The sequence below is a fragment of the Pholis gunnellus genome (assembly GCF_910591455.1).
Source record: "Pholis gunnellus genome assembly, chromosome: 23".
NCBI classification, from domain to species: domain Eukaryota; kingdom Metazoa; phylum Chordata; class Actinopteri; order Perciformes; family Pholidae; genus Pholis; species Pholis gunnellus.
The window spans coordinates 13914985-13986823 of record NC_136550.1 but is presented as its reverse complement, the minus strand read 5'-3'; the positions used below and the strand labels follow the sequence as shown (position 1 = coordinate 13986823).

Sequence of the window (71839 nt, the reverse complement as noted above, 5' to 3'; positions counted from 1 at the left end):
CTACAAGGACGCTATAGAAGTTGTTGTATTCATGTCCAGAACCCTACCTAACATAGAGATTCATCGCTGTATAACAAATGGTTTAACTTTGTAAAGAATGTGGACACAGTTGTATAAAACAACCTATAAGACATCATTCTGTGTTCTTACTTTGTTATCGTGACTGTACAGTACTTGGTTATTAAAGGCCCTTTTTCATAACCTGTTAGCTTGTATTGTGCGTATTTAATTCCATTAAGAGAGGGGATTGGAGTCTGTGCCTGAGGGGAGTTGTTGGTTTGTAGAGGCTAAAACAGAAATGCTAGACATGTTCCAATAATCTATCAATGGGCCATGTGAGCTGTAAGGGCATTTGTAGTGAAAACACTGTCTGGTCACAGCAGACACACACGTACACACTGTGGGCACTGGTATTTTTCCATCATGCTTTGATGCTTTGAGATGAGGTGTCAGGCCTGGCTGGATAGTCTGGTCCTGCCAATGAGAGCGATGCTCTTTTGTTTTTGTGTTTCCCTCTCCCGCTCTCCCTCACACACTCATCGATTCATTCTTCTCGTATTCACTCTCTCATGCTCTTGCTTCCTCCCCCTCTTCGGCTGGCAGTGTACTCCAAACAAAATGGAATTTGGCACATTTGCAAAAAAGAACTGCCATCAAATACGCCACTGCGAGCGATCGCCAGTATGCTCGCCGCAGATTGGGGTCCAGTCATTTGGTGATGCCCGTGCCAGATAGAGGAGCTTTGGAATTTTGGTGTGAAAAGACACAATGAGTTGGACAGATCTGCTATCCAAAGGATGCACACAAATAAGCAAATTCTTTCCGGTGACTTTGTTAGTGAATCGACCAACATGCCTGAATACTTGGCACACAGTGATATCAGCATCTCAGGATCTACCAATTGTTATCTTCAATCTACGATTGATGATTGAGTTTCAGCAATGCCTGAAAAACTCCAATCCCAAGAGTTAGCATTATAAGAATTATATGATGTAACTCAAAAGAGATTACTCATCTGATGGTTTACCGTTATGAGCACGCTAAGCCAGTACGCACTGGTGATCAAACGTTCCTCATGAAAATTCTATTTTGTCTTTTTTTAAACAAACCAAAGTTGATGTATTTGGAGTATGCTGCCAGCTATCCTCTACGTCTTCCCACACAGAATAGAAACATTCCAATGGAACAGAACAAGTATCTTGAGCACCTGAATAATACAAAACTCAAAGGAACACACCATGTCTTCTGTAGATTATCCTGCTGGTGTGATGAGAACATGGACATCAAAATCATTCATGTCTTCTCGGCAGATCCTTGGCTCCAGTGCTTCATGCCAGTAGGCTCCATGCTGACGCAAACACATAAGCAAACCGCTCTGTTGCGCGATAGCAGGCTCCATGTCATTTTTCCCACGCAGCCCCGCCTATACATGAAACAAACCATTGACACACAGGCACCAGAAAATGATTAGTTTGGGAAATCTGTCAATCATCACTCTGTACTTGTTGCCATGAAAATGAGACGGCTGTGGGATATACTTCCACATTGTCACCTACACTGGTTGGGTCTGTGTAGGATAAGTCATGCTTTCAGAAAATGCTAAGCAAATCTACCTGTTACTACACATCATGTATGTGTGTATTTTAGTTAATTACATAAAATCACAACCACTACTGTAGTGTCTTGACTTTTGATCTTCTGTAATGTATTCTGCTTTGGTTATAAACAGAGGTAATAGCATGGTGCCAGAAGATGGCACAGTTTACCCGCGGCTAATGATTATTGTATCAAACCCAATAAGTATTGCTGTAGCAAAGACACAAGGAAGACAAAAAATGTCCTATGTCCCTCAACAGACAACTTAAATGGTTTATCTGCATATTATTATCTGCACGACTCTTATTAGTTATTCTTTTTTTAAACAAGACGATTAACGCTTTAAAAAGATTGACACAGTGACTATCACAAGAGACCGATGACTTCTAACATCTGTGCCCAGTAATGTCTAGTTCACACTATACAGCCTCATTTTCCAATCGCCGACAGTTTTTAGAGCTCCCCGACAAAAGCCCCAGATCCAAGCCGAATCGGCGTTGGCCTCTGTGCTCGCAAATCGGCGCTTGAGCGCCATGAGAGCCGAGAGGTCCGCTGATGCATCGCAGACAGATACCAGATATCTAGCGAGATAAATATCTGGACCTGTGAGGCATTACAGCCAATGAGAGCGCAAGACACAGGTAACAATAGCAACTGTACTGTATGTGTTGCGTTTGCATGGACCAAAGTTGTTGTTGCACCTAGAGGAAAGGGGGATAGAAAAGATGTACGGAAACAAGCTAGTTTGTGCCAAAGACAACATCAACAAGAATGACTACAAAGAATTCCGCATTGTATTACGTGTTTTTCTTGTCACTTTTTCCGTGTGTTTTCGTGATAAACGGGCTTTCGGAGAGCAGACATACTCATCTGGGATTCTTCTTGGTGAAAGATCTGTCGCCAGTCCGTCATGTAGTGTAAAAAACACAACGACTTCAAGACTCCCGATTACAAGAGATAAAGTTGCGTCATGTTAAGTTGTAAGATGTGATGGACTTACCATCCCAACGCTTGCATGTAATACATATCATTTTACAACATCAAACTTCCAAAAATGGCCTGAGACTAAATGCTAAGTGTGTGTAGCTTACTGACTTGCAGGGCCACACATACTGTTATGTTAGCATGTGACTATATATTTAAAAAAATTATTTAAAAACATGTTATCCAGGATCTTCTAAAATGACCTTGTGGAATGATGAACAGAGAAATCTTAATCTTGACGGCTATCCATTATGGCGGAACGAATGACTCCATAGTGGGACATTATGAAGACAGAGGTCACGGTTAATGGTAACCTTTAGATTTATTGCTATTGAAAGAGTCCCACCCTCTCCTAGAGGTGACCCCTATTGCAAATAGATTTCGACAAAAGGAAAGCTTATTGAATTTAATAAAATAGCATGAAACTAATTACTTAATTAGATGTTAGTCGTTCATTATTTATCTATTCACTACCCATGCATGCACATACTCAGCATTATTTGTGAATCCCTAAACAAGGGGTCATAAATGGCCAGCGGCCCTCCACCAAACAGATTTTTACTTATTTTTCCCTCATGGGGTTTACATCCAAACGTTCAAGCATTGGTAAGAAACCCAGTGTAGATGCAACAAAATGTAGATAATATAAATCCCAATTAAGATGACCTTAATGTGCCATCTAGAAATCAATACCTTCCATTTTGAGAGAGGCACGCCAACCAATACTGGGTCTCATTCTGCAGCAGGCTGTTTAATAGGTCACAGTGCTGAGATGAAGTCTATAATAACTTACACTGCTCTCATCAGTAACTTTGTTTACTTGTGCAGGAAAACTGAGATTGTATTTATTTAAAAAAAATTCTGAGAGCTTTATTTAAACATAAAATGAATAATCTTTCACCTTTCTTTATTAAAGTTCTTATTACATATTTCTGTTGACTTAGACGTATGCTTGAAGTAAGTCCGATTTTTTTTTTGTAACTTTAGCGCAATGTGGTAGAAGGCTTTTCTCAAGCAGTGTTGTAGTACTAGAGATCGGACTTGGTCTCAAGATCACTTTTTGAAAGTCTCGTCGTAATCGAACACATTTTTTCTCGTTCCCCCACCCCCCATCACGTGCACTCTAGGAAAACGAGGGATACAGGAGAAGAAGCCCTGGCTGTTTGGGAGGAGACGTCAAGCAAATCTTCGGTAATTTGGCTTCCTAAACCACAAAGAGTTTTTCTGCAAAACAGGGTCCAAGAGAACACACACAGCATTACCAGGACTCACACTGGTCTGGTCTTGGTCTTGACTTGGTCTCAACCCCTCAAAGTCTTGGCCTTGCCTTAGTCCTGATACGCTCTGGTCTTGGTCATGACTTGGTCTAGGTTAAGGTGGTCTTGACTACAACACTGCTCTCTGTTAGCCACTACCCCTTCATCAACCCCGCCAACCCCCACCACCTCCCTCAAACACACACAAATATAAAAAACCGAATCAAATGAGTCAGTTAGTAGTCGTCCATTTGGATCAAACTACTAAACCAAACTATTTGACATTTGGGTCATAGTGGAAGACAATTAATTCCGCATTTAGGACGCCATGTCCAAATATTTCATCTTCTCTAGATTGACAATGTATACGATGAGTTCCATGTCGCCATGGTAGTTGACATTCCAGCTCCTGCAAGTCGGTCTGTGGTACATCTGTGAAAGACGGCAAGGGCCTTTCTCGGCAGGCCCATGGTCCTGGACCGTAGGGAAAGGCGTTGCATGGTCTGGTGCCAGCTTTAGATGGCTGCAGCAAGGGGGCAGAAGTGAGCGTGCTCAACGTATTGTAGTCAACTGTAGGTTCGTAGAATTTAAAACTGGCTCTGAGCCATTGGGGAAGAAAAGCCGAAATTTTCCAACATGCTTCCCTTTGATGCCAAACGTGCATATCACCACTTCAAGCGACAACGAAAAAGCTTCGGTGAACCTCAAAAGATATCACAGCGGCAACACACAAGCAGAGTTTGATGCAGAGCGCCAAATGTGGTGGAAGCTGGATGGTCAGAATCCAACCACAACTCTCAGATCCTCAGCGAAAGCTGCATGAGTCACAACATTTTCTCTGCACAGTTTGCTGTTTACTCTCGTAAAGTTATTGGGTATTGCTTGCTGTTGGTCAATGGTGCAATTACGCAGGTCATAATTCACCAAAATTCAAATTAAGATTTGCACATTCTATGCCCACGATTGAATCCACTGATTGTGGCTTTTCCATTGGAAGGAACTTGACAACAGAATTTTGTAGTTTTAAAAGCTAGTGTGACCAGGCCTCAATGCAGTTGTGTAAGAGGAACCCTAAGGTGCCATCTCCTCGGTAACAGTGGATATACCCAATTGCAAAGGCCTCTTCCAGCATTCCCAGGACCACGGCTGAATTTATAGTGAGCAAATTACAACGTAGCGGGTGGCATTTTGTAGCCTAGCATACTTTTACATAGCGCTGTGGAGAGGGGCACATGTTCTATGTTCTCCATGAAGAAATGCGACAAGATAATTACTGTATACTGTGATTAATACATGCACATCCCCCAGACAATGATACCGACATTAATGAAAAGAGAACTGAGAGAACTCCAAGAGAAGTGGTTGAACCAAATAGCAAATAAAACAGTCAAAAACCATTTGGTGTTTACAGTTTTTTAATTTCTAGAGCATAGTATTGCTCTTTAATGTACAAAGTGTTAATGCTCATTCACAGTTCATCCATGTCCCCCCCGGGTCTATTCTTCTGTGCCTTTGGCTGGTACCGGACCTGCCAGGAGCCCAGGAGATGGTGAAGGGGTGTTTTTCCTAGAAATAAAGATAGGGAAGATATGAATTTTATCATTAGTATGTAATTAACTACCAAATTAAAAAAAGGTTAAGAAAAACCCACAATTTATTCATGTTGCCCTTACCTTGGCAAGAACTCTTAGAGTCCGTCAACCAGCACCAGAGGAAGCATTACCCCACTACTTGAAGCATTGCTTTCTCCAAGCATTCACTGAACCGCTTCAACAAATGGTTAAGCTTAATGGTTTAAGACCTCCACCTGTTAAACGTAGCATCGGTCATGAATAATGCGTTATCTGAGGCATTATGCATAATTCAGAATGGGGCAGGATAGGCTTACCAGTGGCTGGGCTGTTGATTGGGCCAAAGCTGACCCGTGGCAGATCCCTGTTGGCAGTGCTCGACAGTAAGGGTTGCCAGGTTGCCATTGGCAACCATTTTGAGAAACTTGCAACCAATTCTTAGCTTTTGGTTACCATCAGTGGTATCCACTTTAAAACATATAAAAAATAGTGTGAGCAAACAGTAATTTGTCCGCCCCGGTCTCTTCAGCTGAATGTGAGAGGGGATTCAGCTGAAGTCTGTGGTGAGAATCAGTGACTAAAAATGGCAACCAAAAGCTGAAGCTTAAACCAGTTAGTTGGAGTCCTGGCTGGGTTCCTGCTGTCCACTTGGTTGGTTTGTGATCCCATCCCTTGAAGGCGCAGTGAACGTGCTGCCACCTCGTATCGCCCCTAAGCACCATGTGTGGAAACCCGCTGCAATGAGCGCAGAAATAATAAGATAATGAGATGATAAATAATCTATTCTTAGTATTGATGTGATGAGCATATTTCTAATGAAGCCCTATATATTATGCTGCACATTTGGTCGAGTGAATTACAAATAAATGCCAAAAACGCTGTGTTAGTGCAGGACGTCCCGTGTCGGGACCACACCAATCAGTGGCTTGCAGTGTTTCAACTCTTCTAGTATCAGCTCAGCTCACTTGGAACCTCGACTGAGAAAAAAAGTATCAGGTAACAAGCACTGTCCATAACTTTTGGAGTTGAGTAGAGCTGTGCCATTCAGCTGCCTTAAAGGCCGGTGTGTAGGATTTGGCGGCATCTAGCGCCGAGGTTGCAGATTGTAACCAACTGAAACTTCTCCCTGTGCCAAGAGTGTTGGAGAACTTTGGTGGCTGACACAAAAAAAAAGGAGCCAGTGTTTGGTTTGTCCATTCTGGGCTACTGTAGAATCATGGTGGTGCAGCATAGATATCAGATCACTGAGGGAAATCAGGCTTGGGCAGATCTTTTACACATGATAAGGTGGTCTGATTTCTATTAAGTTTCTCTGAGCTCCTACCAAATTTTTTGAATCGTTAAAGAGTTGAATTTACATTATGACATGGTTAAAGAAATACTTTTTGCCATACACATCTAATTCAGAGAAGCTAAAACATTATATTATGTATGAAGATATTATTTTTGACCCATTCATGTGGGTGGGTAGTTGGCCCAGCTCAGCAAGAAAAGAGATGTCATGGGCCAAGAAACAGAGAGTAGAGAGTAGAAACACATCACCATATTCACATATTTTTGGCAAATGCACTGTGTGAGCAGCCTTTGATGCATGTTGGGGCCATTATAATTTGCATCCAGTGTTTAATACATTTACAGTGGAAACAGTGTCTGAGGCACTCCCCAAGCCCATTTGTTGTTTCCGAACATGTACATTTTCACAAACAGTAAATCAATCAATCATAAATTGTCATAAATGATCCACAGATGAAACAAATCTGTGTATCAGCAATGGTTAAGTTCACTTATTAACACATTTGAACTTGTTTGTTCACAGAAGGTTTATGTGTCAGACTGCTTCTCGGCGGGGAGCTGTGACCTCCTGTCTTCCTTTCTGTTTAAGCTAAGCTAAGCTAAGCTAAGCTAAGCTAACCATCTCCTGGCTCCAGTTTCTAATTTAACAAACCAATATAAGAGTGGTATCCATCTTCTTTTCTAACTCTAAGCAAGAAACAGAATAACAGTATGTTCCATGTCAATGTACTGTAAAACAAAAAGAAATGACCCAATCTTAACTATTGAAATCGGTATTGGACAGTTAATAACCGGTAGGCTATGGTCACAAATGTTTTGTTTCTTTTTTCTTTTTTAAAGGCTCCACAATTTTTCAAACCAGGCCTCTCAAGTTTTTAACTAACATCATTTTAAAAAGAGGAAATAGGACACTTATTGGGGACTATTTTCAGCTGCGGATTAATACAAAGTTGGCGCTGTGGTGACTATTATAAGCAGCTGGACGGCAATAATGTGGCTCAAACCCTGTCTTCTACAAATTCTCATACAACTAAACCACATCTTGAGGAAAACATATTTTCCCCTGGATTGCGGCCGCAGTTTAAGCACGCGGCTAATGTTGTAAATTGCAAAAAGAACAAAACAAATACCTCTTTTCTTTGGTGACAGTCCAGTGTTTGTTTCACCTCACCTCGGCGGACTAGGATTAGAAAGGTATATGTGAAACAACCGTGAAACCTGAGAAAATATGTTTCCCCTCGAAAGATGTTGACAATGCAGTTTAGTTGTATGGCAATGTAATATGTTTTGGAACCAGGCTGCTCATTTTAGCGTTTTAATAGCTCGGAGCTCCGTGGCACACTGTTGGTTTGGCACTGCACATGGGATCTGTTGACAATATAAAATATCACCATCCTTGCATTTTAATTTAGCTAGTTTCAGATTCAGTGTCAGACTGTGGACTGAATTATTTTTGGGTACGACAACACACTGCTGCGAGCATTGATTGATCCTTTTTCATCCTGCTGTTGTCCCGGGTCGTCATCGTGCACAAGCACTCAGTAAAAGATACCGTCTAAAAATAACTTGAGCGCATTAATGGCCACGTAAATGTGGCCGTCAGAACCATGGTTTTGCTCAAACCGGGGCTCTTGTCTGCGTGACATTTCGGGAAATCTGGATTCTGACGTGGGACACAAATGCATGTGAATGAATGGCGGTTAGGCCCAGTAAAATAAGGGTCACGGGGAGGAGGGGGGGGGGGGGGAGATGGGCGGGGATTACGTGTGTGTCATTACACCCACGGACAGCTCGGACAGCTGTGGGTGTAATAAATATGATGAAACAGTGGAGGGGGAATAGAAATGAGGGCTTTGTGAGGTTTTTTCTCGTGTCTGTCCAATTTCAGGGAGGGAGAGTGAATGCATCTCAAACACTCGGCAAGCCCGCTTTGACTTTGCAGCAGTTCATCACAAGTCAGGCCTATCTGCAAACAATAAAGCTGCAACATTCTTCTCCACCTCCTCCTGGTCTCCTTCTGGACTCCTTCACTTCCTCCTAGCCTCCTCTTGGCCTCACACCTCTCCTTTGCCTCCTTCTATTTTAGTCCCAACCCTCCTCATCTCCTCACTTCCTACTGGCCCTATTCACACTTCATTCAGCCTGCTCTCCAGCTTCTCCTAACCACCCCCCACCCTCCTTCTTTCCCCATCCTCCCTACCATCCCCCCCCTCCTCCTGCTCCCCCACGCCCCTCCTAAATCTATCCCTCCCTCCTCTTGTCCTCTTCCCCTGGCCTCCCCTCTGCACTGCAGCACCTATACAGTCATTAATCTCCAAGGTCCCCGTAGTGCGACACACAATGTGTGTGTGTGTGTGTGTGTGTGTGTGTGTGTGTGTGTGTGTGTGTGTGTGTGTGCATGTAAGGGTGTATATGTGTAGCACAGTTAACACTCCCTGTAAGGTCACATGTGCTATTAGAGGCAGATTTATAGGTTTGTCCCTGCAACGGTGAGTGTGACGTCAATTTTTTTAATCTGCTGGAAAAAAAAGAAAAAGTGTATTATTTCCCAAGTTGCTCACAGGGGGCTCGTTTCGCCAAATATGGTTTCTCTGATTAAAAGCCGTGCTTTAATGGCGACCCACAAATTAACATGCGAACCCTCGGAGGACTCGCAAACGCATCCGCAAATTTGACCAAAATTTGACCGTCATATTTTCCAGACATGACGCCACCGTGAGTCATGGAGAGTCCTCGTCCTCGGAGCCTCTTCTCTTCCTTTTTCCAACAAATCCATAATTTGTGTCACCTGTCTTGTAACACAGTCATATGGATTGTCTCTGGCTGTCAGCCTTTTTCTGATCAGAAACCTGTACATTAAACTGGGCTAAGTAAGAATGTTTAGGGCTGACAAACAGATTTGAAGAAACTCACGAGGTTAATTTTTCCCCAAAATATTGTTGTGATAATGTTAATTTATAGCTGCATATTTATACTGCAAATTGTGTAAATGTTTTTTTTTAGTTCTGATGCCGATACCAATCACCTGGAATACACCCGAAAATGCAGGAAGGTATTGGCGAGTGTGTGGGTCTATGCACTGGACCGCTATCACGTTATCGTTTCATTTATCAGCTCATATATGGCACACGGGTACAACAACAGATGTCACTCGCTACCAGATGCGTACATCATGCCTGATCGCTACTGAGTACGTGCAACTCCCGACAGAGATGAGAAAGACGCGAGTGGGCTCACTCGTTAGCTACTTCCATCATTGGCTCTAGAAAAACAAAACTTTGTGCAGCGATTTAGGCGTCGCCATCTTGGATTACGGCCGTCGCCATGTTGTTTTTTTAGCAACCAATGAACAGAAGTGACCATATTTGGAATGCGCAGGAGTGATGTAGTGACGCCGTATACGGCTCTGGTAGTGGCAGCGACCTGTCAATCACAGTAATCGCCGCCCTAAAGCATCCCCTGCTTTATGTTCATTTGACTCTAAATGGACCATCATTTACTAAATGAACATCATGCTGTATTGAAGAAGACTTGAAACTAGAGATTGAGACCATAAACTCATGTTTACAATGTTTACTGAGGTAATAAATCAAGAGAGAAGTAGAGTCATTTTCTCATAGACTTCTATACAACCAGAGGAGTCGCCCCCTGATGGACATTAGAGAGAATGCAAGTTTAAGACACTTTTGCATCGGCTTCACTTGGCAGAACCGGCGTTGCAGGCAGTTGCCGCCTGGTCCAAACTCGGTGATAGAAGTAGCCATCAAGTGAGCCAGCTCGCTTCTATCTCGTCTCTGTCGAGAGCTGCACATGCTCAGTACTGAAGTTCTAGTGATTAACGAGGCAGAACGCATTGGCAGCATGTAAGCTTGGAACCCATCGGCTATCGTCTGACGATGATTTTTATTTTTATCGTTTTGAAATTAGCTTGTAAACTGGCTACCAGTGCACGGAAGAGGAGGTCTTATACCTGATATTCGCTAGCTACACCAGAACCCCAGAAAAATGGTCAGACCGATAGCCAGAGCTAGAAAAATGTGGTATTTTACAATGGAAAATCTGTCAAACTAGACAATAAAAGAAAGTTCTATAGCATTCATTCTCTGTGATTCATGTTTTAGAAAAGCTTTAACCTGAGCAAGGCCATACAACAGGGATATAAGACATAAGAAATGATTAGTCCACTATCACTCAAAAGTTGTAGTCGACTAATTTATTAGTCGATTGATCTGAATTCAGTTGCTATAAAACAATCAGGCAAAAGCACCACTTTGTTTAACAGAGTTGTGCTCATAATTTTCTTAGAAACAAGTTATTCAGCATGAAAAAAGCATTAAAAAATGACTATTTGACTCAAAAAATGTTAGTCGACAAAGACCAAAACAATGATGAGTCAACTAATCGACTAAGAAGCGGCAGCCCTTAACATATCACACCCATACAGGGTTAGTAGTATACAGCTAGAAATAACAATTATAATGTATAGGGTTTTGTTTTTAACCTCCAAAAAAGGACATTATGTGATTTCAAGCTACGTCTTGGTTTTGCATCAGGAAAATGGGGGAATACGCTAAAATCTTGTCTTTGCCGTGGACGGAATCTTTTTCTCCTTGATCGTTAGAAGAGGTTTTTCATGAGCCTCGTGACTTCATGGTAACGCATGAGAGGCACAACGTCTATCAATTCATTTTTGTGTGTTATCACTTAAAAATTGTTTTCGCAAACCAGGTGATTGTGTTTTTAACAAGTTCAAATCTGCCACTTAAGACATCAAAAGTGTGTTTTCAACATCTCCATGCGTTCAAAACTGTGACCTTTAAGAGGAGAGCATTGTTGTATTCGTATCACCCTGTTTTGCAGCCCTCTACTTCCTGTAATGCTTCTTCAGTTATTTATTTCTACTTTATAAACTTTTTTCATCACAGGATAACAGGTACATTCATCAGACATTAGTGGACAGCAGAAGAATAAATATAAATAACAATATAATAATAATTAAGTGAAAATCTAAAACTATTTCTTAAATCAAACTAATACTTGAAGTACTCCTCTAACTAATACATTTAAAAATAGATAAAGGTAGGTAATGCTCAGTAGATCTATAGGGATTTATTATATATATATATATATATATATATATATATATATATATATATATATATATACATAAATACATTGTATATCCTACGTTTATAAGCACAGCATTTGCAGCAAGACATCCCAGCTCAGCATTAGTCATGTGACACACACCAAGGTAGGTAGCTGCAACGTGAGCACAAACAAGAGCCATGTTAGAGGCCACAGGACAGGAACATGGAAGCAGCGGTCAGATTGTCATGATAACGCGGCAAATATTCCCAGAGCTTAAAGCACCAGACTTTAGATCTTGCGTGACAACACACATAACAAACGAAAGCCCGCGTGGAATGTGGAGAACCACTGCTGGTTATCCCGGCCCTGTTTGCATGGGGAGAGACAGAGACAGAGAGACCGGACTGTGTGAGTAAATGTGTTGACAAAAGTGGAAAGAAAAGGATGTCCATGTTGTGCTTTCCTATTTTTTCTCTCCCTTCCATGATTAATACAATAATGCCTCCACGCTTTCAATTCCAAATACCAAACTGTCAAAAGACATCAGATCACATCCTCTCTCTCTCTGTCTCTCTCTCTCTGTCTCTGTCTCTCTCTGTCTCTCTCTCTCTGTCTCTCTCTCTCTCTGTCTCTGTCTCTCTCTGTCTCTCTCTCTCTGTCTCTCTCTCTCTCTGTCTCTGTCTCTCTCTGTCTCTCTCTCTCTCTGTCTCTGTCTCTCTCTGTCTCTCTCTCTCTGTCTCTGTCTCTCTCTGTCTCTCTCTCTGTCTCTGTCTCTCTCTGTCTCTCTCTCTGTCTCTCTCTGTCTCTCTCTCTGTCTCTGTCTCTCTCCCTCCAGCTGCTGTGTGAGCTTGCATGACAACAGCAAGTATTTCGATTGTGAGTCACTGTACAAAAGAGAGGATAAAAGTGAGTATGATGATGATGATGATGATGAGGATAGAGGAGGATGGCCAATTTGAAAAACAACACACTTGTCCCATCACTATTTGAAGCTGCACAAATCAATAGTTTTTTTTATTAACAATTAGAGCTGCAAGGATAAGACGATTAGCTGACAACTATTAACTTAACGGAAAACTGTTTTGTTGTTCGTTACTCCTCTGTGACAGTAAACTGAATATCTTTGACAAAACAGGACATGTGAGGACCTCATCTTAGGCTTTGGGAAACATTGATCGACATGTTTCACCATTTTCTGACATTTTATAGCCCAAACGACTACTACAACAATCAATTACTCGAGTACATAATCGGCAGATTAATCGACAACAAAAAACAATTGTTAGTTTCAGCCCTGATAACAAGTGTGTGTGATGTAAAAGGAGTCACTCAAAGTGACAAACCCACAAAGAAGTATCAATCCGCTCTGCAGGTCCTGTCCGCCCTGAAGAGCTTTGTAGCCTCTTGTTTTGGTGAACCAGCGTGCACAGATGAAGAGGCAGCTAGTTTGGTTAGCGGGCAAGTTTCCGCTGAAGCAAAACCCCATGTGCAGAATCAACCATAGCTAACTCAGAGGGCTAATTTAGCTTTAAAATACATTTTAGAAGTTAGCTTAAAATTCCTCATGACAAATGACTAATGTTGCTCTGTGTCTGCCAAATGTGTTAATAGTAGGGCTGTACCAAATAATGAAAATCCTCGTTCATAACGTTGACATTCAAATTTTAAATCAACATTTGAATGTTGGGCAACGTTGTTTTTTTTGTTTCGCACGTCTATTTATTGTGTTTAAACCCGGCATTAGTGCAAAGTTGAGGCTACACTAGTATTATACTATTGGTAGAATTAGATTCCAGTTGCGGCTGCATTGGATTGTTTCTGACTCCAAACATTTCCAATAAGTCCACATGTCAACATTTATTGAAAAAACTTTAAAAATGTACATGTTTTTATCTAATGAAATATTCTACTTCAGTCCATATTTGTTGCCGTCGAGCCTTTCAAAAACTAGCTACATTTTCACTGCTGTCAAAAAACAGTTTGCACTGACTTGATTTTGATCAATGTTATAATGCCATCACGTGTCAGATGCTGTTTGAGCTTGTTTGCTGCCCCCTACTGGCCAAATCATCAATGAATGCAGCTTCATGAATCTCTAGAATTTGTGTGTCACCCTGCCTCCCAACATAGTGCCAACGCCTATAAGTCAAACTAAAAACCAAACATTCATGCAACGAAAGGCTTCTAATACTACCTGTGCATAAATGTCACATCACGTCATAGCCATGTCTCATTTACTGTGAGCACTAAGCATTATCTACATGCAGTCTTGGTCCTATCCCTCCATTTTGTGCACTCTCGTGTAGTGTGTCCCATTTCTGTTCGGGATGAAGGGGTAGTGGATGTCTAGAGTCCAGATGGTCCACCAAATGGAGCATTTCCACATGCATAGTCAAATCGTGTGAGGGAAGAATATTTCCCAGAAAGCATTGCAACAGTGGTTGAAGAATGTGTACAAATGTAGCCTAAATGTTTTTATATAATGTCAGAAAAGTCAAATCAGATGGGCTATTTTAAGCACATGCAGTGGATTTCTGTTTGTTACTAATTCTTCATGATGAGTAGCTGACAATTGTTATCGTGTGTCACTAGAAGACATCATGGAGGAGCTGGACTACGGCCTCTTCATGACTCTGATACCTACAGTAGTTTCTGTTGTCCATTACTGTAACTGGCATCAGGCTCCCGGCCCTCGCAGCTCCATTCCAAAGGGCCATTACCCAATCAAGAGCACTTTGAGACGAGTGATAGTGTTACAGGAGGAGTAATGGAAGAGGTGTTACTTTCACATGACTCTATACCTACGTACATTCTTAGTATAATTGGTAAAGCTGCACAAGCGTCTAGATTCTCCTTTTGCAGAAACATTTGTGAGTCTTATCACTTTGAATGGATACAAGTTAGCAAGTTTGCATGCTAACTTTAGCATGTGACCAAGTCTTGTGATTGCATGTTAGTAAACTGCACACGTTAACACTATTGTGCTAAATTGTAAAGCAAATGTTCAAATGAATTTATTGAGGTCATCAACTGGCAACTAATCAATTAATATAAAAGACATTACATTGTACAAGCATTTGCATGTCGATGTGTTAAATGCTAATTTTAGCATGCTAACAGAGTAACTGTTGCATGACAAACACAATCATAATCACCTATAACAAGCTAATGCTAGCATAGCATGCTAATGTCAGCACTGAGTGCAAAGCCCAGCTGAGCCTGTTGATACATTCAAATGCAGAGCAGACAATACAGAAAAACATTAAGCCTAAATACGTATTCTTTCTTGCATACTGACATTGTTCCTAATTGTTTGTTGATTACTTTAAGCAGATACTAAAAAGCTTTTAGCTGCTTTAGGTTCTAGCAGCAGATTGGAATGTGTCTGTGTGTGTGTGTGTGTTAATATTGGATTTTAGCCCTAATGGTCTGCAGACAATGGTGGCTTTGCAGCCATTTTAGTACCGGCTTGCTGACACTTTTGCAGTCCTTTCCACATAATAGCCGTCAAAAATCCCCGAAATCTCATACTCATGATGACAGCTAGAGGCTGAATGAACCGAATGTGGCTTCATATGCTGTTAATGTCATGTGGGATAAGATGGATTGATGGGAAAGATGGTTCTGGTCCCAACGCCATCAGACAACTGATTAAGTCGTTGCCAGTGATGTGTGCAATTAAAAGCAAATAAACATATTTGTTTCTGAACAAAATGTGAGGTTAAAGTGATTTCAGTATGTTTTAGTACCATTTTGAGAGTTTTGAACATATTTTGATGATCAGTGGGAGAATCGCAATTATTTTGGCAAGAACAACCACTACATTTTCATATTGAAATGAAGACTATTCACAAGATGGAAACAGCTCAGGTTCAGAATCAGGTTTTGGTATCTAGTAGATATTGAGCCCTGATGATCCATTCTTTGCATCTAGGTTTCTTAAACACTATAATACAAATGTATCATTTTCTAAAAAGGTAACCAATTCATTGTTTTCTTATTTCTCTTTTGTATATTTAAGGCTAAGTATTTTTTTTTGTCCAATCACTCGATTAATCAATGGAACTTGGTCCCAATGTGTCTGACTAGTTTGTAAATGAGAACCATGAAATCATCCCTCATAGCTGCAGACGGCATTCTCATCATCCATCTTCTCCAACACATAACAGCCTAAACAGAGAGCTCTATAACAACAAATCATGATTTAAAAATCTCATCATAACCTCTGAGACCATGTTGAATGGTTATAGCATTGTATTATATGTTATATGCTGCCAAGAGCTGTCATGATTAATCAATCAGTTGATTATTCAACAGAAAATGATTTGACAACATTCAAGTCACATATCAAGTCAGATGCTAAACATTCCTCAGTTTCAGCGTCTCTGTTTGACATCTTTGTAAGAGGAATATCTTTCAATTTTAGTGTTTTAGGGAGATTGTGATCGGCTTTTCTCAATATAACATCGTTTTTCATGCTCTGGGCATTTTTCTAGATTTTGGGCTGTTTTACTTCCATAACAGGTCTTCTTTCAGACTAGTGGAAAGAAAACATCCAAAACACACATTTAGGTTTTTATTTTACTACTTTGTTTGCGTCAATTTCTCCTACATTCACAAAAAATGAGCATTAGATAATGCCTCAATTGCATATCTAAAGATAGCATGTCAGAAAACTTGTAATACAAAAAACAATTGTCTTAATGTAAGCGATCAACTAAGGAAGTTTCATGGTGAATATATTAGTTCACTTTTTCCCTAATTACCTGTAATAGAATTTTACAATTCATGAGTTTTCCCTCAGACTCTGAGACAGAAATCTCCACCTCAGTAGTTCTTACATGTTTGCACTATTACCACCTTCTGCACTAATATGCCGAATCCATTGTCATTGTTGTTGTTCTTTATGCTCATATATATTCTTCGATACATATTTATATTGTACATAGTACTTAAATGTTAATGTTTATGCTTAGTTTCTCTGTTCTACTTGTCTTTAATGTCCTTGTCTTTATTGTATATTCTATGTATGTACGATGAGAGCAATGTGTAACCGAAGTCAAATTCCATGTATGCGCACGCATACATGGCCAATAAAGCTGATTCTGATACACCAAACTTTACAGTTTCTTTCTTATTCTAAAGGTTTTTACAGAGGGGTTTTCATACATTATTCATAGCCTGATTTATAAAACATTTCATTCCTAAAAATATGGCTGTTAACAGTATTTTCTAATTTATGCAGTGATTTAAAGAGATATCAAAAAATCCCTCTGTAAAAACATTTTACATATTTGTTTTAACCTGGCTTTATCCAATGTTCAGATATTTGTTCTGTATGTGTATTAAAAAATGTGAAGGTATTTAATAAGATAGCAAGTTTTCTGAAATGTATTATATCTCCACAAATGATTGTCAGAATGTAAGAAATCAACTGGGAAGGTTTCATGGTGGTGTTTATTATTAAACCCTATTCACCTGGGATGTCTCCTCGTAACCAGAAAAATGATCATCAGATTAATCTAAAACTGCATCTACACATTAAACTGACTCAGGCATCAGTTAATCTGTCTTATTTTGTCCATACAATGTCAGAGAAATGAGGAAAAAAGGCCCATCACAGTGTCCAAGGTCCAAAGATATTTAGTTTGCAATGCTATTAAAAGGAGAAAATCTACCTCCTGTTTGACATTTCTGCTTGAGAAGTGACTTAAACAGACGAAGCCAATTATTAACATTGCTAAAATGTGAATTGACGAATTGATCGATCGACCAATCGGTTTTCCGATCCCACTCTGACATGTTCCCTGATCACAAATAGCTGCACACGCATCCTCACCACCACCGTGCCGCTGCTGGTGTTTCTGTTATTCTGTCCTTACAGAACACGTTGTCCAATACAACACTACATCCACAACAGCCATCCTCTGACACAGCCACAACAAAAAATACACATCAAATATGAATTGAAAAAAACAACAACATTAGAAGTAGAAGTTTGAATTACAAGCGTTCCATTGTTTGTTTATGCATTCCAAGTTGTCATGCATGTTCCCATCTGTCATCATGTGCGCGTGACGGGAGCAGCGGAGAGGATGGATGAATGGGACTAAACGTGACCAGAACGACCTGAATGGCACCGAGCATCGTATTATGTCCAGCAGTGTGTGCATGAGGCAGAAATAAAGAAGACACAAGGGCACATAATGATGCTGGAGGAACTGTTGAGGGCTTCTGCTCCAACATATTCAGCAGCGGTGTGTGTGTGTGTGTGTCGTCATTAGTGATGCCCGCCGCGATAACCGAAGCACGGCAATATCTGCCCAAATAATCCCACAAGGTCACCACGCTGTCATCACCGAGAAGCCCGCAGCACACATTTTGGGGGAGATTATATAACACAATCAAACAATACCATCAAATCCGAAACGTCACAATGTACCCCGCGGGCCTACATCGCGGAGCACCGCACGCGCTCCATAGCCCCCGCATAGGGATGCTGTAGATCTGGTAATTTTCCTTCGCGCAGACCTATAGGACGGTACCGGGCCGCGCGTTATCTAACCGGCAGCCGCTCTCTCCCATCAGCCGTCCGCTCTTGCGGGTCTTACCGCGGATGTTGGCCGGCGGCGGTGTCCTTGGTGTCGGCGGTCGGAGGAGACAGGATGGCAGGCAGTACCGCGGGGCTGGATGCACGAGCTGCACAGTTCCGGTGATGAATGAAAGACGGGGCAGACCGGCTCAGTAGGGGCCAAAAACCACAAGCCCCGCCTCTCCCAGTTCCCTACGTCAAGCCCCTCCGTACTGGACTCACTGAAGCGGCTCATCACCGCAGCCCTCCCCCTCCACTATCTCAGTGTGCGTGTGTGTGCGTGTGCGTGTGAGTGTGCGTGTGTGTGTGTGTGTGTGCGTTTGCGTGTGTGTGTGTGTGTGTGTGTGTGTGTGTGTGTGTGTGTGTGTGCGTGTGTGTGTGTCAGTATCAAAGGGACGTGCGGAGACTTCCAAGGAGCACTAGCGGTTGCATCTCATTTCTGGCTTTTTTTTTAAGTAGATAAAAATGCCATCAGACCTACTAAAATAAACTAAGGCATAATACACACTATAAATAGCATACACGCACACAAGAATGGAGCTTTTTCGGATCTGAATTACACATTAAATGTTCACTTGGTGTATTTTTAGGCCCTCAAAAAGCAGCTGGTGCTGATGCTGTTATCTCAAAAAGGCATCTAAGCTTCAAAGATATGGAACTCAGGATGTCATTCTCAATTTATATGTTGAGGGAAAGCAATTTGTCCTAGTTTGTTCATGAGGTGCCACAGGGATCTATTCCTGGCCCACTGCTTTTTGATTTAAAATTGATGGCGACTATAGTGCCGTGCCCGTTCCTGGTGTGCAGCCGTTCGGAAGGCGTACCGGTTCGTACACAGCCGATTGCTCAGCCCTCCCCCAAGAAGAGCTGCCTGAGCGTTGTCGAGAACTGCTCATCGCTCGTCGACTCCAGCGGAAGCGAAGAAGAGTTTGGTTGTAACGTTAGCAATATCCGGCATTCAGCAGCAAAAGTAAACTGCAGTCAATGTTCACTGTAAAGTTACGTTGCGGATCACATTTTTTTCCAATGTGCTTCAATTTTCTACCTTCACGAGAAAAATGTTCCACGCAAATCTTGAAACGGTTTAAGTCCAACCAACCTTTTTAAAATTCATTAACACATTTATAACAAGAAAATACCACAAATAGCCCTGGTATTTATAAATCTCTTTTACAAAATGCACCTGTTAGCAACAGTGGCGTCTCGGCTCCAGGAATCTGCTTGTGCTGCACTGCACAGGGGGAGGAGTTCAAATTCTGGAGGCCATGCGGCAGAAAACAAGAGTTTCAGGGGGTGTTGTTACCAGTTTAAGGTGACCTACAAAGTGCCTTCTGGCAAAAAAAAAGGGAAAATGGTCTTGAGCGATAGAGGAGGTGTGCCCTGGTGAGTAGTGGGGGGGCCTTTATGTGTCAGTACCCAGGGGCCCATTGTTTTATAATCTGCCGTGCACAACGGAGTTCCTCTTCTCTCAGTAGGACTTCCACGGATGAAGAGCTGCTCAGAACACATTTTAGAACGCAGCGGAAACACAGATATGTTTTCAATATTGCATTTATTTGAGTTATAACAATCGTTTAAAGATTTACGTGTGAGTATAGGTTCCGTGTTGCATTACACGACCGGAGATGTAATCGTCCACACATGATGTACCGTGTATGAGGGTCTTTTTTAGCAAGTGAACTTATGAAATCATTGAGAAGAACAAGACTTCCCCATAAGATCCCTCAGTCCCTCAAACAGCTGATCTCAGAGCGTCCACCAGGGGAACCTTGTGGGAGGTAGTGTATTGGCATCGACAGGGAGATATGTCCCCGTCGGTGGAATCGATGTCTCGGCACAGGTCCACACTGCTGATGGGACCACAGTCACATTGATTAAAAAAATAAATAAAAGTAATTTGTACTGGGGTCAAAAACAGAACATGTGCCTCATACTGTTCCCAAGTACACTGACATCAGCTACAGGACACCCCATTTTCAAACTTCTTACAGTGCAATATTTGACTTTAGACATTGTTGTATATAGAGAAGAATAATTTTAAAAAAATGAGATATAAACAGCAGCTTTAATAACTCCAAAGAGAAGAAAGTGCTGCCTATCTATCTTTTCTATTACAAAACTGTGAGTGTGCCTCTACTGACACAACTTTGCCCCAACATCTGAAGCTGCTATTGTGTATGAAAACTCATAACACAATGATACGACAATGCAGCTATAAGGACACCATAGATTCACGCAGATTGCGTATTCTATGGAAGCCCATAGAGGACTTTATTAAAAGGATAATGCAAATTTGAAAACATAATTCTACAATAGCATTATATGTTTCCTTACATGGAAATGTCATTTGAGTAAAAAAAATAATTAAAATGCAATAATGCTCGTATGATGGCTGTTGTGTGACCATATTAAAATAAAAAAATGTAAAAGCTGTTTGAAATTAAATTTTCAAAGTCATACCCGTGCATATACCATTGCAGACTTGCAGTGGACAATATTCAATGCAATTTGTGTTTGATGTTTGAAAATGAAACAGCTTTTCCACTTTTATCTTAATATGGTCATAGATGACCAATGGACATATGTGAAAATGAAAATTGGATTCTTTTATTTCCATTTTTATGTCTACAATAGTAACACACATATGTGGAAAATCAAAACGCTTGGAGAAATTAAATTTACATTTTCAAGTTTACATTATCCTTTTAATGGAGTCTCTTATGGGCTTCCATAGCCGGCTTTCAAACAATCCACCACAAAACAACTTTGTCTGCATTGGCTGCAACAAAAGTTCACAAATTGACTTTATAATACTCAATAAATCAGGGTTTCCAGGCTTTTGATGCATAGTTAATTTAAACGGGTCAAAATCTCATCTGCCCGCTAACCAGTGGCGGACCGTGTTTTTTTTACCTGGGCCTTCAGTGCTGTCCTGCAGCTGAAACACCTCCTAATAACCTCAATCCTGACGCCACAGCTACGGTTATTATTTGTTTCTAGGGGTGTAACTATACACGTATTCATATTAAACCGAACAATCTGTTTTAATGATACTAGTGCTTTTGGAAAATGCAGACGCTTAAATTGTGGGAAATATAATGTTTTCGGTGGGCTGCGCTCACGTAGGAGACAATGGGCTCTGAACCTGGAACAAAAGAAACAGCTGAGGCACCGCACGTGTGTTCTGGGAGGTTACGCTAAACTACTTTAGCAGGAAAACAGCAGCAAAAAAAGCTACAAACTCTCCCCGCAGCGTTTAGCTGTTCCTACTGATTCAAACAGGGCTAAAGCAATTGCCACATAATCCCCATTTCTCCAGACCATCATTCTTGCTTTGTAAAAGAAAACAGCCCAAATAGTTGACATACCAAATGCTGATCACTTAAAGACAAACGCCATCCTCCTTTCTTTGTTGACAAAGAGTTTAATCCAACGGTTAAATCCCAACTCACAAATCCGTTTCTCCTCCTCCTTCAGCCATTGAGTGTTAAAAAAACAAAGCTAGGTAAAAAAATGTATAATCTACACCAAGCAAAATGCTAAAAATGTCATACTTTCTTCCATATCTTTCAATTTGAACTCTTACTTCTCCGACTAAGCTACACCTTACACGCTGCACCTTACTGCAGTGCTGCACCTTACAACTGAGCTGCACGTAATGCTGACATAATAGTAGGCCAGCTGGCAGGCTCTGGCACGTCAAAGAATACGCCCAAAATGTCAAACTAAAGATCTGATTGGTTGAACAATATGACAATCAACAATATCGTCCCCATTCACTTAGACTGCAAAACTGCCTTGGGCCTCTCCTCTTACCTAGAGACACAGAGGTGAAATCTGATTGGATAAAAGCTCTACTTAAAACAAGCTGCACTGGAGGCAGAGCAACTGAGGAACACAGTAGCTGTGAAATGAGAAAATAAGATAATGGGAAAAATATTTTTATAAATGATAATACATGTAGTGTATTTAAGAAAAAATATTAAATTATAAAATAGTTATAACTTTGTGATTCTGTTTAGGCCAGCAGAGAAGGCCTTGCTGGCCCTGACGGCCCGCCACCACCGCTAACAGCCTGGACTGTGGTGTAAACCCCTGTGTGCGTTATAAAGACTGCACCATTCATGCTCCATCTGTGCTCTGTTGTCCTCTGATGCCACGTGTGAGAACTGCAGGAGGTCGTTTCAGGGCATCGCGGCTCTGCTCCTGCTTAGAATTAAGGCACAGTGTCTGAATATCGTCGCCAAAAGAATTCACGACAACAGCATTATCACCATACATTTGAAGAAAAAAATAATAATAATGCTATCAGTGAAATTCATCTTTAAGTAATATAAATCTGCAAACATCATAATAGTAAAACACTGACAGGGAACATTTACCGACAATTACTTAGTTTAACTACATATAGCTGAACATTCTTTTACACAAGTAAGATTTTGAATGAAGGACTTTTACTTGTAGTGGAGTATTTCCACAGTGTGGTATTACTGCAGTAGAGGATCTGAATATTATTATTTATAATAATTTTTCCTCCACTGCTGAAATTCCATCAAACACTGTCAGGTTGAGTTGGACAGCATCTGTTTGGACTATATCATTTTAAGATGTATCAGTATTGAGATTGTTTGAAAAAAGATTTTAGATGGCTGTTTAATCATTAGTGTTATCACTCCAAAAGATCCATTTCTCCACTTCCTGTCACCGTGACCACAGTCCTGACGTCTCAGCAATCCACTCTTTCGTTCTTGTCCAGCGATGACACAATAACAGTCGGAGCTGAGGAGAGCCAGGGCTGCTGCTCGGTTCTAGCTCTGATTTATCTTTATTGGTGGGTCTTAACTGTTTTATATCGGCCCATCCAGGTCAGGGTGAAAGTCCGGCATGTGATCTCTGTGCTGTTCTCCAAGGCTGCAATGACACAACTCACCTGTAAGAGACAGGGCCATGAAATCATAACAGGCTCCAATGCAAACTCTGAGATAAGAGCAGAGGGAAATACAACCATGTTCATGTCGATTTATATTTTTAATATGGTTTAAAATCATCTTGAAGCCAAATATATATATACACTTTAAACTTTTCAAATGAAAATGATGACATTGCACAAATAGACGGTGAATAGAGGAAAGATGATGCTGACTGCATTAGTGGAATTAAATTAAAGTGTAACAGACAAAAACTAAGGAGGTTGAAATACATTCAAATTATTTCTGTCAATAATCTTGAAGTTGAAAAAATATTTGATGATTGCTTTTTTATTTTGCAATTCACTTATAATGAAACAATACCTATTATTATTTTTGTCATTATTAATATATCATTATTATTATCTTTATACATCATTTATATATGAGGTCTACCTTTTATTTTGCAATTACATTTGTATACAGTAGATACAGTGAAAATATGATGATTTTGTGATAAATATGATTTACTTTCTTTAGACACTAGAAACTACAGGGACAATTCATATTATTTTTAATTTAAGCTTCACAGTATATTCCTTAAAAATCCAAACAAGACCTCTTCCACCTTATCATTCATATTTTGTTACCTTCTCCTGCCTTTTTCCATTTTAAGTCTACAGTAATATTGATGACTAGGAAATCCTCATTGGGGGATTTTTGTTCCCAACAACAATCATTTGCAGCTTTTATAAAAGTAATCTAAATAAACAGATGTTGCCGCTCCAGTCTGTTCATTGTGGTCAATCAACATTTTTTTTCAAAACCTGTTCAACAACTCTTGAAATAGCGTCAAACACCATTAACTGTTTTTTTCCAACTTTTTCATAAATGTTACATAATATAGTTAATGTGCCTCTTTATAGACAACATCTATGCAGCACACATCAACATATTGTTGATGTCCAAGTTGCATTGACTGATTTATTTTCTGCCATAAAAATGCAATTCTCCATGCCACGTTTGTTTCATTTTGTTTATTACTGCAGATCATACATGCAACAGACATAATTGTCACTTCAAACTGAAAAAAAAGAAATAGGCCAACCCGCTTTGAAAACTACCTTTCCCTGCATTCCCTGGGAGCTCCAATTTGACAACCAGCCAATCCGCGCCATGACAGTTCGGCACGTGACGTAGGGCAAGTTCCTGCTGTGGCTTGAGGGAAACAGATCCGACATTCAGCCACGGGAGAATCGCACTTTGCGGGTAAGTTAAGACATTTGGCCACAACGAGGCCACCTCAGTCCCTAATGAGTGTCCTTCGGAGGGGTTTGCCGTTGGTTCCTGCGCACTGTGGGTCAGAAACAGTCTGAATTTCGGACTGAACAAGCTGTCTTAGCGTCTAGGCCTCCGCTATTTCCTGGTGCAACTCCACAGCTGTGTCTATTGGAATGGCTAAGTTGGAAAAGTTCAGTTTATGGTTTTTTAGTGGAGCTTTGTTCTTCTCCACTCCGCTTTTTAACTGTTCAGTGTTTTCGAATTTAGCCACGAGCGCTTCCCGGTTCTGACGCCAACTGCGTTAGATAGTGAAACACACAGAAAAGCCAACCTTCGGCTGTGTGTTCCTACCTAGAGCTGGGGGTCCACACCGCAAACTGCTCCGCTGCTGTCAGGTTAGTTAGCCTGTGCACAATGCTAGCTAGCCGCACAACCCTGAATTACACTGTACCGCGCGCCTTTTAACGAAAACAAGCGTATCGAACTTCAACTCCTCGCTCTTTATATCGTGATATTATCATTGTACTGCTATGCGCTCACGGAGAAAATCAAGTATTTTGTAGATATAATCTGTGTTGTAGAAGTGAACGTGTGTGTGCTTCGTTGCAATGGGATCTGTATCTTCGTTAGTCGCCCAGCTACTGAAGCACAGGTCACCAGGTCAGGAGCTGCTCCAGTGCTGAAGTGGATTAAACAAATCCAGTATGGGGGCTCGTGTCAGTTTAATGGGCGACTGTGAATACATATTAAGAGTCCTAGCTAGGCTTGGAAGGTGTTTGTGTTAGTGTGAGCATGCGCAGACTCAGCTGCTGGCTTGGCTTTTGTATAGGGGAGCCAGATCAATACATCAGCAGCACGGCCAATGGTTTTGAGTTCAGTATGGATCTACTGTATATGTGTCAATGTTGACGCTTGATTCAGTTTTAATCTTTTGACAAAAATATGTACTTGTTTAGTAATCTGTTTAAAGTTTAGTCATCTACAACTAAACCCATTTTAGTGTCCTTTATTATTTGATGTGTAGTTACCATGGTTACAGATGTTGATCTTGCCCTCTGTGTCGTCAGTAAATAAGGCGCTGTTTACTTTAGTGGTATTAATCATCACTTGTTTGCAGAGTGGTTGATACATTATATTCCATTTATGTAGCTGATGCTTTTATCCAAAGCGACTTACACTAAGCTGTGGATTCTGAAATCTAGCCACTCTAAAGCATTGTTTGCCAGGTGAGTGAAGCAAATCTAGCAGCTACCTTCATATTTATCAGCTGGTGGCTGGTGCTTCTAAACCCTGCACCCAGTGCAGGCTGCAGAGGAGCGCTGTAGTGTGGGAGAACTCGGGTAGGTTGAAGGCCGGCCGCCGGCCTGCTGCATTCTGGAGGAGCTGCAGAGGTCGGATTGGCACATGTAGGCACATCGTGTAGGCACGTGATCACAAGAGCCTAGACCAGGACCTGCCTTCTAGGTGAGGAATAGACCTATTTGTCGGTTTGTCGCAGCAAAGGACAGCTGGTCTTCCAGGGTCACAACCGGGTTCCTTGCAGTCTAGATCAGGGAGACCACAGGGTTCTTAACGGTGATGGAGAGGTTGTGGACCGGAGGGAGGAAGAACAGCTCATTCTCGTCTTGGGTTGCAAAGGTTCTGGAAATTCTCCGAGGGAAGTCAAGCTCATTTATTTTGGATATTTTGCTAAATTTCCAAATATAACAATCACACCTTTTTTAGTTGTGAACTTATCTGGGGTGGCGATACATAAAACAATGCAATACTAGGTCTCATAGCATGTTTTGGTTAAAAGTGTGGCCATTTAACCCCAGTATTTCCTTTTTATTCGTGTTATTTCCTGTTAATTCCCATGGGAAGTTTCCTCCTTGGATACCCTCAGAATTTTGCAACCCTAGTCTCGTCGAGGTTGAGCTTCAGGTGCTTCAGGCCTCCGCTGAGAGACCGGGGGGAAAACAGAATTCGTTGAGCGGTGGCTCAGAGCGCCTCACTTTCTTGGTTATTACAACAGCTCAAAGATGGGACAGCAAACTGCTCAACTCAGTGTCTGTGTGGAGCGCTATGAGTTTTGGTGCCAAAGTCTTTGGTACCTCACTTTAAGGAACATTAAAAATGTTTTTCTACAAAATCCCTTTAAGAGTCTCTTCATCAAAACGTGTGACTTGTTCTCCTTTTTAAAAACAAAAGGAAAATAAAATTATAATTCATGGTTTCATGAAGCCCTCTAGTTTTGAAGTAATACTACGGAATACCAGAGTAATGTTTTTAACAGTACTCGGTGCTACAGACAGGACCAGTGTTGATGTTCGATACCCAGACCAGACCTAAGACACAGGAAGCTGTGCATACGGTCATTCTTGTTTTCCACCAAACCTCAGTTTAACCAGACGTATCATTAGTTCACTCTTCAAGCTGCACCCTGCTGCCCTACAGGCTTTCACAGAATGAGGAAGCATTCGTTGCTTGTAGTTTCACACACTTAATGTGAGCTTTGATGCATCAGTACAGCACAGACCAAATCATATAACCTGTGAGAATGATGTTTATTCTGTTCACAACCACAAACCTTTGTGAGGGTGGTTCTCCATTGTGAGCCACAAAACCAAAAGCATCCCCTCGTCTAATTATCTGAATCAATCACACCCGATTACTTCGTCTGGTTTTCTCTCTTTTATACTAGTCTTTGGTGGCAATGGCAGAATTAACATCTCTTAATCACATGCCATGATTTCAAAATAGTTTCAGTTTCACTTCTCTCCCACTTTCTCTCTGGTAGAACTCACGCCCTCTGACTCACCAGCGTTGCATATACTCAGTTTCTCTCCCAAAGTTTACACAAGTTCATTGTGTAGCACTTTCTCTGAGAAGATAAGCTCATTTATGCTTTTGATGTTTTTAACCTATATTTTTTAAAATCTTATAACTGTATTTTGAACACATTTGTCGAACCTTATGAAAATGGGATTTAACCTTTTCGAAATAAAACATTCTGTCAATATTCTGCTGACTGAAATATTTGACGTATTCTAAATTCTGATAGTGTTTCTGATTTGTGTTTATCCAGTAAGAGTGACTCCTCAGCCTATTCAAACCGCTGTGCTGTGGATGTTAAAATAAGCTGTGGATTTAATATGTCAGCATTCGCCAAGCAGGGAAGGTCTAAAGAAAATATGCTGTCGAGTTGCGTTATGGGAAATGTAGGATCCTATGTGTTTTGGAACTTGAGCCGTAGGGACAACTAGGGTGTTTTCCACAGTAGGGAGGTAGACGTGCTGAGGCATGCCGTGTACAGTGGAGCGTGTTTTTCCACTGCAGTAAAGTAGTGCACCTTGATGACGTACTGGAGGTGTGCTAGTCTAAAACCACAATCGGAGCCTGTGGCCTGCAGGACTGCTCGCATCACTGTGGCTATCACAGGTTGTACAACTCCTCCCTGCAATTTGTTAAAAAAAACAATCCACCAACCAAATAAGTCCATATGTGGTTGGTCGGACCTGTTTTCATTGAAGAATAGCAACGCTTATTTGGGGGAGATGCATCAAGGGTTTGCCGAGGTCGGCCCAAGCAGGAACACAGCAGCACTGTGAGACAGTAGTGGAAACGCATGTTATCACAGCTCGGCATGGACTCACCCTGGAAAAAACAATAAAAGCCTGAATAAATGGCATCTGCTGCTTCAGCCTTTCTTTTTAACTTCCGACTCTTGTGAGACCCCAAACTTAATGAGAGAGGAGCTGCGTTGCTGGAGTTCATCTTTAACGAGATAGTTTCCACTAGGGCTGCAACTAACGATTATTTTAATAATCGATTAATCTGTCGATTATTTGTTCGATTAATCGATGAATCGGATAAAAAAGCATTAATTTCCAACCCTTTATTCAAAAACAGAACTGACGGTGCAAATTCACAGTGCAAAACATCTTCAGAAAGTGCACAACCAGGTTGCTCGAACATCCCTGAGCTGTTAAAGTAATAATTAAAAAAAAAAAAAAATGGACTAATATCATGAGTGGGGTTCAGCGGGTTACCCACGCCTCTCGGTGAAGGGTAGACACACGCTGAACCACTCAGTGTGGCGCGCGTGCAGCCCCGGACATCTAAGGGCATCACAGACCTGTTGTTGCTCAATCTCGTGCGGCTGAACGCCACTTGTCCCTCTGAGAAGCTGGACGCCGACCGCACGGGGCCGCGTAACTAGTTAGCATGCCGGAGTCTCGTTCGTTATCGGAATTAACCAGACAAATCTCCCCACCAACTAAGAACGGCCATGCACCACCACCCACAGCATGGAGAAAGAGCATCAATCTGTCAATCCTTTCCGTGTCCGGGCCGGGTGAGGTTTCCCCCGGCCGTCCCTCTTAATCACGGCCCCAGTTCAGAGAAAAACCCACAAAATAGAACCGGAGTCCTATTCCATTATTCCTAGCTGCGGTATTCAGGCGACCGGGCTGCTGTGAACACTCAAACATCTCCGCGACTTATTGAGTGACGTAATAATCGCGCGACACAAAGAATCGATAATGAAATTCGTTGCCAACTCTTTTAATAATCGATTTGTATCGATTTTATTGATTCGTTGTTGCAGCCCTAGTTTCCACTATATAAGCAATATGGCAAACTCTCTGATGGCTGGCAAAGTCATATTGACCTGTCAATCACATTAGCCCCGCCCTAAAGCATACCCTGCTTTATGGTCTGTTTGACTCTAAATGGACCATCATTTACTAAATGAACATCATGCTGACCATAAACCATAAACCATAAACTCATGTTTACAATGTTTACTGAGGGAATAAATCAAGAGAGTCAGAATCAAGTCATTTTTTCATAGACTTCTATGCCCCCTGATGGACATTGAATGCAGCTTTATGTCACCTCTGCATTGGCTTAAATGTACAGAACCAGAGTTTGACTTGTGGAAGTAGCTCACCATATCTCCTGGTTGGATGTGAGCCAGCTTCATTGAACAATAAATCTTGAGTTAAGTCTAAAGTTCGCCCGCTAACTCTTGCTGCTCTCACTTAATGACGCAGGCCTCTGGTCCTTTTTAAGAGTTTTTCTCTTTGGACTTCTGGTCTGGAGGCGTTACCATGACTACAGCTGAGTGACAGCTGGGATCCAGTGCCCCCCCCCCCCCCCCCCCCCCCCCCCCAGTACACTGAACACCTGTTACTCACCTTACCTTTACACAAGTGTTGTGTGCGCTGAGACGTGGTAACTCAATATAAGGAGAGGGCTCGTTCGTTCATTATTGATGATGCATGCGGTAGTAATGGCATTAGTGGGTTTTCAACCCGAGTCATCGTGGTGATATTGATCACTCTTGTGAAAATATCTACTTCATCTTAAGTGATATGAATCATTTCTGTCACAGGCATGTAATGTGTTGTATCTCTGTTATGTTGTTCATTCTGTACACATGACATCTGTCACACTTCTGTCCATCCTGATAGAGGATCCTCCTCTGGTGCTCTCCCTCAGCTCTCTCCCTCTTTTCTCCCTGTTAAAGGGTTTTTGGGGGGAGTTGTTCCTGTTCTGATGTGAGGGTTCCGGGACAGAGGATGTCACATGTGTACAGATTGTAAAGCCCTCTGAGGCCGAATTGTGATTTTTGGCTATACAAAATAAATTGAATTGAATTAAATGTGATGTTGCAATTATTAGTATTTTGAGAACTCCTATTTTAGTGCGTGTTGGCGAATGTGAGTCTCTGTTGTGTGGAGGAAATCCATGTGATCTGAACTCTGTCTGTGAGATTAGCAGCATTTGGATTGCTTCTCAGCAGCTAACGGTGTTTAAGGAAAGGGGAAGTGGAGGGTGGGCGCTACGCTTCCGCAACGATGCCGTCTGTCAGCATTATCAGACAACCTACCAACCTCCTCCTCTTTTCGAGGGTCAGTCGTCTCTCACACTTGACTCTGTCACTCAGCCAGTGAGAGAAACGGGTCTCAGATATACCGCTGCTAGGAGTAAAGGTAGCTGCTCTCGTTGGGTCTCATCGCACAGAGCATCCCGTTCCAGCCATCGGGCTTGAGCCCCCAGGAAACCTGTGCATGAAAACGGAAAAACAAGCTGTCAAATTCCAAACAAGCAAACAACATTCACTTTTATTGTCCGTTACCCTGTTAATATTGTCTATTGAGAGACTCCAAGGATTTTTCTTTTTTATGGAAACGGCTATAAAATGTGCAATAATCCCAGCGGTAGCCCATAAAATACTAATGTGCTCATATGTGGGCTTATCAGATGAACACAGACTGTAGCCTATGCCAACATCTAAAATAATATTACCTGGCTTATAGCTCATCATGTTTAATGTTGATGCATGAGGAATAATGTGCCATTACTATTCCTTATTCCATGGCGATCTTGGGGTTATACATTTATTAAAGAAACAACAGCAAATCATTTGAACATTGATAACCATGTGCAAGCCTCAGGGTCAGCCTTAGTAACGTGTAATAGCATGAATTATTCATTCTTGAGTGCCCCGTTAATTAACTCACCAGAAATGCATCATCCTATGTATTATTCATACAGTGTAAAAACAAACACTGCTGTCTTGGACTAAGTTAACACTGGATGTGCTTCTTGTGGGTGCCCTGGTGTCAGCGCTATTACTGACAAGTTCTGTCTTATCTGACATAATGTATTCTGTTCTGGTGTGTCTCATATATTCTGTGGATAGATCTTTACTTACAGTCTGGTGGTAACGTGACAGAATAACAGTCTGTGTGTGTCTGTCTTTGTCAGCCTGTGGAAGCCCCCTCCCTCAGCGATGGCCTCACCAGTCTCCTCCGTCTACAACTCCAACCCCTTGGACACACACATCTCCAGTGTAAGTGGGTTCATGTGTGTGATGTGTACTTCTTACATGCTGAGAAGCCAGTGAGGGATCGGGTCCTGGTCTCTGCACTAGTACCGCTACTGGATGGTTGATTATTGTCATTTACTGCAAACATGTCCATGTAGCATTTGCTACCTAGCCATGAGGAAACGGTCACGCCCACCTCACACGCATGTGACGCAGTGAATACGTTGACATGCACACTCGTATTCTACTTTGATACCGAATATGACGATATTCAGAGTTTGATATGGTTCATGTAAACATCATGTTCCATTTGGATATTCTGAATGGAGCTTTAAACACTGAAACGTTTCAACTAGAAGCACTCGGAACGTCCAACGCTCCAAGCACTCAGCCTAGTTATTAATATTAAAATGTATGATAATCAATATTATGAAGGAAGTTTTGAACTATTCGGTACAGCCCTATGAGCCACACCACACTACACCAGCAAGAATTTAAATAGGTATTCCTAACACACAATACCAACTGTCAGTGTTAACAACACAGTACAGCTTAACACCTTTGTGCTTGTTATTAAAAATCTAATTTAAAAAGCCCAGTGCTCTCTGGATGGAACCGAACAGACGAAGAATGAACTCACCCAAATACCAATAGAATGGAAAATAATTAAATTAATAAACTCAAATTCCAAATAAGGATGAAGAGCAGCAGTGTGAATTTAGTTGCTACGCTCCTTAATTCCTCCGTGTGACAGCTCGTCAGTTCAACATCTTAAAAAGGAGAAGTGCTGTGTTCACGGTGTCTCGTCTCACTGAATCTGACACTTCAACTGCTGACGCAAACTACTTCCACTGAAAGTAAAGAGCCTGAGATAATGTGCTATTTTATACCGGTCCTTTCAAATTCACGTGTTCCTGCCTTTTCCTCTGTTGTTTAGTGTCTCTGCCTTGTTCTGTGTTTGTTTCAGACGTCCAGAGAGTCTCTGAAGATGGAGTTGTTAGCCGATGTGTCTCTGCTGCCAGGGGAGGAGAGAATCATAGGTGAGTTCACCTCTCTGTCGGCTGAGCTGCTTCCAGAGGACGGGTCAGAGAGATGGGTAGTGCGTTTCCTGTATTACACAGGTTTCTGTGTTCTGTGTTCACCTGAATGTTAGTGAAGGTGCTGGTACTGTGATACTCCATCTTTGTTCACATATTGCCCGATTTACTTTTATTTTGTGTTAGTTCTTAACTTTTTTTAGTTGTTTTACCTCCAGGCACAGTTCTTGTATGACTGTTAATGTTAAAGGGACCGAACTATACATACAGTATTTCCTCTCACCAGCGTATGTAATGGGACGAGGTGGTGCTCGGCCGGTGTAGACACCTTCCAGAGTCTATGCTCCCAGCAGATGTAAGTCCGCAAATAATTCCAGCACGTAACACCACAAAGGTGAAGATGTGGGCTCAACAGTTCCCGCTGCTGTCATCCATCTTATTTTCCTGTGACCGGGCATCAGATAGCCAGGAGCATGCTGGGTAGTGGAGTAGCCTCAGGTCCTAGCTGACCCAGGACAGCCAATAGTTCCATGTACAGCATGTCAGTCAGGCTAGCTGTTTCCCCACTGCTCCCAGTCTTTATGCTAAGCTAACCACATCCTGTCTCCAGCTCTCTACTCTTCATCGATCTGCAAAAAAGTAAATGACTTCATTTGCATTTGTTGTAGTGATTGTCACCATGTGCCAAGATCTGACTAATTACTGAAGTGAGTACAGAAGAATGGCCCAAACTACTGTAAGACATCATTAAACACTGATGCATTTCAGACATTTCTTCTACAATGTGTTTTTTTTCTTTATGGTAAAATGTGTTTCCACTTCCACGCAGTCGTCTCTTGATAATCTTTCTCTGGACATTGCGTTCCAAGAGATCAGTTTAACCCGGCGCTGTTAGAAAGTCAGATCGGTTATTTATGATTCGGGACTCTGACAGATTCAACCCAACAGTGATTCCACCTGTAATCAGTTGTCGTGTGATTTAGATGTCAGATGCTGAGTCTTCTTAGTCTCTTATTGAACACTCATAAGTAGACGGTATCTATAGCCTACCTGCTGCACGTCTCTATTCTCTTTTTCTGCTTCCTCTTCTGTGTGCGTGATGTCGTCCCTTGCACTCCTCACTGCTCGGCAACAACATAAAGTGAAGCTGTCCTGAGCCAGTGAGGCCTGTGTGAGGTCCGACACAAGAGAAGGTGGGGCAGCAAAAACCACAAACGACGTCTGTGTTCATCTGTTTTCAGATAAAGACATCATCTACATCTGTCCATTCAACGGAGCTGTGAAAGGCAAAGTGTTGATCACCAACTACAGACTCCACTTCAAGAGCTCGGATCCTGTAAGTCCTGTTAAACCCAGTCAGAGCGAGTGTGTGAGTGTGTGTGAGTGATACAAAATAACCACAACCGTTCTCTCCTCATAACACACCGATACGGAACACATTCTGACATCAGTCTGTGTGAGGATTTCATTATCTCAGATAATAAACTCAGAAACCAAAGCACAAGGACTTCACAACCTGCCTAAGAATCATTACACTGAGATTCTTCTTGAGTATGAAATGAAATCCAGTGATGGCAGTCTGTACACTCATGGGTACATTGCAAACAGGAACTGCTAATAGCTGATTCAGCATACTTTTTAACTGTCAATTTGCCAAAAGCTAAACGATTCCAAGAAAAAACACCCAGGGCACAAAAGAGAACGTGTAGCTGACATTACTCTACATGTTGGCGTTTTCATTATCGGTCAGATTTCCTGCGGGAGAAACTCGGATCCATTCAAATCACCCACCTCTCCCAGAGATGTTATAGTGAACTTGTTAGCATCCAGCAGACAGAGAGCAACATTAGCATTCTGTTTGTGTCACTTGATGATTGATCCACCATCTACTGAGACAAATGTCTCTTTAGCTTCTAGATGCTCCGCTGTGTCCACCAGCTGCTCTCTATCTGTGTCTGTGTGCTGTTCAGGTAGTGAGGTAGTGAATAGTGTGATTCTCACAGCTTTGTCACTGAAAACAGAGGAAATCAGAGCAGTGAGACCAAACCAAAACAGTAACGCTGTGGGCTGAAGGAGACGGCCCCCCCCCCCTCCATCTCAGTCTCTCTCGCTCTAGTTACAATCACAAAAACAGAGTTTTGCTGTTTACGTGTGAAGACAAAGTCAGTATATATGAAATGCTTTATTAAGAACAACTTTCAGGTCGCTTTACATTAAGAAGCAAAGTAACTTGTGTGGATTAACATTGATTGACCACACGCAGACATGCCCCCGCACCGGAAACGTCTTGTGTAAATGCTGTAGGGGGCATTTTTTATAACATTTAACTTCCTTATTTTCTGCAGGGGAAAGCAAAACTATCATTGAAATGCATAGAAATAACATCCTTGTGTCACCCCAGCTTAATTGTTCACGATATGAAAAGTTTAATTTCAACTGTTGAAATGATAAAGCATGAGTTAGATTGGCTCAGTGTGTTTAAGGTGTCGGTTACCATAACTACTTTAGTTTATCATCCCATAAATAAATAAATGTTATTGTCGTTTCAAGACCATTTTGTGCCACTCTGGTGTAACGATAATGTTATAGAATAATGAACCAAGTACACCCTGTCGAGCAATGAACCTTTAATCAGATGGATATCAGAATATATTGAAATTGGAATGTGAAAACAAATATTAAAATATCCAAATAAATTAAACTTAAATGAAATAAATCGCACAAGAAAAACAATAAATCATATTGACTTTCAGCTCTGTTAACAAAATGTCTTGTAATGGTATAAATCCTGCTATTGAAATGTTGATGACATTGTTATGTAACAACATGCTAACTCTGTCTTAGGATGTGGTGGTGACGCTGGACGTTCCCTTGGGTGCCATCAGTCGGGTGGAGAAGATGGGTGGGGCGTCAAGCAGAGGAGAAAACTCCTACGGCCTGGATATCACCTGCAAGGTGTGTGTTTGTGTGTGTGGTACTGCATGAGGAGTGTCATTGCTGATTATTTGTGTTTGTACCACCTCACAAATGAAAGGTGCCCTGTGGAGTGTTACTCACCCAGACTGATTGTGTGTGTGAGCTTTGTTTACATCAAACACACACAGCGGTCCATAGTGTGCTAGAGGCTACCTTTAATCCCCTGTACCTCACTGGGGACTCTTTTGGCACTTTATTTTCTGATCATTTGTCTGTGAGGGTGTGAGTTATTTATTATTAAATGTTGTACCACTCTGACTGACATATACCAGACAGCATTTAATGTACAGAAAAAAATAACAAGAAATTAATACATATTTATTATTGATTCTATTTATTAATTTATACATTAATTAATTTATATTCTTTATTATTAATATTTGTATTATTATTATTATTATTTATCTTTTTATATTAATTATGGACAGTGGCGTTATTTAAATGGTTGAACTTCTGAAAATGAATATTTGTCAGTTAGGATCAGGACTGCTGTTAGTGTGCTGATCCTCTCCTTCCTGTTCAGGACATGAGGAACTTGAGGTTCGCCTTGAAGCAGGAAGGCCACAGCAGAAGAGATATCTTCGAGCTCCTCTTCAAATACGCCTTCCCCCTCTCACACGGTCTGGTAAGGACAGCGTCTCACTCCTACCGCCAACATCATTTACAGCACAATGGACACACTATATTCTCCCCCCACTGCCTTTTATTGTGAATATTAGTCCACTGAGTGTATTTGAAGCATTTAAATCTGCCCAGTATCGGTCTTACCGCCATCATTTAATGCCCAACACTCATGCTAATGTTGAATGCAAACATTCAGCCCCCTTGTGTGCCACGACACACAGCTAGCCGCCCACACCACAGCTACGATGCTACGATGCTACGATGCTACGATACGTGTCAGAGCTAGCCTTAGCGGAGACGAAACAGGACGTTTGAAGACGTCAAATGTCTTCGGGGCTGTTTTCAGACGTTGCAATGGGAGAAAAAAACTGATGGTCAGAACATGAACCTACAGCATTGTTCTGTTACTCAGCAGACTGCTGTGTGTCTCTGTTGAGGGGATCCTTCAAAGGAGAGATGCACTAACACCTTAGTCTGGTAGTGACCCAAACAGCTGCATCGGGTATCTGTGACAATGTCCCGGTTTGGTGTCTGATACCGTTATTTTAATAAACAACAATTCAGTACATTTATATTTCTGTACACAAAGTTAGGAGAGCAATGTTTAAGTCAAGCCTGGTGTTGCCTCACACGGTGTCGACGGGACGCTATTGGGGCTGAATAGGTTGGATCGATGCGTCCATAGACCGTTGTTAAGAGAACACTGTTTCCATTGTAAACAGTGAAGTGACTTGTTGCTGGATGATAACTGTGGAAAGAGTTTGAGAGAGAACAGAAAGTGTAGCTTAATGTTATCTATGTCATGAAAGAAAGAATTGTCTGGTTGTGACTCATCTTGAAAAAGGCGGATCGGCAGGCGAGCTGAGACATGCTGTGAATGACAGAAAACCGTTGGTTACGTTCTAAAGCACAAATAAATAACCATCAAACTCTCAACAGATGATAAACTGGAGACAGACGCTCTTTAGCTGCGACGACATTCACTGACGATGGTTAAATGCTGCTTGTTTTCTTATATGAACGAGCGGGCCGCCAGCGGCTCTCGTCGGATCTTCAGGCTGAAGGAACTTTTTAGTTCGTTGAAAAGTAGCCGCAGGACTAAATATAACCAGTGACTTATGTGGATGAGGCCTGACCCCCCAAGGTGAGAACAAGATTTCTTTAGGAGTGAGATTGTGGTTTGACACAATAACAAACAGAACGGAACAAGCAGAAGATAAAGAAAAATGTTTGATTTCTCTGCAGGGTTCTTTCCATAATGTTGTCAGACTCTTATAATAACAGTCTGAGCTGGTCAGTGAGTCATTGTCTTGTTTTACATTACAGCCTGATTTATCAGCTGCAGCGATTGCCTTCGACACTGGACCAATTTTATTTGTTGCCCCCACTCGTCATCTTGACAGAAGCACATGAACAAATAGGGTCCAGGTTGAAGAAGTTCCACTTTAAGTCCCTCCTGTTGTGTCTCCGGTCACCGAGCTGCTGCTATCATACTACCGTGTAAATGAAAAGTCTCCTTCTCTCCTCCATCCAGCTGCTGTTTGCATATGTGACTCAGGAGAAGTACGGGGAGAACGGCTGGGACATCTACAAACCCATGGAGGAGTTCAGACGGCAGGTAAGGAGGAGCAGAAGCCCAGTACTGCTGTGTATTCACGCCGATACTCGCACTGCTACAGCTGTACATAATGTAGCTGCTGTAACTGTGCCAGCAGAACCACAAGTTAAAGGAAAAGTTAGAATAATCCTGCAATACGAGCAGCAGTGTTTCAGTGAGTAACCAATGGTGACGGGTGTCTTTTCCAGGGCTTACCTAACAACAAGTGGCGTATTACGTTCATCAACAAGAGCTACGAGCTGTGTGACACATACCCCACTCTGCTGGCCGTGCCCTTGAACAGCAAAGACGAGGACCTCCGGAGAGTGGCTGCCTTCAGGTCCAGAGGACGCATACCGGTGAGCACAACACCGAGCTGTGCACTACTGAACCGCGTTACGCATGAGTTCACAGTCTTTACTCTATGGGGTCATTTTACTAGCATTCACAAGGTTTTTGGGAAAGAGAAATAAGATATTCAGGCTTTGGATACACAGACAGTAGTGTTGTATTGGATGGCATAATATATCACAGAAATATTAGAATGCTAAAATGACAATCGCCAATATTCTGTAGAGCAGAAGTAGAACTGACACAACTGTTCGTGGCATTTGTTGTATTTGCAGCACATCACAGTACGCGGTTTAAGCTAATCGTGTGACGTTTTTATTTCTGAACTGTCCTTGAACTACTTTTATTTATTATGATCATTGTTGACTTACCATCCAAGGTAAACAAAAAAAAAAGTACCCGCTAATACTTATTGTTTTACCGTTACAACACCGAGAGCCTATTTATTGGCAAGCAACGTGTGCGGGTAGAGAAATGATCTGGTGTGGTTTGGGTCACCTGATCGGCCTCTAGAGAGACCACCGATCAAAGCCTTTAGAAGGAATAGCGATCGGAGCACCTCCTGTCGCCCTGATAGGCGGTGAGTCCCCGTCCTGCAGCACTGACCGGTCTCTGTGCCTCAGGTTCTATCATGGATCCACAGGGAGAACCAGGCGGTGATCGTCCGCTGCAGTCAGCCTCTGGTCGGCATGTCGGGGAAGAGGAACAAGGACGACGAGCGCTACCTGGATGTGATCAGGGAGGCCAACGACACCGCCAAGCTCACCATCTACGACGCTCGGCCCAGCGTCAACGCCGTGGCCAACAAGGTCAGAGGGGAGAGGACAGACTCAGGGGTCAGACACTGGAGGGGGGGGGTGCACAGCATGAGATGTAATGTACATAATGAGAGGGAAATGGAAAGTAATAGAGACTTACTTGTATGTGGTAGTTCTGATTTGCATTAAGAATAAAAAAAACACAGGACATGACGTTTGTCTGTCCCTTGTGCCGCGGTAGTGAGCACTTCCAGGAAATGAACCTTGTTTTGAGTGCTTGGTTGGGGGGTGTGTCTCGGTCTGGTTTAGGTTAGAGAGGTTAGTTTTGTGACAGTTGGGCCCAGAACACATCGTCGGTAATGTTCCTTTGTGTCATTGGGTGTTTCGGCCTTTAATTTATCCATCCACTTTTAATTTCATTAATTAATTAGTTAATTAATGTTGTCTAAATTGTGACATCTTCAAGTGTCTTGTTTAGTGAGACCAAACAGAATCTGAATAGAATCATGACAAAAAAAATACATTTCTAATCCATTTCAAAGTTTGCTCGTTGTTATTTGTTTCTAAAAAACAGAACTCCCGTCCAAATATCAGAAATGGCTAAAGAGGAACAGTTGATGTACAGATAAAGATGGAATGAGTGTGATGGAAACAGACGTGGTAAATAAATGATTAAGACGTACATGAAGCATGTGACTTAACTAGTAACTCAAGCGTCCACTGAAGAGACAAAGAATAGCAGCGGGAGAAAAGAGACTGTTGAGACTGTAACGCTCTTTGAATTAATACATGAGAAAAACAGAAATGTCATATTTCCATCATGTTCACCTCGCGGTGTTCTGTTGTTCAAGCTTTGACTTTCTCTTTTGAGTGCTTCATCTTGTTGCGTCTTCTTCTTCTTCTTCTCACGTAACAGCAGTAGATGCAAACGTGAGCAGAAATTGTAGCTTCAGTACCACCATTGCAAAGATGGCATCTCTGTGTCGTGGTTCTCTATTATCTACGGAAGCCCAGAGGGGGCAATGAGGAAAAAATATTCCAAAAAGTTTTCTCACTTGTGTTTATGACGTAAGAACGGTTGAAGTAAAAAAAAAAATTGTTTTGCCTGGAAAACCCTTCTAAGTTCATTTCTTTTCTTTTTCATCTGTCAAATAATAGTATAGTATGTCCAAAAAATAGTGAATATAAAAATAAATCAATACACACGTTGCTCCCCCCAGGCCACAGGAGGAGGCTACGAGGGCGATGAGTACCAGAACGCGGAGCTCGTCTTCCTGGACATCCAGAACATCCACGTCATGAGGGAATCCCTGAAGAAACTCAAAGACATCGTCTACCCCAACGTGGAGGAATCTCATTGGCTGTCCAGCCTCGAGTCGACACACTGGCTGGAACACGTCAAGGTGAGGGGGGGAGAATCCGAATGTCATCATTTCATCTGTTTTTTTTATGACTGGTGGTCTAAAGAGCATCTGTGTGTTTGTGTGTGTGTGTGTGTGTGTGTGCGCGCAGCTGGTGTTGTCGGGAGCCATCCAGGTAGCAGACAAGGTCTCCAGCGGGAACTCGGTGGTGGTGCACTGCAGCGACGGCTGGGACCGGACCGCTCAGCTCACCTCTCTGGCCATGCTGATGCTGGACAGCCACTACCGCACGCTCCGAGGGTTCCAGGTCAGTAAACATCACAAAGCGCTGGCTCATCAGAAAACGCCTGTGAGCAGCACAGTGAGCCTTAATAACGCCGCCGTAGTGGGTTTTTACTGTGCTTACGGGTAATTGGATGTCAGCTGTGGGGAAATGAATGGACAGAAAGTGACGGGTGTCTTTTCAGGTGCTGATTGAGAAGGAGTGGATCAGCTTTGGGCACAAGTTTGCCTCCGTAAGTAACTCTTTTAAAAATATGTATTTTTTTTTAATATGAATCCACTTTCAGATATTTTGAAAGCAACATTCAAACAGTTCAGTTTGACATGTATAAAGAAAATGGCTCCGGTGACTGCTAGAAACAGTTCCTGTTAATCATTGGATGTGTGTGTGTGTAGAGGATAGGCCACGGCGACAAGAACCATGCCGATCAGGACAGATCACCCATCTTCGTTCAGTTCATCGACTGCGTGTGGCAGATGACTAAACAGGTATGTTTGACAGCCAGCTGCACTCATGTGGGGCTGTTAACCTCCAAGGCATTTCTATCATTCGTCAGATGACATTGGAATTATTTTTCTTTTCAATCTATTGCTTGACGCAGCAGCTCAGGTTTGATTAAACCCTGTGTCCTAAACAAGCCTCCTGTAAAGACTGTTTAAATCATATAAGCACAGCAAGCAACGCAAAGCAGAAGGTCGTAGGTGCACCGACTGTGTTTATAAATATAGAGGTTCAGATGTTCAAATCGGAGGTTTTAGCGATGAGTCGATACCCTCTCAACCAATCGCATCGCTCAACCGAAAATGTACGTATTTGCGCCCTCACACAATCGTCGATTCATCGCCGTTTGTCCTAAAATCAAGCCACACTCAGCTCTTCACTCAGGAGACGGACTCGTTGCTCTAAATGTGCGAGACTGAGTGGAAAATGTGGTCACGTTTCCTTTGAAGGTGTTACTGTAGGGAGCGTAAATGCAGAGCTTCGTTTGGCGTCACCTGTCATGTTGATGTTTTTCTTCTTTCCTTCCATAATGACTATTTAACAGAGACAAAAATATATATATTTCTTATAATAACACAAGGATTACATTATTAGAAATGATGTCCCCACAGTGTTTTTATATTTGTTTTCCAGTCCAGAATAGCATGAGTTACCCTGAACCACAGCGGTGCAACTGGGCTCTAAACATTGAGTCTGTAGTCTACATAGTGGTTAGATTTAAGGGCTTTAAACTGGGAACTTTCCATCCAATAGGCCTTTTTCACAGCAGCCATTTTGACATATAATTACAGGGTAAACACAGGTGTAATTAATTGGAGCCAGAAAAGTTTTATTTTTTTTGGTTTAATTTTTTAAATGGGTATTAGTATGCCCCACCACCTCCGGTTCTGCCGAGTGAAGCCAATGTGGAATATCTTAAAACTTGCATTCTCTCTAATGTCCATCAGGGGGCGACTCCTCTGGTTGTATAGAAGTCTATGAGAAAATGACTACTTCTCTCTTGATTTATTCCCTCAGTAAACATTGTAAACCTGAGTTTATGGTTTATGGTCACCATGATGTTCATTTAGTAAATGATGGTCCATTTAGTCAAACAGACCATAAAGCAGAGTATGCTTTAGGTTGGGGCTTACTGTGATTGACACAGCAAACAAAACCACAGTCTCCAATCCACAACTGCAGCATCACAGCAGAAGCAGGCTACCAAAGACTAACCAGAGGTATGCGAGTCAAGAGCACATTGTAGCGTTCCATTCACCATCGCGGCACAATCAAACAGGAATGGCTGCTACACACTCAATAGAACTGACCATCATAACTTATCGCAACCTCACCTGTGTTTACCGCGCTATCACACGTCAAAATATCGACCCAAACTTTTGAATGTGTTTATTTTATGTGACACATGGCCTTATGGCCTTTATCGAAATATGAACGTTTTGGATTATAGATTTATTTACGAATTTTTAAACTTAAAATGTAAAATTCTGAACTTTGCTCCTCTTCTCCTCTCAGTTTCCTACAGCCTTTGAGTTCAACGAGCGCCTCCTGCTGACGATCCTGGACCACCTCTATAGCTGCTGCTTCGGGACCTTCCTCTACAACTGCGAGAGTGCACGAGACCAGCACGTAAGACGGGCAGACGGTCGCCCTCAAAATGCTCTGACTTTTCCTTTTGTGGCGTCTGATGACTCCGCCCCCTTTCTGTTGAGCAGGAGGTGAGGTCGAAGACGGTGTCCCTGTGGTCTCTGGTCAACAGCAGGATGGAGATGTATTTGAACCCCTTCTACACCCCCGAGTCCGGCAGGGTCCTGTACCCCGTCGCCAGCATGCGCCACCTAGAGCTGTGGGTGACGTACTACATCCGCTGGAACCCGCGCATACGACAACAGGTAGGACCTCCGGAGAGTCTGGTAATATAGAAACTTAACAGTGACCCTCGGGGGCCTGTGGACCAGTCGGTTAGTAGGAATGTGGTTTTGCTTCATATCTGTGGCAGCGTTTACCTCTTCTTTGTGAAACTTGAGACATTAAGATTGAATTTAGATTGTTTGTGTGTGTGTTGCAGCAGCAGAGTCCGGTGGAGCAGCGCTACAAGGAGCTGTTGGCCCTCAGAGACGAGTACTTGAAGAAGCTGGAGGAGCTGCAGCTGTCCGACTCCCCCTCCTCCCGTCTGGCGAACATCCCCACGCCCAACTCCTCCTCCTCCACCTCCTCCACGCCGCCACAGCAATACACACAGCTACACACTCCCCTCTGAGGGCTGGTCTCACACACACACACAGATATACCCGTCGACTTGCACTTAATGTTCCTCTTCACTCTGATTTCTGTCAGCGTCTCACACGCAGGGAATGAATTAGTGTTGTGCAGTCCTAACTGTTGATAACAAAGAATGCTAATACGATTTTAGATTTGATGGGTAGTTCTAACATCATAGTGGTGATGGCGATTTATGCAATATGTCACAGTACAGCCTTGTCACAAGACTTTTCTACACACGCGCACACACACACACACCGTACAGGAAAGCCTTAAAGACATTCAGTGGCTTTCAGTCAAAGGGCTCGAACACACAGGACACACAGCGGGTGTGTGTGTGTGGGTGTTCATATGTGCGTCGTTGCACTCTTGATTTGTACGGAAGCCCAGAGAGGCAGGAGAAAAAAATATATAATTTCTGGTGATCCATTTTCCTAATATGATCAAAATTAGTTTTCTCTGCTGTGTTTATGACTTTAGAGCAGGTGGAACAAATGTTTTGCTCGGTTCATTTTTCTTTTTAGGATAAAGTTCATTTTTTCATCTGTGAAAACGAGACGTTTTGGGAGGGGATTTTTGTACATTTCATGTGTCGTGTACATTTTTATATTTGCATAACTTGCGAACACACAATATATGTACTTTGTGTTGGAGACATTAAAACTCACCTTAAAGAAAACACAAATGCTTTAAGTCCTATTTAGAACGCGTGGTGCACATCAGCCTCTTGTGGCTAAGATGAGTATTACAACAACAAACATGAGAACGATCCTCTCAGCTGTTTTCACAGATGAAAAAAAAGCAACTTAGAAGAACCACCTGCTTCCACTCTTTTTATTTTTTTTGCTAAGCTAGGCTAACCACCATGGAGCGATCTCTGCACATCAGACTGATGTCAATATTCTATCTAGTACATTTTTTGACGATGGAAAGAAATTTAAACTCGAGGATTGCTCGCGAGCTTTTTCACGAGCATTCTGCAGCTTAACAGCAGAGTTAAGCAAACGTAGGACTATTTTGTCAGACTGCATAAAAACAGGGTGTTAAAATTGAATGTCATGACAACAATGGGGATAATACATTTCCTTGGAAATGCAACACATTTCATAGTTGGAGAGCAGACCTTTGCTAGGTCCTGCTTCACAAAATGCTAATCCAGATGTTGTACTCTAACTCTCACTCGTCACACTTCTTCGATGGGAGTCGGTATGAGTGTGTATATATATCGAGTGTGTCAGATTTTGGATGGATTGATGTGGATTTTGTTGCTTATCACCCGAGGATGGAAAAAAAGGGCCGTCCCTGTTTCGGGTTGTTTTGCAGCCGCTATCAGCTAAACTCACCTAAGCAGTATTTCCCAGCACTCCCTAAGCTATGGCGCCGAGAGCGAACGCACCTCTCGCCAACTAGCAGTTTGGTTGGAATGAATGGGTGATTTACCTTTATGAATGCAGCTTTGATGTGGTTTGCAATATATTTCAGGTGCTCAAGATAGTCCAGGGACATGAAGTGGTGCTGACCTCTGATCCTGGATCCCCTCTTGTGCTTCTATGTTGTCACTGAGCAGTCACCTGGACAGAGAAAGCAGCCCAGGTGCATGATGGCCTTACCATGCCAAGATGTTTGGAACCAGCACACGGGTTTAGGGCCAGTGAGCAGATATGAACCAGTTAGCTCTCACCCCCCCCCCCCCCCCCCCCCCCAAATAAGTCAAAGTTCTGACATTTGTGAGTAGCCTTTTTTAATCTCAAAATGATGAGATACTTTTCTTATAATGATAAATAATTATTTTTGAATCACTGTCTCAAAGGTATGACCTAGTATCTCCCAATTCTGACTTTAAAAAGTACTACTTTTTCGTCTCCCAGTGAAGTTTGACTTATCTCATGATTATAACTTAATATCTCTATTTGTTCATTTTCCTTTTTTTCCCTGACTCGAATGGTAAATTCCCAGATAAGAACACATGGAGACCAACCAGTCCAAAAAGCACATTCTTCAGTAGTTTGTCTCTTTGAGTTTTGGTGTTGTCGTGGAGCTGGTGTCCACTGAGCAGTCTGCAGAGTCAAACTCAGGACATCACATGGATTATGGTGTGTGCGTGTGTGTGTGCGTGTGTGTGTGTGCGCGTGCATTTGTGTGTGTTTAGGGTTAAAAGGAATGTTGGGAAAAAGAATTGAGTTGCTTGATATAAGGATTTTGCTGCTAACTCCAAGGGCTCCCATTTTGGTTAGTTTGAAAACAGTTGCGACAAACTCTGGCTTTCATCACAAATGGACGTACTGTATCGCTCAGTCTGTCAAGATGATAAGACTGTTAATTACAATCGCTTTGTAGTTTTAAGCTTTCTGCTCTCGGCCTCTGGTACTTCGTTCTAACATTTAATAAACTAGAAGGACACGCAGAGATCCGCCAAGGCCGTGAAAGATGAGTTATGTGAAAGATAATGTTTGCATCTGCATGTTGATTCGGATTCGCTCCAAATTTGAGTGGGCTGTTCAGTGGCCCATGCTACCACTGTCCACCAAGTTTCATGAAAATCTGGCCAGTAGATTTTACGTAATCCTGCTGACAAACGAACTAAATAGACCAAACCGAAAACATAACCTCCTCAGACTGGGGCTGTAAATTGAGGATTCGAGTGCGATACTTTGTGTTGCCCGCACATCATAATCCCTCTGAGAGAAATTGAATAACTGGAATGCTGATGTGTTGTTTTGTCGATGACCCAATGGCTCCAGACCCAAGAGACACTGCTCCGAATATTGTGATTAAATAAAAACGGGTCGATAAATCTGGAAGTGTGCTTGGACCGCCACTGTAGATCATGTCCACCTGACACTATATTTTCAACATTTCACAAAAACCTCCTTCACAAATGAATATGATACCCCAGAGGTTCTGACGGAATGGGTCAAGGCACGTCCGCCGATCCTTCTCTTGAACACGAGTCGGACGCTGGTGATTGGATGCTTTTTCTACCAAACGCTCTTTTGAAGCTGTAGTCACCTCCACTTTGTATGATGTAGTCGAGGGGACTTGGCCTCCACAACCCCACTTTACGTCTCTACAGCATCCCAAATTCCGAGTTAAGCGGCCTACCTGGTGAAAGAGAATCATGAGTTAAGGAGGCTCGATGTATTGTATGTACAGTTTGACAGGGTTCAATTGTGAATGAGGTGCAATAAGTCATAAGTCATTAGGTCATGTCCAGATTCGTGCCTTGATTCTTGTGAGAATCGCCTTCACCTCTTCAGAGAAACGTGCTCTAGCTGTCCCGGGTCATGTTTGAGATTGACGGCTCTGTGGTTCCAAAGGCACAAAGCCTTGTATCCTCTGGTTTGGGAGGATGCTGTGCTGGTGTGGGTCCGTGGGAGGAATTAGGCGGTCGCTGCAGTTGCCTACGGAGTGCAGAGGCTTCCTTTACCTGTGCTAAAGGAAGCCTCTGTTTATCCCCTCCAAGTCCTGTACTGTGTGACTCTGTAGAAGACCATATAGCAAGACAAACAACAAGGAGGGGGGGGGGGGGGGTCCCAGATAAGACTGATGATCGTTTCATTAGCGTGTTTCAAACAGAGATGCAGAAGGTCCGGGGCACATTAAGCCTAGCTACAATGATCAGATACATTCCCTGACCATTCTAGGACCCGCATGGTTCTTGGTTGAGTTTCAGAACCTTAACCGTGAGTATGGAGAAATTGTATCTATTTTACCTTTGCAAGCAGATGTATCTCTGCAAGAAGTTTAACTAGTTCTTTTGGGGGAATAAACCCAACCCTTAATCCTTCCAGACAAAGGTAATTCAGAGGATTGGCCAGCAGATGTCCCCAAAGCGTTCACTAGGACAGAAACCGGTCAGAATGAACTGGGCTGTTGCAGTTTCGTTGATTTTCAAGAGGAATAGGACTTTGGATCCCTGCAACGATGTCAAATCTCAAACATGACTCTTCTCTGTTTTGTGTTGGATCAGTACGGGCAGATTAGGGGTTCAGGGGTGATTTAACACCAGTTCTACCAAATGTCTACTTTAGAAAAGTGTTTGACGTCCTCGAAGAAAGGTCTGATCTCATGATGGTCTGTAGGTGGAACAATGGAGACAAATAAGAAGTGACAGCAACATAAAAAAGTGCATTGGTGTGGTGGCTGTGTTTTTAGGGAAAAACAGATAAAAATCTATTTTTATTATTTTTTACTTTGTACAAGAACCATGATGTAATTACCTCAATCAAAACCTATTTTACTGTCTAAAGTTCTATTGTTGTACAAAATACAATTATTTTATGTAGTGTAAAATCTTACAGTTTTATAAAAAAAAAAAAAGGAAATTAATGTTGGTCCAGAAATTGTCGGTATAAATTGTGGATTTCTGCTCCATTGGTTAACATTTTTGTTGAGTTTTATTTTGAGGGCATTTCTTTGGTTTGTGCTCGCTAACCCAGGATGAGAAGACAGAAGCTGGTGGATCCTGTTCTCCTGTCACAAACCTCGACGGCTCCCTCACCTCTCTGGTGGAGCTCTAGCTTTCGGATTCACTCTGGCTCTGCAGCGATGAACCCCGAGAAGCACTCTGTCACCGTTCATTTCAAATGTACTCTTTCATTAACGTAGGGGGTTGTAGTTTGAGGGGTTTCGTGTCATAATATAGCCGGCATTTTTTAATAAATACACATGAAATGTGTCACAGGATCTTTTTGTCATCAACAAGGGAAGGCGAGAATCAGAATACATTTCAAATGTATTTCTTTTAATCATGTTATATCCTCTCCACAGTTTGTTGGATGGGTCCTGTTATGTAAATATTACTGATTAAATTAATTTAAGAATTTCTGACTCTCCTTGCATGTGTTGTTTTTTTATTCATCTTGCTTTTCAAGGGCTTTCTTGCTTCCTCGACACATTACACCATGACTAGAGAGGCTTAAAGGTGTACACGATGCGTTCAGGGGAGAAAGTTACCTAAATAATGGGGCGCTCTTATTTTGAAATATAAGCAATGTGAGTTGATGGTTGAAACTCTGATCAGCATTCAGTTCCCAATCTCCATTTTACAGATGTCCTTTTAGTTCTCTGACTTAATTGTGTCTTTGTTCATTTGTGTTGTTTTTTTCCTCTTTTAAATGTTCATTTTATAAAGGAGGGACTGCTGATCTTGTGTCTAAATAGGAGCAGAAGAGTGGAGGCACATTCATTGGGATATTGAGTTTTTTAGGCCCCTCATTTTATTTCATTTCCTTAAAGCAGCACCCCACGTCATGATGTACACAGAGTAGAGGCTACTTCATTCCTCTTTTAAGGTGCGGTATGGGTTGGATCCACGTTGACATTTATGCCTTTTTCTACAAGGAAGTGACTCCAAGAGTGTTCTACAGTTTCACAACTATCCCAACTTACCTCTGACAACAAGACGAACCAAATGACGCGGTGCAGCTGAACATGTCCTCGCTTTTAGGAAACTACATAAACCACATAGTTGACTTAGTGTGTGTTGCATTTCTTTATTTAAGAAAACAAAGGTACATTAACTATATGTACTAGCAAAACTGTTCGTACCAAGGGTACATATACATAGTAAAATAATAAATATAAATAATTATATATATAATATAATAAAAATGTGTATATTACACAGACGAGTAATACGAATTCAAAATAAAAGTATCGGTTTATTATGTGTTTATCAAACAGCCTTCGTATTCTTAATGTTTCTTGTTTTGCCATATTGATGCAGTTCTTGATACAAATTAATATAAACATTATAAACAAATTTTCCCAAAAATAAAATGAACTGTTCGAAAACATATATATTTGTCCTACTACTTACCTTGAAAACATGTATAAAAATATAATTGTTTTTTCAATTCAATTCTAATTGTTTGCCCAGTTGTTGAACATCCACCCAAAATACTTGGCCTCGTGTCATCCTCGCATCTCTGGCGTGTTGTAGAGAGGCGGAGCTTCAGAGCGAGGCACAGATGCGCGTGAGAGGCGGGCAGGAGGAAGCACAAAAACCCAAATGGCAGGAAGCGTTCTAAAATACATCTACATTGAGCCGCGAGACCTGAAGCGAAACAAGCGCGCGCGCTGAGGGCGGACATTGAAATTAAACCGAGGTTTAATTTCATCCGCATCCTCGTGTTAGAGGGACTCGTCCTCCTCTTCCCGCAGTGACCTAGAAAGGAAACAGTTGTCTGGCAGATGGAGAAACAGGCCGGAGCTGCCGGGGCGGCGGACGGAGCAGGGCCGAACAGAAAGCTCTGGAGCTCGGCCACCGGCGGACCAGCTACCGGTGAAACCCTGGACAGGTGAGTGGGCTCGATGTTACAAAGATATGGCATGCGTCGCCTATCCACGTCTCTTTTTTTGCCTTTCCCCAATTTTTCAGTCCCCGTGAAATATTACACAAAACATTTCCTGAGTCCAAATAAGCGTTTCTTTAATTCGGCGTAGCTCCAATGCAAAATATTTCACAATTTCAACTTTTAAATCAAGCAGTAAGCAAAGGTGACAGAATATTAGCTGGTTTTCCACCGTAGTTTGGCGTGACGGTAATGTTGCAGTACAGTAGCGATGATAGTGCAGCTAAAGGCTAAAAGTGCATCTAAATGAACATGAACGAGGAGAAGACAGCTAACATGTTCAACAACACGCCAGTCTACCAGGGAGTTAACACAGCGAACAGCTGGCCTCGGATCAGTGAAACAGGGCTAGCTGCTGTAACGTTAGTAGCTAAGACAGACCTCAGTACTGTACTGTATATAATTTGTTATAATTTGATCAAAATCAGATTTGATTCATAATAAGCCATTTGTGAGAATAATATAAGCAGACATTAATAGTAATGCATTAAATGGCTGCACACCCACTTGTTACCATGGACAGACCTCGAGACTGAGCCGATAGGATTTTTGTTTATAACAAGATAAGTCGCTCCGGGTTGTAACATTTCATTTCAATATGATTTCATTTTCTAGTAAAACATCCTGTTAAAGCCTAAAGAGACTGTATTGTAGACTCAAAGCTAGGGATGCTCTTCTTCTTTTTGTCGTTATAATTCTCTTTACAGACAGACAGACATCCATCAAATCAATGATTTGTTGGAGCTCGTGCTGCTAGCTGCTTTCTTTAGAGAGTCGTCATCGCTGAGCTGCTTTTTAGCTTGGATCAGTTAAAACAATCCAGCGTAGTGAAGTTAGATTACCAACCTTTTAAAAGATCCTCGTGCAGGAATACATTGGTTGCGAAAATACAAATGGGGGGTTATCACTGTACTTGTTTCTCATGATGAATTCAGTATAATGTGGATTTCTGTAGCACGCATTCCATCTGTACAGCAGAGTTATGTCATCCTCAACACTGTCAACCTTAGTACAGTTAAGCCACAGTTAATAAAACACTTCCTGCTGATGTGTGAAACATCTTGGTAGTGTTGGGTTTCATTGATTGTCAGGTTAACAGCCATTTAAAACAAATATTTGTTATTTTATATTAATTTTATTAATATTTGTTATTTTACAGTTCGGTGAATACATACTATATATACATACTATGTATCAACTTTTTTTCTTGTTCTGTTCAGTCCAACAGGTTCTCATGTGGAGTGGTGTAAACAGCTGATAGCAGCCACCATCTCCAGTCAGATCTCAGGATCAGTCCCGTCTGACTTCACCAGGGACAACAAGGTAGCTCACACACACACACACACACACACACACACTCTGCTGACAGTATTTCTCATCAGTCTGTGTTTTGTAACTTGATAGGCTACGAGAAGACCAGATTTCATGGTAAGGCTGGCAGAAATGTGTGTGTGTGTGGGCAGAGCTTTGTGTGTTCAGTGTGTGTGAATGTAAAGTGTCACAGCTGCTGTCAGTGTTTAGGTTAAGCGACTGCTGAGCTGCTGTGCAGTTTGTCGTCTGCTTCTGGCTGTCAGCAGCCTGCATCCCTCCACCAGAGCACGCGTTTGGTTTTTTGATTTAAAAATATTCCTTCAACCGGCAGATAGGTTCAAGAGACGCAGCGTTGGTTTGTGTGGTCGGCCATATGAACAAAATAATAGCTGCTGAATGCAATGAGCTCTACGCGTTAACATGTGAGGAACGACTGTTCTTTAGTGTGAGAGGCGAGTTGACTAAACCATCCTCAGGTTAGCCAGCGACGCTGGAGGTCATTCAAATTATTATTTTCACTGAAGCCATGAGAGACAAGTGAGAGAAGAAACCTGGTGATTTCTCTGCTGTCTTTATGATTTAAGAACTGCAGGATAAAAAAACATTTTTGCAACATAATGCTTTTTTTTTTTTGTCAGGATCATTTTTATGTTTGTTGTTGTAATACTCATTTCGGCCACAAGAGGCTGAAGGGTGCCACTACCCCATGTTCTCCACAGGATTAAGATCATTCATGTTTTCTTCCAGGTCATTTATATAACTTGCTAACACACACGCGCATATATATTTTGTACCTGTTCTTAAGGCATAAACGCAGGAGAGAAAACAGTTTGCATCCCCTGCTTTATGGTCTGTTTGACTCTAAATGGACCATCATTTACTAAATGAACATCATGCTGTGTTGAAGAAGACTTGAAACTAGAGATTGAGACCATAAACTCATGTTTACAATGTTTACTGAGGTAATAAATCAAGAGAGAAGTAGAGTCATTTTCTCATAGACTTCTATACAACCAGAGGAGTCGCCCCCTGGTGGTCATTAGAGAGAATGCAGCTTTAAACACACTTCCTTCCTTATTGGCTTCAACTTTCAGAACCAGAGGTTGCTTCCTGGTTTGGAGTCTCTTGAGATTTCTGCCTCCACCCCAATACAGTAGAGGTCAATTGAGTATAGTTTGTGTCTTTTAAAACAAGACAGAAAGCTTCATAAATAATGCTCAGTGCCCTTTAGAGTTATCACATCTGTGGAATGAAGGCGTATGCAGCGCTTTCATGTTGCTTATTAGTTTTAAATATACATCTGCTCTGCAGCTTTTAGTTGTTGCGTTTGCTTTTTGCCGTTTGCACCGAATACAGGAAGGTCTCATTTTGCTGTTGGACATTGTCAAGAATGAGAGACTTAATGCCACGCAGTGAAAGTAACCTTCTGTTTGAGATCACAGCGTGAATGTAGTCGATTCCATTTCACATGAACTCCATTTGTTGTGTGTGTGTGTGTGTGTGTGTGTGTGTGTACTTGGTGTCTCCAGGTGTCCAAGAGGCTGACTCCCAGGGTAAGAGTTGTAGTCTCATCAGCTTATCTTCTGTTACATACTGTACATTTCACAGACACGCGTACACAGGTCTGTGTGCTAATTAGCCAAAAGCCTAGCTTAGCTTCAGGCTAAAGCTACCGCTAACTGTTACTAGTGTTTTACTTTTTTCAGATAGGAATAATGAAACCGCAGCTGATAAATCAGTGCGCTTCACTCCACTGATGCCAAGATCATATTAAGTGTAATAAGCTTCGAGGGTGCACATTGTGTTTCATGTAGAGTCAACAGGATGTGGTGTCACTGATGTCTGAGGTCAGAGGTGCTTCCTGCATCAGACCCACTGCACACTTCATCTCCACCAGATCCAGCTCAGTCTGCCTCCTTCTTCTTCTTCTTCTTCTTCTTCTTCTTCTTCTTCTTCTTCTTCTTCTTATTCTTATTCTTATTCTTATTCTTATTCTTCTTCTTCTTTCTCTGTACCTTTCTTCACGCTTTGTATGTGTTTATTCGTAACACCACAATGAATCCTATCAGAGCTCACAAGTTCAGGGTAAATGTGACACTACAATAGTGGAGTGCAGCTCTAATAACATTCATCAGTGTGTCACTGTTAAATGTGACCGTCCTCTCAACAACTGTTGGATGCATTGTCATGAACTTTGAGTCAGACATTCATGTCCCACTCGCGATGAATTTGAAAGAAATTGTCCATTTCTGTTCTGCAATGTGTTGTTACTTGTATAGTATATAATACATACTATCTAATTAGTATTTAGAGTAATGTGTTATGTAGGGAAATAAATTGAGAGACAGTTTATGGCTAAAAATAACCAGAGTCTCCAGTGACTTTGACAGACCACGGTACTTCATCACAGTGATGGATATGAAAATCCAATCATTAATGATCAGCACTGATTTCTGATCCTATTTACATGGACAGTGTGGAGCATCAGCAGAAGAAACAATGGGGTGGACGTGGCTGTTGAAGCAGTCTCTGAGTCTGACGGGGATGTAGCCTCTGGGGACATCGGTCTGTTGCGATGTAGCCAGCGGATATCCGGACCAAGACTTCCTTTTACGTGTGCCGGTTATTATTTACAACTTGAGACTGGACCTGGAGTTGGGTTTGTTTCCCAGCGAGCCGGTTTAGCTGAGCTAATTGAAAGCTAAATCACTGTCAGGCGATGGCCGGCGGGTTCCCAGATTGCATTTCAGCCTGCATTGAAACAAAGCCTGCTCCAACGTGATTGGTTAACATTTTCTCAGTGAGAAACCAGAACGCGGCCGATACCGAGATCTTGCCTACAGGACAGATTAGCCTCGGTCACACTCAGATTAGCCTCAGCCAGCTCACGTGGAATCCATCATGATGTGGACACGGAATAATGTGTATTTTTGGTATGTGGGCTCTGACCTCCACACACCCAGCTCAGCCCAGCAGAGAGGGGAGTGACGGTAATAACGGTGTCCTACGGAATAATGTCTATTCACTGTATGATGTCTCTCTGTCTCTTTTTCTCTGTCTCTCACTCTCTCCATGCTGCTCTCCCCGGCAGCAAGACTCACAAGATGAAGGGCTTTGTTACCATGGAGATAGTGATTCTGAGCATCCTTCCAATGCTTTGGCAAGTCTCTCTCTCTCTCGCTCTCTCTCTCTGTCTGTCTGTCTGTCTGTCCTTCCTCCTGTTCACCTCCTCCTCCTCCTCCCTCTGTCCTGGTCTGCATGCCTCGTCGTCTCCTTTTGTCTCAGCTCCGTTCAGCGCTGCTGTCCTGAAGAAATGACGGCTAATAACACGTGTAGCATAACAAGTTTGGAGTTTGACAGACGGGCGTCAACCAGACCGGGAGGAAGAAGCTGTTGATTTGCATTGTGGGAAGTGTAGGATCCAACGCTTCCCATACGAGGGACTAAAAGTCTCTGCTGTATCAATGCTGACCATTCTTTTTTAGGGAGAATGTTGGAATGTATTAATTCATTAATTTACTGATTTCTTCTCTGTTGCCTAATTTCTAACATCACTTTTTAATATTTTGAAATATGCCATTAATATTTCTCTGACATCAGTGTTGTTTGTGATTTGAATCCACATATATATCAGCTTTTATTTATCTAGTAAAAGAAGCTCTGATGCATTTAGTTTGAGTAATTAAGATCAATGTTTTAGCAAACTTTTAGCATGCTACTCGCTAGCATTAGCAGCGTTGGTTCAGTTAGCTTGCAGATGTTGTCGTCTAAATACACTCACAGAGAGATAAAGCCCATCTTAGCCGTTCATTACACGTTCAGTAATGCTGTGTCAGGTCTAGCCTGTTGTGGTCCCACTGACCGGTCCGTGTTCTGTACAGAACCTTCCAGCTTTGAGATACGGGGCGCCGGTCACAATGTTCCAGAACCAGGTTCCTCTGCTACCAGGAGAGAGCGTCCAGACTACAGGTGAGTTCGCCTCCGCCGTCCATCAGCCCTGTGTGACGGGAGCCCCGAGAGGCCAAAAGCTATCCTGGCGCCCCATTGTGTAGCCTGGTGTAAATGGTTTTCTCTCTTGTGTTCTTAGATACTCAGAGCATGAATATAGTAACTATGTACAGAAGCCTGATCAGCGAAGTCACTCAACTTCTGTGTGTTGTAATCCGAGCTTCTCTGTGCTTTGTTGACATAGTCCTATCTTTTAGTGCACGTGAGCGTGCCCCCCAGGTTAACTCTGCACTGCTCTCATACGGCCGTCCACACCCACAGCGTCACAGTGGAAGTGTAGCGCCCAGACGTACTTAGGAGGCTACCTGAGTACCACTGGCACTTCAAAGATTACGCCCAACATGTCAAACTAAAGATCTGATTGGTTGAAGACTATGACGATCAACAATATCGTCCCCATTCACTTAAACTGCAAAGGCTCTCTAGAGGGCATCGGGCCTCTCTCCTTACATAGAGACATGGGGGCTGAATCTGATTGGATAAAAGCTCTCCTTAAAGCAAGCTGTGCTGGAAGCAGAGCAAGAGGAAGACCGGAGCTGTGCAATGAGAAAATAAGCTAATGGGGAAACAAAATGATAATACATGTAGTGTATTTATGAAAATTTATAAAATAGCTCTAACTTTGTGATTCTGTTTAGGCTAGCAGAGAAGACTTAGCTGGCCCTAACGGCCCACCACTGCTATATATAGATATATATCTATAGATATACATATCTATCTATATCTATACATTTTTAAACAGCATATTCTTACCTTTCTTACCTGCCCATAAATCAATACCTTTTTGTTTCTTTGTGTGTGACGTGCAGTTAAGGATGTGATGTACATCTGTCCCTTCAGTGGTCTGGTTAATGGAACCCTGACCATCACAGACTACAAGCTCTACTTCACCAGCGTGGAACGGGTACTTCAGATCCCATTTATTACTTTACACCTTTATTTTACAATCACAGGACTCCTGTGTGTCTGCTGTACTGTGTGTTAATGTCTGTGCACATCCAGGAGTCTCCGTTCGTTCTCGACGTGAACCTGGGAGTCATCAGCAGACTGGAGACCATCAGTGTCCCCAACCAGGGAGAGAACACCAAGGGACTGGAGCTGGTCTGCAAGGTACCAGAGAATCAGGGACACCATTTCAGCAGTAACGGTGACGAGTCTGCGTTGACACCGACGATTCGTGTTCTCTCTGTGTCCTCCCTTTGTCATCAGGACATGAGGAGTCCCAGGTTCGCCTACAAGACGGAGGAAAGCCATCCGGACGTTGTGGAGCTGCTGTCCAAACATGCCTTCCCCCTCTCCCACAGCCTGGTCAGTCTCACTCAGTATTCACTAATGGAGGCTACACAATTGGCAGTATTTACTGGTGGGATGCCAGTGAGGGATCATGTCATTGTTATATCATTTTTTAACAGTTTTGTTTAGACTAAATAAAGGATTTGACGACATCAGTTTGGTTTGTGGGAGGTTTTGAGCACTAACACGCGTCCTGTGACTCTTTCAGCCCCTGTTCTCCTTCCTGTACAAGGAGCAGTTCCCCGTGGACGGCTGGAAGGTGTACGACTCAGCAGCAGAGTACAGACGTCTGGTAAGAGCACACTCAGACACATCCATCTCTCACCACACACTTCATGTAAACACTACAAGAATTCTACCAGCAAATCAACACTTATGTCAAACACAAATACTGTTTCTTTATTTTCTATCAGTCCACATTTTTTCAAGGCAGGGATTAAGTCACCTGGAATACTTTTAATGTGAAATGTCTGCACAGGAAATGTTTGATTGGCAGTAGCTTAAAGGGGCGGTTTGTCTGAGGTGCTTCTCCACAGTCAGTGTATTACTACAGTAGACGTGAGCAGATTAGTGTTCTTCTGTGTTTAGGTGTGTTCTATATTTAGGAAGCTGAAAGTGAAACTGATCTATGCTGTCTTTAACAGTGATGGAGAAGCTGCTAATGTGTGTACCGATGAAGCTAGTGCTGTGGAATACTGATGTATATTTTGTATCGCACAGCAAGCCTCTCGTTCCACAGGCAACACTGCATAGTAACACTGTATGGAGTACTCTTTGTACTGTGTGTGTGGTCAGGGCCTCCCTAACGAGAGCTGGGCCATCAGCAAGATGAACAGCAGCTACGAGCTGTGTGACACCTATCCCTCCATCCTGGTGGTCCCCACCCACATCACAGAGGAGGACGTCAGACGAGTGGCCGTGTTCAGAGCCAAGCACCGCATACCGGTCAGTGTCACAAGCACATACTAACATCAGTACATTTATTTATGTTATTATTTATATTGCTTTATTTGGTTGGGGACAGTGTACATTATCAAAACATTGCTGTAAATGTGACAGTTATTTATTTATATATATATTATAATAATAATAATAATAATAATACACTATTTGTGCAGCACATTTCATAAAAGAAATGCAGTGCTTTACAATAAGGAAAACTAGACACACAATAAACAGAAATATGGAAAAATAGGTTGATGACATCAAACACTTGATAAAATAAGATTTAAAAAAAGGAGAAATGTCATATTTAGAATGAATAACATGAAATGGAAATAAAACCCACATAATAATAATAATAATAATAATAATAATAATAATAATAATAATAATAATAATAATGATATTCAAATCAGTACCCATATTTGAAGCTTCAATCAATAAACACTGCATCAGCATCAAAGGGTCTCTCTTCTCTTCTACTCCACTACATCAGTGGTGGAGATTAACACTTTGTAATTTAGAAGAAGAAGAAGAACAGGGAATACAGATCAGTTAACCACATTCAGTCAGTGGATAAGAGATGTTGGTTTGTGTGTGATAAGTAAGTAGAAAATAAATCAATTACATAATCGTAATAGTATCAGTAATAATGTACGCTGATTACTATATACACAGTTAAATATCATCAATAATAACAAAGTCATGGGGGGTGCCGCTCCGTCCACTGCCAGAGCTCCAGAACAGGTCAGCAGGGTTTTTGTTGCTGCTGCTGCAGCTTTGAGACTCTAGACCTTCGTAGGAGGCAGCTGGCCCATCGTGCTCCGAATAGAGCTCGAGGAGGATTATTTTCATTCTTAAGACACTCAAAATAATCAGGAGAGAACCTTCTTCTCCAGACATGTGATGCTGACCCTTTAGGTTGTTGTGATCGGTCTCACTCTCAGCATCTCTTCCTTCTGAAGACCGATAGCTTAACAAAAACCAAATGTTTCTTTTTTGTAGAATAAATGTTGTCTTAGTAATTGAAAAATCAAACAGCAGGTCAGTTTTTAGCCAACGTTACTCGAACAGAAAGTAATAGTGAATACGTTTGGTACTATTTTTAGCGGCGGATGAATCCACATTTGATGCTCTAGTGAGTGTGTGGTATTGAGTCAAAATAAAGGACATTGGTGTGTTGATAAAGCTCACTGCTGCGTTTCCTGTCGGTCCTCCGGGTCCTGAACCAACACCTGCTCTTCCTGCAGGTCCTGTCCTGGATCCACCCAGAGACTCAGGCCACCATCGTACGCTGCAGCCAGCCGCTCGTCGGACCATCGGACCGCCGCTGCAAAGAGGACGAGCGTTTCCTCCAAATCATCATGGACGCCAACGCCCAGTCCCACAAGCTCACCATCTTTGACGCCCGACAGAGCAGCGTGGCGGTCACCAACAAGGTGCGACGCGCTGGCACTTCTCCTGCTTTCTCGTGTTGCATGTTGACTTATTTTCTTCTCTCTCTCTCTCTCTCGTTCTCTCTCCCGCTCCACCTCTGCCGCCTCCCCCCCGCGTGCAGGCGAAGGACGGAGGGTACGAGAGTGAGAGCTTCTACCCGAACGTGGAGCTCAACTTCCTTGAAATCCCCAACATCCACGTGATGAGGGAGTCTCTGAGGAAGATGAAGGACGTGGTTTACCCCACCATCGATGAAGCCCACTGGCACTCCGCTATCGACCAGACTCACTGGCTGGAGTACATACGGGTAACTCTCACAACACACACTTGTTGTTTCTTCATCACTGTGGAAGTATTTTACTAACAATGCTCTCCCACGTGTATATGTGTGTGTGTGTGTTAGCTGTTATTAGCGGGAGCAGCAAAGATAGCCGACAAGCTGGAGTCGGGGAAGACGTCGGTGGTGGTGCACTGCAGCGACGGCTGGGACCGGACCGCTCAGCTCACCTCTCTGGCCATGCTGATGCTGGACAGCCACTACCGCACGCTCCGAGGGTTCCAGGTGACACCGACACTGTGCCGCGATAATCAGCCGTGTGCCGTAGTCTTCCTCCCTGCAGCGTGATAATGTTCTGTGTGTGTGTGTGTGTGTGTGTGTGTGTGTTTGCAGGTTCTGGTGGAGAAGGAGTGGGTCAGCTTTGGACACAAGTTTGCCGCCGTAAGGAACCGTCATTGTGTTCATCGAAGCATTTTTCTGTGGCGTGACAAAACTCTGAACACGTTGATTCTTGACTTTAAATCATTCGTCTAGAGATAAATGCCCAGAATGTAGATATGATGATGTAGAAAAAAGCTTTTCTCTTGAAGCCAACCAAAATCAAAACTAGGTTCAAAACATGTCATGCAAGCATTAATGTGATAGAAACACCAAATGAACCACAGGGGAGAACAGAGACGGCTTGTAGTACATAGTTAGGACACATCACGGCCGCTCTCTGTGTTGAATACTTGTTCCGCATAAAAACCTGATTCAGTGTCGGTTAAAGTTCTGCTTTGTGCCGTAGCGCGTCGGTCACGGCGACGAGAACCACGCCAACTCGGAGCGCTCGCCTCTCTTCGTCCAGTTCATCGACTGCGTCTGGCAGATGACTCGACAGGTAACCAACAGGAAATCAAGTTGTCTTTCAACAGATTATTACAGCATTTGCAAATGGGCTCCGATCACACAGAGATCGGTGGTCTCCACGGGGTTAAAGTTCCACCTGGCTTAGGTGTTGTGGGCATTTTTGAAGCTGTCACTCTTAACCCTTCTGTGCCTGTTGACTGCAGTTCCCAGCAGCCTTTGAGTTCAACGAGCTGTTCCTGATCACCGTGCTGGACCACCTCTACAGCTGTCTGTTCGGTACATTCCTGTACAGCAGCGAACAGGAGAGGGTGGCTAAGGTGTGTACCATTCTTCTTCTTGTGGGGGGGGGGGACCTGTCTGATGGAGCCGTGTCACATTCAGCTCTTCTTCTGTCCCCTGCAGGAGGTGCAGACCACCACCGTGTCCCTGTGGTCCTACATTAACAGGTAACATACTCACCGCCTTGTTAGGAGTGATGGTGGGAGGAGTGACTGTCTGACTGTTCCAATGTCCCCCCACCAGCCAGCCTGAGGACTTCACCAACCCCTTCTACGTGGACTACGAGCACCACGTTCTGTGTCCGCTGGTTTCCTCCAGACATCTGGAGCTGTGGACGGGCTACTACGCCCGCTGGAACCCGCGCATGAGACCACAGGTAGGCGGAGCCTATGGCCTCCAGGTTATGGAAGTTACTATCAGACCCGTATGGAAACACGCGTCCCCGGCCTTTCAGTCCAGAGCCCTGCTGGCTCTGCAGGCCAAGTACATGCTGTTCTCCTGGATCCCACTAGGGGGCGGTGTGATGGAGCAGTAGTGTTTGATGTAAGGCATCAAATCCAATGTTGTTGCTAATCCATTGATTTATCCCAGACTGTGAATGAAGACAACATGAAACATGTAGTATGTAGGAAATGACACACACACTCTGACATACATACATGAGTAGCCCTAATGCTCATGAGTCTTGTGGGGTCTCTTATAGCCTGCCTGTGTGTTTGCTGGTGTAATCCTCGGTGTGGTGTGTGTGTTTGCTGGTGTAATCCTCGGTGTGGTGTGTGTGTTTGCTGGTGTAATCCTCGGTGTGGTGTGTGTGTTTGCTGGTGTAATCCTCGGTGTGGTGTGTGTGTTTGCTGGTGTAATCCTCGGTGTGGTGTGTGTGTTTGCTGGTGTAATCCTCGGTGTGGTGTGGTGTGTGTGTTTGCTGGTGTAATCCTCGGTGTGGTGTGTGTGTTTGCAGGTGTAATCCTCGGTGTGGTGTGTGTGTTTGCAGGTGTAATCCTCGGTGTGGTGTGGTGTGTGTGTTTGCAGGTGTAATCCTCGGTGTGGTGTGGTGTGTGTGTTTGCTGGTGTAATCCTCGGTGTGGTGTGTGTGTGTGTGTGTTTGCAGGTGTAATCCTCGGTGTGGTGTGTGTGTGTGTGTTTGCTGGTGTAATCCTCGGTGTGGTGTGTGTGTGTGTGTTTGCTGGTGTAATCCTCGGTGTGGTGTGTGTGTGTGTGTTTGCTGGTGTAATCCTCGGTGTGGTGTGTGTGTGTGTGTGTGTTTGCTGGTGTAATCCTCGGTGTGGTGTGTGTGTTTGCTGGTGTAATCCTCGGTGTGGTGTGTGTGTTTCAGGTGCCGGTGCATCAGACGCTGAAGGAGCTGCTGTTCTTGAGAGCGGAGCTCCAGAGGAGGGTGGAGGAGCTGCAGAGAGATGCCACCTCCCGCTCCTCGTCCTCCTTCTCCGAACACTCCCCCTCACACACCACGGGAACTCCTCTGCACAGTGTTGTCTGACACACACACACAGACACGTACACACACGCACACACAGTTAAATGCGTGTTTTAGCCCAAGTACTACAAATACTGATGTTTACAATGGAAAGGAGGCTTTACAAAGAGATTTTAAATTTTATAATAACATTCTTAAATACACTTTTAGCAAAGTAAAATGATGTTATGTAGATGGTTTTTAAAGTTAAAAAAGTATTTAAAGAAAGTATTAAAAATGTACGGAGCCCCTAAAGGGACAGGGGGAAGAAAAAGATTCAAACCGTTGCGTCCTTTGCCCGGTGACAGTTGCAGTAGTTACGGGGCACTGAATCTGATGAAGGTCGTGTTCATCAGACCACAAATGAGACAAGAAGTAGCTAGCTAGCCACAGCCGCTAACTGAAGTTCCATCTTCAAAGCTACAGAGCGCTGCCGTACGCTAACTAGCTAGAGAAAAGAATTAGCTAGCTAGCTAGACTTTTCTCAACTCAGGGCCCCATATCTCTATATTCCAAGTCACTGTAGCTGTCACAGGGACTCCAATCTAAAAGAAATTTAAGAAAACACAACAGTATTTCTCTTTTTTCCCCCAAGTCCCCTCAGAGCAGGGGTGTCAAACTCAAGGGCCGAATCCGGCCGCCACGTCATTTTATGTGACCCGCGAATCCGCCAGTTAAAAAGAAAAGAAAATGTAAAGTTAGACGTGATAATAAAAACATCCCCATAGTCTAAACTATGAGATAGAAAGTCATAATTATGAGATCCTTAAACACAGTCATAGAAGCAGCTCTTTAGCTGGTTACTGTACATTTGACATATAAATGGATTGTGAGTACATTGAAGACCACTTTAAACGTGGCTTTACAACAAATGAAATACTTCCCGTGAGATTGTGCAAACTCACCCTTGAAAGGATTTTAAGCTTTGAACAAAGTTATTGTTATTGTAAGGATTTAAGTTATAACAGAAATGTGCTTAAAATATATTTTTACATTTATATAACTGCATGTACAATATTTTTACACTTGAATAAACAATAATCAAATGCAGAGACAGTTATTTATCGATATGTTAGGAGTAGTTACATTTACACAGTCTTACATTTACAACCGGCCCTCTGAGGGCGACCGTGATGCTGATGTGGGCCAGAGTGGAGATGAGTTTGAGACCCCTGGTTTAGAGGCTCTGTAGAAACTATCCGGACACGAAGCCTGTGCTTATTTATATTATTTAAAAAACAATTCCAAAAGACCAGCTTCCCGGTACTGTGGGACTCTTACCATTCAACTCATGTGTATGAAGAAGTGCTGTTTGTCTCAGGGCTCACTGATTCACATGACTGAAAGCTGCCAGTAACGCTTCCTCTTCCTTCACTCTGTCAGTGACCTTAGAATCATCGTGACTAACGCCAGTTCTCTCCAAAGTCACGGGTGGAAAAAGAAAATATAAAAATAATATTTTTTTTGGAACAGGAACCACAGAACGGTCACAATCCTGGCATCATTATCCCTCACCTGCTGCGTGTTTTCCTGTATTTGTATCTAGAAATAGCTTTTTTAAATTGTATTTATCTTTCTTTACGTTGCCTTTCCATGTGCCAACAGTGTGTGTGTGTCCCCCCCCCCACAACACCTTACCTTGTCTTGTCTACTGTAAATCATTGTCACACATGAGCCAAACTACAGATCTGTAGAGCGGCCCAGGCTAGTTAGAAATAAGCACACCTCTTATGTACCGTTTGTCTATTTTATACAGTGTAATTATTCCAATGCTATTTAACCCATTAACACACTGTCTACCTGTGGCATGCGATCGTGCAAATCTTTTTTATGTTCGTAATGTTTCTAATAATGACAAGTTAAACCTCCTAAATGAGCCATAATCACTTCTGACATTCCGTTTAAAAAAAATAAAAAAGGGAAGAATTCAAACCTCCAGTCTCTTTCTTGTCTTTTAAAATGGTTTATTGAATCAATTCATATTAGTAACAAGTACCTGTATCATCATAGTGGAATAGAGAGAAAGCAGAGTTCACTATTACACTTCAAGCGATGAAGACTGTCCAACATTCAGTTGTCAGGAAGACGCACACTCGTAAGCTACAAGTAAAGTGTGTAAGTAGAGAAAAGCATGCATCAAAGTGTGTATGTGTATGAGAGCAGTATGCTGGAGGTGCGTATGTGTTGCATGTGACGGGCGGCCCTGCAAAGCCAGCCTCTGAGATGTTCCCGGCTCTGATTGGTTCTCCTTCCAACCACAAAGTGAGGTCCCAGGATTTGGGGCGGGCTTCACAGGACACGGTGAGGGGCACGAGAGGGTGCTGCAGGGAGGACGGTCTGAGCGCGCAGTGTCACGTGACCGCACACACAGCTGTCATGTAGCGCCATGCAGGTACCGAGCGTTCAGTGATTCAATTTATGTTGCTACGGTAACCAATTCTTAGGGTCAAGCACAGTCGTACACAGACTTGCGCTGCATTCGTGGTGTCGGAATAAATCGGTTCCCGACTGGGTGAATGATTGGAGAAAAATGAGTTCCCGACTGAGAAAATAATCAGAGACATTAGTTTCTCAACTGAGTCCCTGCTTTTTGGTTATTATTATTATTATTGTGGCTAAACCAGTAATGTCCATTCGTTATCACAAGTGATTGTGGGATGACTATTTGCATAAAAAGTGAGCTGAAATCTCAGCCTTGATTCTTTTTAGCACGCTTTGTAAAAACAGACTTATCTCGTGACACTGCTGCTCCTCTGGACCGTTTCTTTCCCTCCACCAGACCACAGCTATCCAAACACCTGACTATTTACAGGGGGGGGGGGGGCTCAACGCCATCCACACGTATAGATCACACAGATGTTTCTCGCCCCCCCACTGTGTGTCCTGTACAGTCTGGTAACCCGCTCAAAACAGCAGTATGGTGATGTGTTCCACGACAATAATGTCCACACTGAATCTTAAAGCAGTGTCAATAATCACTGAGTCAGTCACACAGCAGTGTACAGGTCATTACACATCATATATATCTAATCCATCAAATCTTCTAACCAGCGAACCGATTCAAATCTTAAGGACTTCAGTCCTTTTCCTTCACGATTATTCCAAAACCTTTTTTTATTTCAGTCCCAATGCACAAAGGCAAAGCCAATCTCAATTGATGCAACATCTTTGGTGAATTTGCAGTTTTTGCTACAGCTGAAAGGTTTTTCTCCGTGTCACAGTGAGACACTCGATACATTCAGTAAACAGAAAGGTTTGTTGTTTGCGTTGCGCTTTGTGAGGAGGTCGGCTCTCCGCGGGCCGAGCGAGACCAAACGGCCGCCCACCTTCCAGTCCCCTGGGGGGCGCTGCGACCGCTCTTCTGAGGTTACCGCCCAAAAGGATCCGGAGGCCGCGGGTGTGGCTGTTGCTCAGGTGCGGCTACGGGGGGGGGGGGGGGAGGTGTTAGATGACTACTGTGGAGAGTCCCTGTGGGACCTTACACAGTGTAAGGCAGAGAGAGGAGCACCATTTGAATTACAGCTGACAGGGCATCCATGACAACCAAGCCACGGTTTGGTACTCTGACCACTTCAAGTCCCAGTGTCAAGTGTCAAGTGTCAAGTGTTTTTTTTCAGCAGTGTTTAAGGACTTTTAGAGGAACGACGCCAAGCGGCTGCTTTACCAAGGCAACATGGAGGAGACCGGGGTGTGGTGTTCATGCGGGACTGTGCTGCAACTTGTCAGATACGTAACACACCGCCAACGCTATTCACAGCTCATACAACACATACCGCCTCAGCAAAAAATCCTTCACGCATTCACCTCCATGTAGATACAGACTGTTCTATCAGACACTACTCAGATCGTTGCCAATCACTGCTAATGCCACGTTCACGTCACGTGTGGGCTTCTACTAGCTTCTTTGTTTTTAACAACTGGTTGGCCGTTTTTAAAGATGTGTTAATTGGTTCGGGGGTAACCAGACACCCAACCAGCCGAACGCTGCCAAGGAACCATGAGCGTCTCAAGAGGCACGCGTGGGTCCAAGCAATAGCTGAAATGACACAACTTTGGAGATTATAAAGACCGGCGCAAGAGCCAAACAGAGCGCCCAAGTCGTAATTGTGACTGGGAAACGGTTATCGGACATATCCGACTTGGAAAAGCAATCAAACAGAGATGCCTCCCGTCAGCCAAAAGTCCGTCAAAACAAGAAGAACACAACTCGGCTAGAGCGCTGTAACTCTCACACAGGGACGTCTTTTTGTTGTCTGGGAAAGTGAACCTTCTCAAGTTAGTAAATCCATTACGTGAACGTGGCATTATTCACTATGGCTGCATTTCTACTGCATGGTTAGCTCAACTTAACTCGCTCTGTTTTGGTTTTCAATTGGCAAAAGTTACCACCTCAGTCGAGGTTCCTTGTGAGCCCGACACAAGACGTCCTGCATCAATATCGTCAATGGCGACCGCGGTACCAAAAGCGAGTCGGTCCGAACCACGCAGTGGAAATGAGGCACATGTTGCATTGTGGGATAACTAAAATCACCCACATAAGGTTCAATAATTCTCACCAGAGATTCTGAGCAGTGCTATAAAACGACAGACAGACTAAATATCAGACAGTATAGAAAAACGGTGAATGATTTCAGATCTCGTTCAGGAACATACGAGAACTCTTCAGGCAAACAACAAAGCGTTGGCACTACAGAACAAGGAAGCAATAAAACTATCTACAAAAAGTTAAGCTACGTTATTAGGAAAGTCGGGTACAAAGTGTAAAAAGAGCAGGCGGAGAGTGTAAACACACACACACACACACTGAAGAGTATAATATGGAGCGTAAATATGCTCTCTTACACTGTTAATAGTACAAACACAGAAATACTCACAGTAATATGTACAACCATCACAACTTTCCAAAAGCACTCGTAATGACACTATTCAAGATCCTACAGCTAACTACTGCTGCTAACTTCATCGACACGGCTAAAAGACTTCTAGTTTTCTACATTTTTGTGCCAACTGATTCAAACTCCTCTCTGACTTCATCTTTCCCACTTTTCCACTCTTGCAAATCTTTTTCCACTGTGGCCATTTTGAAGTCCACAAACGGCTTCTGCATGCTTAAAAAAAAACGTGTTTGTCCGATCATCTAAAGGTGTGCTCAGACCAAACTCAACGTGGATTTCTAACGCGGAATGATTACATACAAAGTCAATGCAAATACGCAAATAAACGCGAATACGCGTTGGTTTAAATGGTTCAACTTGAGCGACAAATTTGGTAAACAGAAATAAACATTGCCAGGGGAAGCAACATCTATGGAGTTAAGCCCCTCTTGCTTTCCAGAAGGAGAACTCCAATTGGCTATTCAGGGCGAATATTTGCGAGTTGCAAAATACACCAAAAACGATCCAGTTGCCGTATTAGCGCAAGTAACTGCAATAAATTTGGCAAACTTTGGCAATGTTTTTTTAAGAGCGTATTTCTTACATGCAGATTATGCGCTTCACATTCCGGCTAACGGCTTCGTGCTAATCCAATAATCGACGTTTGGTGGTCAAGAAAAATGTAGCAATGAGCCGGTTTAGCTAGCTTATGTTTTATGTGGAAGGGAATGCATTTATGTTACGCCTCAAGGATACACATTTCTTCACAGGAAAACTCCACAGGATCCCTTTACATTGTATTTAGCAATTTATGCTAGGGCCAATAGCCGTCTGGGCTACACTATCGAAAATCTCTTTAGCTTCTGCGTTTCGCGTAATGATACTTTTATACATCTTAGCATAATGCTACACACGATGATGTAAATTTAAAATGGCCACCATGGATAAAGACACAATTTTTGAATTGTTCTGCACACACTGGCACCTCAGCGCTAACACGATAAGACATAGTACAAACAATATTAGCTTTTCAATGTAGCAGTTGTATCTTCAACACAAAGTCACATTTCACACATTTATCTGCCTGTCCACGAGCCTCGTCACAGCCTGCTTTGACCAAAGTGTCATTTTCAAATAGCTTCCCACAGAAGAAAATCTCTTTTCAAATGAACAGAGACAGAGAAGTACGCGCTGTGCATTTTCAGGCTCTAACTGCAGTGGAACTGATTCAGCTAGCATCGTTTTTATGCTAGTCGTTAAAATTCTTTAATCCAATTTTTCTTTTGAATTCAAATTCGTTTTTTGTTCCTTGACTTAACTACTCTCATCACAACTATTTCAACATCACCACTTTTGAAAAACCAAGCGAGGCTCCCTTCATTAGGTATTATCATTAGGCATTATCATTTGAAAAAAACAGAATATTTACACTATAAAAAGTCACATGTTGTAAGTAGACAGAAATGTTTGGACGCCTTATTTTTTCCCCACTGCAAAAAGATCCAAATCTGAATAAGGCAACTTTGTACATCAAGATAGACAACATGAGGGTATACGTGAAGCAACATGTGGCAACTAATGATGCAACTGTCACATGATGTAAACAGTAGCTACCTGCAGTAAGTCCAGTTCTATGAGGTACGTCCCACTAATGGACTTTATCAGCTAATAGTGGAGCCCATTTAAGGGCAGTATACATGTTCCAAGTGGGTCAAAATGTAATTAAACCTCTTGGGAAACTTCAAATAATAATGATTATTTATAGCATTATCATCATAATCACAGATTTTATCCTCATAATTATAAAATAGTGAACTGAAAATGAAATAAACTAAATTATAAAGTCAAATGTAGGAATAAGAGAAACTTACATTGTCATCATTACCTCTGCCAAGTTTGTCAGCAGGATTACAGAAAAACTAGTGGGTTGATTTGAAATTTGGTGGAAGGGTGTAGCATTGGCGAAGAAACAACGGATCTCAATCACGGGGCGGAAACACGCAATCCTTTTTAGTTACATGATGTAACCTGAGTTCTATGAGTCCAAGCTTTGCCCTTAGTTTAACGTGTTACTTCCCTCTATGAAGTTACACTAACTGTGATAATGGTTTACTACCTACATTCAATACATTGTATCACCACATTTCATAAATGATTACATAATCAGTTGCTACAAGGCTTTGAATAGAAATCTGGGGAATATTGCCAAATGTTCTTAATTTCACTCTTCTGTGATTATGTGCAGTGTTGCTACAGTTTATATCTAATTTCCGTCACTGTGCTTCAACAAAAGTAACATCTATGACTTGCCACAAGTAATCAGTTATGTGCCAAAAGGGGGAAACTGGTAAATTCCATTCAAAGTCAAGAAATGAGATATTGCTGATAGCTGGAACAAGACTTTCATTCATTGAAAAAAAAAAAAAGAAGACTGGGCTTGTCTCACAGCGCTTCCTGGTTCACATTAAATTCAGCTATAATCACGCTGCAAGTCACAAAGCAGTGTCTTAAATTCAATCAAATCAATCGGTAAACTAACCCGCCTTAAATTCAGCTCACTACACAGTGACTGACTCCCTGTGAACTCAAAGAAGCTCGACACACACACATAGAAGCTCAGAAGAGTCTCTTTATCCAACGTATATTAAGACTGAACACTATTTGAATTTTTTTTTTACAGTATTACAACTTCACTGTGTGTCTGGAGCTTAGGAAAATGCTACAACTCAACTCTGCTAACAGCAGAGGCATCTGAGTACATGCTGAAGGCTGGATTACTTACATTGTCAGTGGTGTTCGAACAGTAAACAATAAATAACTATATACACGTACATTTGCCAAGGTGCGATAAAGGTGCCATGTTTACAGCTGAGAATTTTAAAAAAATCACATTCAGCGCAAATGGACTACAAATCCCAACGTTTACAGCACGGAGCTGCAAGATCAACCAGGACATGCTACACAATAGACAGTCTATCCTGTAGCATGTTTGTGGCTGTGTGTGTGTATGTGTGTGTGCAGGAGGCTTAGGTGGGGAATGTTTGGGAAAAAGCAAATGTTGGTGGGTGACCTGTTGGTGGGTGACCTGTGTGTGTGTGTGTGTGTGTGTGTGTGTGTGTGTGTGTGTGTGTGTGTGTGTGAGGTATGCGAGTGTGTTACACGGCATTCTCTTCAGTGGGTGGTTCAGCATTGGCTGGCTCCAGGAGAGTCTGCTGGACTGCAAAGACAACAAATACAGACAGTAATTTATATAAAGATCATTTCTATCAGCCAAGTACGTCTAATAGAGATATGTTTTTTAAATGTATTGTACACCGTAGAGAACGAGACAGTGCCGGTGTCACACCGTAGAGCAGTGATCCTCAACTGGTGGATAGCGACCCAAAAGTGGGTCGCGGACCCGTTTTCAGTGGGTCTTTGCCTGAAAAAATGAAATTAAATCCTGTGCTTTTATTTTGAAGGGGATTTGTTATGCAGCGGAGTGCCTTCCTTAACAGTATTTGGCGTTAATGCCTTGTAATGCTAATATCAGCAGCGGATACACTGAAAACTATACCTCTGTCAAATGACACTATAAGTAGACACATTGAAGACATGTCGGATGACATCAAACAACAGACCACAGCTCGAATTAAGGCAAGTGGTCATTTTGCATTACAAATGGTCGAATCTACAGACATAACAAAGCAGTTTTACTCGTTTATGTGAAACGTGTGGGACGGGGACTTACAGGAACAATTTCTCTGCACAAGAGAACTCCTACACTACGACTGCAGAGGACATTTTCAGCTCAGGTTCAAACTGCACCATCTTTTCATTAAATACATTTGAGAAGTTGAAAATGTTCCTCGATTTGGGTCGCGGCTAATCATTAAGAAGTGATGGTGGGACCCGCTGCCAGACCAGTTGAGAACCACTGCCGTAGAGAACGTGAGAGTGTCGATGTTACATCGTAGAGAATGAGAGAGTGTCGGTGTAACATCGTAGAGAACGTGAGAGTGCCGGTGTTACATCGTAGAGAACGAGAGTGTCGGTGTTACATCGTAGAGAACGAGAGAGTGTCGATGTTACATCGTAGAGAACAAGAGAGTGTCGGTGTTACATCGTAGAGAACGAGAAAGTGCCGGTGTTACATCGTAGAGAACGAGACAGACTTTTTTATTGTTTTATATTTGTTTTCTATAGTGATAGATGAGACTGGAAAAGAGTGTACAGTAGATGTGAGTAGAGTGCAGTAGAGAAGTGCTTACCTTGTGGTTCTGTAGCCACCACGGCCTCAGGGTTCTCAGCCTTCACCATGTCAGTATTCAGGCTCTCTGTCAAGAAGCAACAACACATTCAGTGAACATCAACAAATACTGTGCCACCGCTGCTGCCACCACCGCTACTAGTATTGCTAACTGCAAGCGTCTCTACTTCTACTAACGAAGCTTTCATCACTAGTACTACAACCGATGAGTAGGAGTTATCTCCTGGGTTGGGTTGCAACAGCTATTCATAAATGAAATGTTGGAACGTTAACTAGTTCTTCATAAGTTCTTAGTGATTTACGAAATCAGGTTGCACCATTTAAGCTAGGCTGTTCAATCAAGAGCAATCAACTATAGAAGGAAGTTTAATGCTAGCATCACAAGCTAATTACAGTCTTAGAGGCGCAAAAGAGCAGTACAGCATCAAATTCTACTTTTTTTCGTACTGGCAGCAGCGAAACACTGGTGAGGTCGACGTCCTCAGGTTAAAACACATAACTGTGCCTTACGTTGTATACCGAAGCACAGCTTCTTCTTCTGGTAGGAGATGTAGCTGGTGATTGCGCCCACCAGCGCCATAGCAACCGCACTAACAATCCCTGCAATGGTGCCCACTTCTGCCGTGGTCTCTGCAAACACACACAGATAAAAATATATATATATTAGCCGGAGAGACAGACGTGCATTTATGAACAAACACTAGAGAAGGAGAAAACCCACCAGTTTTGTCGTCATACTGGTTTATTTGATCTTTGTCACCACTGGGGCGTACACCTGAGGAAACAGAGTAACAGCAGGGTTACACTCCTTCAGCTACTGGCTTATACCGGGGTTATCTATGAAGGTGCAGACATTACCTTTGCCTTTGTCAGGTTTGTAGGTGTCGTCTTTGCTGACATCCAACAGATCGTCGTCAGAAAGTCCGCCTGAAAGAGACCAGATAATCAGTGAGGAAGAAGAACAGGATCTCTAATTGATAAACTGTCAGTTAAATGTCGCTCCTTAAAAAAGGTACAGGAAACTCTAAACTCCATCACGTGGTGAAGCTGCTCTGTTGTGTTTTCAGTCCAGGTTGTTGAGACTCTGCAAGGCTTAGTGCTCAAATCTGATTTCATATTTGCCAATATCAATCGCTCAGAGGTCCCTGCGGCCGATCGACACGGTCACGGCTGTTTTCTGTCCTGGCCTCACAGTGGTGGAATGAACTCCCCACTGACGTCAAGACAGCAGAGTCGCTGCCCATCTTTCGGCGCAGGCTGAAAACTCACCTCTTCAAGAAGTACTACCCTGAGCCTTCCTCTCAGCACTTATTGTATTCATACTAGTTTGTTGCACTTATTGTTTTCATTTGTTT

At 42.5% G+C, this 71839-nt stretch overlaps 4 protein-coding genes across 8 annotated transcripts in view; 2 read left to right on the top strand and 2 right to left on the bottom strand.

Moving 5' to 3' along the window:
• Positions 1-1293, bottom strand: part of nat16 (N-acetyltransferase 16) — a gene marked incomplete at both ends in the record, with an annotated part of 8173 nt that extends 6880 nt beyond the window's left edge. Inside the window, one exon of the mRNA XM_079184302.1 lies at positions 1238-1293. Coding sequence (XP_079040428.1) covers positions 1238-1293 — 56 coding nt within the window. The remainder of the gene's footprint in view (positions 1-1237) is intronic.
• Positions 1294-24462: 23169 nt separating this feature from the next.
• Positions 24463-47965, top strand: mtm1 (myotubularin 1). 2 transcript variants are annotated; one of them, XM_079184787.1, is made up of 16 exons: positions 24463-24559; positions 31328-31412; positions 32356-32428; positions 33667-33761; positions 35270-35380; positions 35925-36026; positions 37560-37643; positions 37832-37981; positions 38597-38782; positions 39952-40134; positions 40244-40399; positions 40560-40607; positions 40771-40863; positions 42392-42505; positions 42592-42768; positions 42948-47965. In XM_079184787.1, exons 2-16 carry the CDS (start codon positions 31353-31355, stop codon positions 43134-43136), a joined length of 1821 nt encoding a protein of 606 aa, XP_079040913.1. In that variant the 5' UTR covers positions 24463-24559; positions 31328-31352; the 3' UTR covers positions 43137-47965. The 2 variants fall into 2 exon arrangements, with proteins under 2 accessions (XP_079040913.1, XP_079040912.1); XM_079184786.1 differs by having other exon boundaries at positions 42945-47965.
• Positions 47966-49138: 1173 nt separating this feature from the next.
• mtmr1a (myotubularin related protein 1a) lies at positions 49139-63256 on the top strand. 3 transcript variants are annotated; one of them, XM_079184783.1, is made up of 19 exons: positions 49139-49440; positions 50715-50817; positions 50899-50922; positions 52335-52358; positions 54687-54774; positions 55623-55717; positions 55816-55923; positions 56023-56121; positions 56315-56398; positions 56902-57051; positions 58299-58487; positions 58607-58792; positions 58889-59047; positions 59156-59203; positions 59550-59642; positions 59815-59928; positions 60014-60057; positions 60134-60266; positions 61224-63256. In XM_079184783.1, the coding sequence occupies exons 1-19, from the start codon at positions 49334-49336 to the stop codon at positions 61383-61385; spliced, it is 2010 nt and encodes a 669-aa protein (XP_079040909.1). In that variant the 5' UTR covers positions 49139-49333; the 3' UTR covers positions 61386-63256. The 3 variants fall into 3 exon arrangements, with proteins under 3 accessions (XP_079040909.1, XP_079040910.1, XP_079040911.1); XM_079184784.1 differs by lacking the exon at positions 50899-50922; XM_079184785.1 differs by lacking the exons at positions 50899-50922; positions 52335-52358.
• Positions 63257-68971: 5715 nt separating this feature from the next.
• Positions 68972-71839, bottom strand: part of cd99l2 (CD99 molecule-like 2) — a 10448-nt gene continuing 7580 nt past the window's right edge. For both annotated transcript variants that reach the window (XM_079184655.1, XM_079184656.1), the window contains 5 exons: positions 71343-71411; positions 71206-71259; positions 70995-71114; positions 70486-70551; positions 68972-69452 (listed from right to left, as the gene is read on the bottom strand). In XM_079184655.1, coding sequence (XP_079040781.1) covers positions 69391-69452; positions 70486-70551; positions 70995-71114; positions 71206-71259; positions 71343-71411 — 371 coding nt within the window. In that variant the 3' untranslated portion in view covers positions 68972-69390. The remainder of the gene's footprint in view (positions 69453-70485; positions 70552-70994; positions 71115-71205; positions 71260-71342; positions 71412-71839) is intronic.

Coding starts and splice junctions, on each gene's coding strand:
- mtm1 (XM_079184786.1), top strand. CDS start 31,353: ATGGCCTCACCAGTCTCCTCCGTCTACAACTCCAACCCCTTGGACACA. Junction 36,027..37,559: donor TCCCCCTCTCACACGGTCTG/GTAAGGACAGCG, acceptor TCCTCCATCCAG/CTGCTGTTTGCATATGTGAC. Junction 40,135..40,243: donor ACTGGCTGGAACACGTCAAG/GTGAGGGGGGGA, acceptor GTGTGCGCGCAG/CTGGTGTTGTCGGGAGCCAT.
- mtmr1a (XM_079184783.1), top strand. CDS start 49,334: ATGGAGAAACAGGCCGGAGCTGCCGGGGCGGCGGACGGAGCAGGGCCG. Junction 55,718..55,815: donor ACTTCACCAGCGTGGAACGG/GTACTTCAGATC, acceptor GTGCACATCCAG/GAGTCTCCGTTCGTTCTCGA. Junction 59,048..59,155: donor GCACGCTCCGAGGGTTCCAG/GTGACACCGACA, acceptor GTGTGTTTGCAG/GTTCTGGTGGAGAAGGAGTG.